Source organism: Nuphar pumila, chromosome 2 (assembly GCF_984573655.1).
Source record: "Nuphar pumila chromosome 2, dmNupPumi1.hap1.1, whole genome shotgun sequence".
Taxonomy (NCBI): domain Eukaryota; kingdom Viridiplantae; phylum Streptophyta; class Magnoliopsida; order Nymphaeales; family Nymphaeaceae; genus Nuphar; species Nuphar pumila.
Window position 1 is genome coordinate 81,171,070 of NC_143250.1, and position 72,089 is coordinate 81,243,158.

At 36.4% G+C, this 72,089-nt stretch overlaps 1 protein-coding gene and 2 non-coding genes across 3 annotated transcripts; all 3 read right to left on the minus strand.

Moving 5' to 3' along the window:
* Positions 1-24,548: 24,548 nt before the first annotated feature.
* TRNAE-CUC (transfer RNA glutamic acid (anticodon CUC)) lies at positions 24,549-24,621 on the minus strand. Its single transcript has one exon. It is a non-coding gene; the product is annotated as a tRNA-Glu (tRNA).
* Positions 24,622-24,687: 66 nt separating this feature from the next.
* TRNAE-CUC (transfer RNA glutamic acid (anticodon CUC)) lies at positions 24,688-24,760 on the minus strand. The gene has a single exon. It is a non-coding gene; the product is annotated as a tRNA-Glu (tRNA).
* Positions 24,761-32,109: 7,349 nt separating this feature from the next.
* On the minus strand, positions 32,110-38,840 carry LOC149845835 (large ribosomal subunit protein uL29). Its single transcript, XM_089996039.1, has 4 exons — positions 38,759-38,840; positions 38,474-38,609; positions 38,224-38,380; positions 32,110-32,314 (listed from the first exon to the last, which is right to left on the minus strand). Exons 1-4 carry the CDS (start codon positions 38,760-38,762, stop codon positions 32,240-32,242), a joined length of 372 nt encoding a protein of 123 aa, XP_089852165.1. The 5' UTR covers positions 38,763-38,840; the 3' UTR covers positions 32,110-32,239.
* Positions 38,841-72,089: the final 33,249 nt, after the last annotated feature.

Genomic DNA, 72,089 nt, shown 5'->3' on the forward strand with positions numbered 1-72,089 from the left:
AAAAAAAATATAATTAAAGACAAGAATCGATTCATGCATCGAAGAACTTTTATATTTGGTAAGTGCATGCATTTTATCTGATCATCATATTTGTTTCATTTAATGTTTGTAAACACCCCAAATTTTTCACCTTCGCTCACAAACCCTTTCCTCTTACCACTGACACCCGCTCTCTAAATCCTTCAATAAACTAGTTGGTCGACATTTGAGCCAAAGCTATTCAGAGACCGAATTTGCCCCAAATTCAAAATTCAATTTCCATTTCAGACTCAATTTCAATCATTAGCTTTTGCCTTCGAACAGAAATGTTCAATTTTTTGTCTCTGCCAGAGGTCTAGGACTTCAAATCCCTTATCTAGGGTTTGCATTTTGCATCTCATTTCATACATTTCATATCATATCATATCATTTTGTATCATTTCGTGTCATTTCATTGCATTTCATGTCATTGCATGTCATTCTCGAGTTCTAGCACTCTTGTTTTTCAAAATCTTTCAATCAAGATTCGAGTTTTAAAACTTTTTTTTCGAAATCAATTTAAAAAATATGGGTTTTAGATCGATATTTGCCATTTACCAACCCTCAGGATCTTATATTCATTTATTTCAAAATATTTTCTTTAGAAAGTGATATGGATTTGTTTTAAACTCAATTTTTAATTGATCTCAATTCTCAGATGGGACTCATCTAGGTGGTGTCGCTTCTGGATTCCTTCATTTCTCAAATTTTAGAGTTTTAGTTGATTTAGGACTCTGTCTTTTTATCTTTTTAAACCTTTTTCAAAATTTTATTTTTGTTTTAAGTCAGAGGTAGCCTTACCTCTCGTCAATTTCCTTCATTTTGGCCAAAATCTTAGAGTTTCAGTCGGTCTAGGACTCTATCACAGAGTTTTAGTCAGATTAGGACTCTATCTTTCACTTCTATTTTTACCTATTTTCAAGAAAATCTTTCAAAAGAAACCAAAATTTTAGAATTTTAGTCAGACTAGGACTCTATCACAGAGTTTTGGTCGGATCAGGACTCTACCTTTCACTTCTATTTTTACCAGTTTCCAAAAAAATCTTTCAGAAGTCAAAATTTTAGAGTTTTAGTCGAACTAAGACTCTATTCAAGAGTTTCAGTAGGATTAGGACTCTAACTCTAACTTCATTTTTTGAGAAAATCTTTCAAGAACTTCTTTATGTATCTTTCAAAAAATCAAATTTCAAAATTCCAGGACTTTATTATAGAGTTTCAAAATTTTAAGACTCTGCTTCAGAGTTTCAGTTGGGTCAGAATTCTACTCTCATTTCATTTATTTACTCTTATTTTACTTATTTTTCAAAAATAGATCCAATTCTAAGAGTTTCAAAATTTTGCGACTCTATTCTAGAGTCCTAGTTGATTAGGACTCTAACCCTGGTTTCGTATTTTTGTTCATTTTTACTAATCTCTGAAAAGATCTTTCAAAATCTCGTTGTTTGTCTTTCAAAAACCAAAATTTAAGAGTTTCAAAATTTTAGGACTCTAGTCAAGAGTTTCAATTGGTTTAGGACTCTAATTTTCTCGAATTTTATCCTTTGGTTTTATTCACATTTGTTTCAAAACTTTTTTTAACCTGTTCAAAAACTCATATGCGGGGCCCACATACCTGGCGCCACATTCGAGAGATTTTTAATTTATCTGGGACTCTAGAGGATTTAGAATTTTGATTTTTATCTTTTGTTTTAAACCCTTCTTGAAAATCTTGTTTTTAACCCCTTCATTTTTAGATTTTCAAAATCATTTTCTGAAAAACAAGTGGGGCCCACAGTAGGTTGTTCCACATTTAAAAAAGTTTTGATTAGTCTAGGGTTTAGTTAGTGTTCTAATTAGATTAGAAGTTTGAAAAAAGAAAAATTGATTTTAAAACTCTTTATTTTCACTTTAGTATTTAACTTAGGTTTTAAACCTTCTTTTTTAGGGTTTAAAAAACCAAATGTGGGCCACATTAGGTGGCGCCACATTTGAGATATTTTAGAGTCGAATTAAGAGTTAATAAGGCTTAGTAATTAGAGTCTAGCTAGGTTAGGACTCTCTTAGAAAATTGCTCCTCTCATTTTTGAATTAGCTTTGTTAATTAAGAGAGTTTTATACCAACCAAAACTCTTTCTAATTAATGCTTTGAAAAATTATAAATAGGAGACCTCTTGGTCGACCCCCACATGCTCTATCCTCCTCTCCCTCTCTCAAATTTGTGGCTCTCTCTCCTTCAAGCTCCAGTCTCCTCCATTGAAGCTCCAAGGTAAGGCCTAAAAGTGCTATAGGATCGAGGCAACGAGCACTAGAGGGGGGTGAATAGTGTTTTTAAATAGCGTCTTTGGAATTTTGACGGATTTTGAGATTCACAAAGCAATCACACAAAGAACACAAGAATTTATCCTGATTCGGTCTTTCCCGATCTACATCCAGTCCCCAAGCAAAACGAGTTTGAGATTTCCACTATCAACCATGTATAACTACAAGATCATACACCGACCAAATCCGGTCTCACTTTCAGTAACACACCTACTTAAAGCAAACAACTCCTTTAAACCAAGGAGTCCTTTCCTTTTACAAAAAAAATAAGTAACAACTTACAAACAACCTACGAGCCCTTCTTATAAATGCAAATGAGATGCAATTGGCTTTTTAGGTTGTTGAAATACTCAACTCACAAATTCACTGTCTCTCAAAGGAATTTGAGTGAAAAACTGAAGTGAAAAATATCAAGTGAGTGAGAAAATGAATATGAGTGAAAAGCAAAGAGTAATTCAATGTAATTCGATTGGATTGCATTGCTTTTGAGTGTGAAATGCACTCATATTTATAGTTGAAAGATTTTATATGTTGAGGGTATGAAAGGGTGTCAAAACAGTCCATTTTGAATGATCAAAACGTTTGAAAAATGAAAAGACATGCCTTTTAAAAGTTTCAGGAAAAACGGCAAAATTAGTCGACTGGAACAGTAGGTAGTCGACTAATAATTAACTATTAGTAGACTGACAGTTATCGTCGGTCGACTAATGTGTTTATCAAGCCGTTTGAAAATCTGAAGTTTTGAAACTTAGTCGATTAGAGAAAAAATTAGTCGACTGATAATATCATCAGTAGACTGAAAAATCTTTCAGTCGACTGCTGCTAAATTTTTCTAAAAATACATGTTATGTTTGGTCGACTAATAAAATCATTAGTCAACTGCTGCTAAATTTTCCAGAAAACAGACATTCTGTCTGGTCGACTGATAAAACCTTCGGTCGACTAATTTGACAAAAATGACATTTTGCTTAGAAAATTTGGCGCGAAAGGATTAGTCAGTTGGTGAGTCTATTGGTCGACTAATAAACATGAAAAATTAAATAAAAAGATTTCTAAAAAGATTTTCATGCAGGGTTTTTTAGAAAAGTTTTTCTAAAGACTTTTTAGATGAAATGCAACCGAAATATGTACTCTAAGTAAGGCTCTTACAAGAATCTAAGACTTTTAATGAATTTTACATTTGCACACTAGTCTTCAAAGTTTCTTTATCGAATTCTTCAATTCTTATCATCTTTCTTCATTGCCTTAGCTGAAATGCAGTTGATTCACTTGTTCATCATCAGAACCTTGTACTTGAAGTATCATGTACGACTTCATTGTCGTAACAATCTCCCTCTTTTTGATGATGACAAACTAGTCAAAGATGGAGCATTTAGATGCATAAATGGAGATTTTACTCTCCCTATCAATATGCTGCAAAATATAAGAAGTTAGTACAATCAAAGCACATATATTATATATTGATTGTTTTGCATTTTCATCATTACTTCATGTATTTCTAAAACTTTTTCATGAATGCAATTGCATTCACATGTTTGTCCTTTTCTCCAATTTCCATGCATGTGTCTTTGTCTCATGCAAGTTCTATCTTTTTCTCCCCCTTTTGTCATAAGCAAAAAGAGTAAGGGAAGACATAGCATAAGCAAAATGCAAATTCAAGTTCAAAATATTACAACCCATAAATACTGAGATGGACTAAAATCGAAGCTCAAACACTAGCTCAACTGATTGGCCTTAGCTTAATTTCAGGTGAAATGAGCTAAAATGGACTCCTAGACACTAAAAAATGAATTTGAACTGAAACTGGAGCACTTGAACTCTTGGTGAGTGAAAGCTAGACTCGAAGAAATAGGATCGACTAGGAATGACTAACTCAGAGACAATTGGCTTGGATTCGAGTTAGAAATGAGCTTATTTCTGAGGAAATGAACCCATTTTGGCATGAATGATCATAAATTAAAATGATCTGCTCATCGTGAGCTCCGGTGAGCTAGAAATGACTGATATTCTAACTGTTCTAAGCTTAAGAATGAGCTTGGTCGACTCTGACTGACAGGAATCTAGGATGACCTAGGGGTAAAATAGTAATTTTCTTGGTGAAAGGGTTAAAATGGCACCTGAACTAGAACAAACTTGGGGCTGGACTCCTACACTGATCTACCAGGGTTGGCATCTGCATTTGGGTGTGTCTGAGAATGGATGAGAAAAATTTGGGGTGTTTACAAGGATTCATACGAGCAGCAAATGGTACAACGATATGGTGATGACTCCACTCAGGATCCGCCTTTTGATCCTGCAGCATGGGTGACTGCTATCGGTGAACCCAAATAGGGTCATGTGTTCAGGTTTGGGAGTAACATAAATACCACAGCAGTTGTTGCCTTCTGCAGCCATGGCTCTCAGAGTTCTCCCGCCAGCATCAACTCCCAATGTCTGATTGACCCTGCTATGTCTTGGGATAGTGTCTTGAGGACAAAATCCAGTACTTTTTAAATGAAGTCATTCCCAACATTGTCCGTAATGAGTTGAGCAACTTTTTTCAGGACAGAGGAACTTCATCTGCATTCAACATGAGCTCCAGTGTGCGTCTGGTATAAATATTCATGTTATTTATTTCATGTCATTAGATTTCAAGCTAGTATATGCATGATTGAATACATATATGCATGATTGCTTCACTATACAAAATTTTAATGCCTTATAACACATATATGCATGATTGAATCACTATAAATTTTTTGTACTACCTTCGAGCATGATACGCATGAATGAATCACGTATAAAGTTTTTTGACTGCCTTAGAAAACATATGAGCATGATTGAATCACTATATAATTTTTTGACTGCTTTAGAACATGATACACATGATTGAATCACATATAAAGTTTTTTTACTGCCTTAGAACACATATGAGCATGATTGAATCACTATGGCAGTTTTTTGACTGCCTTATAACACATATGTGCATGATATTAGCATATATGAAAGTTGTTTGACTGCCTTATCACACATATATGCATGATTGAATCAATATGAAAGTTGTTTGACAACCTTAGAACATATATATGCATGATTGAATCAATATGCAAGTTTTTTGAATACCTTAGAACACATATATGCATGATTGAATCACTATGAAAGTTTTTTTACAACCTTACAATATATACAAGCATGCTTTCATCACTATAAAATTGTTTTACTGCCTTAGAACACACATATGCATGATTGAATTACTATAAATTTTCCCTTAGAACATATTTATCCATGATTGAATCAATATGCAAGTTTTTTGACTAATTTAGAACACATATGAGTATGATTGAATCACTATAAAAGTTTTTTGACAGCATTAGAACACAAATAAGCATGGTTTCATCACTATGGAAGTTTTTTTATTGTCTTGTAACACATATATGCATGATTGTAATACATAACACATTTGATTGACAACATTATAAACCATATATGCATGTGTGAATTACTGTGACATTCTTTGACAATCTTAAAACACATATCTGCATGATTAAATCACTATAGTTTTTTTTTACAGTCTTAGAAAACATATTTGAATTCTGTTAATGTCCTTCAGTTTATTGTTAGTTTATGTGTCATTCAGCCATTTACTTTGTTGCATTATATTAGGTGCATTGCATATAATTTATTTCATTATATTTTGTTTATAAATACTAACATTTTGGTTCTCTTTTTGTAGGATGCTAGAGATGATCAGCATAGAGGAGTTGATGGAGGCCTGGAAGGAGGGGCAGATCGAGAAAATGAAGAGGATGATGCCCAAAATCTTGGTGAGGATTAGATTTGTTGGTTTAATTTGTTTGACAAACTTGTAACTAATTATAACTTGGCAAGCACTGTATTTGGTTGTTAAAGATTGCTTGTGTTAAATTTGTTTCACCTGTATATGTATTTTTTATGTGTACTTTTTTTTATAAGCAGGTTATATGAATTGTATAACGAGAAATTTTTCTCGAGTTTCAAAATATTTCAAAAAAAAATAAATTTTTTTTTAAACATTAGCAATGGATAATATCCTTCGCTAATTTGTCACCATTTAAAAGCAGTCGTCGGTTTGTGATGGAATTCAAACTGTCGCAAATGGCCATCGTCAAATTGGAGATGGACATTAGCGACAAACATGTGTCCCTCGTTAAATAGTAGTGATGGATTAAATTCCATTCTATAACCAAATCAGTCTCTAATTAGCGATGGACATGATCCATCGCTAATTAGCGATGGATTGGTGACAAATAAATTCGGTTGTAGTTTAGCGACTAGGGTTATGCGACGGACGTTATCTGTCGCTAATCTATCGCAAAATCCATCGCTAACTTATTTAGCAACGGCTTAGCGATGGATAGCATCTGTTGCCAATACGGATTTTTCTTGTAGTAAAGAGTCACCAAATATGCAACTCCATGAGTGATGGTTCACTCTGACAAACTACGCAAATGACCATTGTTCTGTATTAATCTTCACTGGCGTATAAAAAACAAGCACATCATTGAAGCATTCATAATCTACTATTGACTTTGAATTTGTCCAAAACATATTCACAGCATACCCATTTTCATCCAGTTGCATTGCACTAAAGAAACCAGAGTCATTGCTTAAATGCTTTTGTAGGTAATCAACCAAAGAACATATTCCTCCATTCTTCATATTTTCTGACATCTTTCTTCTCAAGTGGTTTCTTAGATCCATAGGTATGAATGGTATATTCTCGCGACCACCACCATCTACGTGCGTGTACAAATTGTATGTCTTCCTTGGTGCAATGCTGGCGCTATCAGCTATTTCAGCAATTGCAGCATGTGCTTCAGTTACTTTACGATATAACCTTAACATAAGAGTCATAAATGAAGCGGCTAATTCATGGTTATGATCATTGATTAAAGTATGAACTACATATTTCCCATTCAAAAGTCTTCTTAACACCATTTCCGTTGGGCAGCCACATCTTGAATCTGGCTTGCTCCTTGTTGGATTTTCACTAGACTTTTTTCAACCTTGATTAGAACAAACATATGCCTTTCTCACCACGACACCCTGTGCATTTTTTGCCCAAGAATACCTTCTAACACTAAAGCTAAGTTTTAAGGCATAATCATTGTAAAATTTGTATGCAGCTTCCTCATTATTAAACTGCATTCTCTCTACGGGAACAGAGTCAAGTGTACTATCATGTAGACTTGAGGTGTATGCACCTTTGTCAAGTGCATTGTCATGATCGTCTACCTTATTATCGAATTGCATTTTGTCTGCTGGAATATTCAAGTCAATAGTGAATCCAATGCCTGCACCCTTCTTATCATGTGCATCATTAGTGCACATATTCAATTCTTTAGGTGCATCGATAGTATGGATGTTTGTTGCTCCATGACATCCTAATGATTGAGATACATCATCTTCACTGCAACTAGTTGATATGCTCAGCATTGGCATGAGCAAAATATCAATTTGTGTTAGCCAGCGCATACGTTTACTACAATTTATTCAAGATGCATATAACAATGACTATTGATTAGTTAAGCATGTCAAAGAAATGATTGAATGAATCACAGTATCAAAGATTCAACATAATAGCTTACAAATCGATATTAACAAACAAAACCATATCTTACAAATTGACACTAGAAAATACATAATATCTTACAAATCGATATACTACAATTCAGCATAATATATTACAAATCGGTATACATCAATTCAGCATAATATCTTACAAATCAATATACGGCAATTCAGCAAAATATATTACAAATTGATAGTAACAAACAAAATAATATCTCACAAATCGACACTAGAAAACACATAATATCTTACAAAGTGATGTACGGCAATTCAACATAATATATTACAAATCGATATTAACAAACAAAATAATATCTTACAAATCGATAATAGAAAATACATAATATCTTACAAATCGATATACGGCAATTCAGCATAATATATTACAAATCGATATTAACAAACAAAATAATATCTCACAAATCGACACTATAAAATATATAATATCTTACAAATTGCTATATGGCAATTTAGCATAATATATTACAAATCGATATTAATAAACAAAACAATATCTCACAAATCGATACTAGAAAACACATAATATCTTATAAATCGATATATGGAAATTCAGCATAATATATTACAAATCGATATATGGCAATTCAGCATAATATATTACAAATCGATATCAACAAACAAAACAATCTCACAAATCGATACTAGAAAATACATAATATCGTACAAATCGATATACGGCAATTCAGCATAATATATTACAAATCGATATACATGTTACTACAACCACGATTTGGTTACATTGCATATACTAAGGGAATGGACGATACCGGATGAAGTAGAAGCGCTTGCTCGCATCTGTAACCAAGCACTCTTGTCAAAAGATCCCACCGCCTTACTAATATCTTCAAGTTTTCAATTATCAAAATGATAAAATCTACCTCAATAACAAAATAATGCCTTAATGACACTCACGACGACATACGTTCTTCAACAATAGCATGATGACATGGAAAGGTACTCACCACGCTTTAATGGAACTTGTTGGAATGTTTGTGCGTCATTCCTTTTTTCTATACTGCCTAACAAAAATGAAGAAGAAGAGAAGATTGTAAAAAGCGATAGCCGACAAATCCCCCTTTGACGCCCACCAATGATCGAACCAGTCGTTTGATTTATAGTTATCTCCACAAGGTAGGAACAAACCCGGAAAAGTTCTCTATCTAATGCAAGGAAGGAACGAGAAGGCGGTCATGTGTTGTAGTACAAGCTAAAAACAAAGGCGAAACATGCAAATCTATATACGGGGAGCGGGAGGACATTTTCGTTCAACGCATATCTATTTTATGGGAGGACATTTCCGTCAAAAGCATATCTACCTTTTTATATGTTATTTTATTATAAAGTCATCGTGGGCAACATTGGCATATGAATTATCGTAGGTCCCAAGATATTCCTCCGTACACACTGGAACACATGAATTTGTGTTCCGGAGAGAACACACAACATCCTCCCCACAGGATGCGCTCACCTGCAAAAGAAAGTCTTGAATGCATGCACCGACACCTCTTAGAGGTGGCTAAGGCTTTATGCTTTCAATCTCATTTTCTCACATTTTTTTTGAAAGAACGCATTCTCACCTCCACTCACTTGATCAATCGACTTTCTTCTAAGATTTTGAATAATAAAACACCTTACAAATTACTTTTTGGAAGCAAATCTTCTTATGATCATTTACGGGTGTTTGGTTACCTATGCTTTGGTGGGAGCAGTTCATGTCAAGGATCTGGTAGAACTTCTCCTAGAGATGCTTCATGGCAGTCTGCATGAGGCTTTGTGCTCGGGCAAGGTCCGACAAGGATACATTTTGAAAACACTCATTTCTCATTTCAGAAATAGTTTCTTGCGAAACGTATTTCCCATGCTCCTATAGTGTTTTCAATAACCATGGTTTTACACTTGGACAGTGACCATAGGAGCCATTTCATTCACGGACATTGCTGGACAAGGACACCATGTTTTATCCAATTTTGTCTTGACCCTGTCGCATTGTGTCCTTGTCTAGCATTTGTGTTGGCCACGTTAGAACACTATTGTCCATGTGTATTGTGTTTGATTCATCATCACGGGCAACTTGGACAAAAATGTTTAAATTTTGTATATTTTGATAAAAAAATCATATTATAAGCATGAAAAGAATTCAGATTTAGCATCATTCATCAATAAATTGCAAAAATAGAGATTAAATACAAAACTCCTAAAATTTAAAGCATATTCTTAAAAAAATGGATTTAACACCATTCACTAAAAATTACAAAAATAGAGATTAAATACAAAACCCCTATAATCTAAAGCATATCCTTTACAAGATTTGGATTTAGCATCATTAACTCAATAAATTGCAAAAATAGAGATTAAATACAAAACCCTTAAATTCTAAAGCATATCCTAAAAAAATGAATTTAGCATAATTCACTCAATAAATTATAAAATAGGGATTAAAATATAAAACCCTTAAAATCTAAAGCATACCCAAAAAATTAGATTTATCATCATTTACTCAATAAATTATAAAAATAATGATTGAAATATAAAACCCCTAAAATCTAAAGTATATCAAAAAAAAATTCAGATTTAGCATCATTTACTCAATAAATTACAAAAATAGAGATCAAATACAAAAGGCTCAAAATGTAAAGCATATAAAAAAATTGAATCTAACATCATTCACTCAATAATTTGCAAAAATAAAGATTAAAATACAAAACTCCTAAAATCTAAAGCATATAAAAAAATCAGATTTAGCAAACCCTAACCCTAAACTCATATTAGAGTTCACTCAACAACAAAAAGAGAGAGCACCTTTGGAGAGGACGCCTCATGCCGAAGATGATGATGCCAAAAAGAGAATTTCAGTGGGGGAGAGGAGGTATCAAGGTCGGGAGGGTTCCCCCCTTCCTTTTATTTTTCTTTTTCTTTTTTGTTTTAAAGGGGTGTCCAACCACGTTCTAACACCTCTGCTCTTTGGGGGGAGGCGGAATGGTGATGGACATCGCCCAAGTGCCCACGATCCCACGCATTGAGCATTTGTGTGGGATCGTGGGCCTTAGTCTTTGCAGGAACCGCAGACAGTGCCATCCCTGCAATCAAACGGGCGCTTAAGTATGACAAACTAAGACTGACATATCCAGGTCTCCAATTCTGGGTGTGGTTTCTATAGGTAATAAATTTAAAAAACAAATGAAGGCTATAGAAGTCAAGAATTTTCCTATTTTTTCTAAGCTTCAGATTGAGCTAAAACTAATAAAAAATCTTGACCAAACTAAATTAAACTCAAGCATGGATGCGCTAACTAGAGACGAGCCTTATTTTTTAGGTGACTATCCAAAAAAAAGGGTTAAACAAGATAAAGCATTTCTCAGCATGCTTACACCACTAATTAAGCATTGACTTAACTACATTTGGAACGTAAAAATGATTTTTTTTATACAACTAAGTGTATAGGAGGTGATAAGCATCATATTTTTATTCATTTCATAGTTACATAACTAGGATGAGAATACGACATCACAACCATAATCACAAATAAGAAAACTTAATAAAAAATCTAGAATAGTGGCAAAGAAAAAAAGGGACATTTTTATTAGGTCCTTCATTGCATTATGGTCATTTTCTATGCATATATATACTCGAAGAAACCACTCCAAGCGCAGAGTCCAATTCGTACTGTCTTAGTCTACCATACTTACAGTCATTGTCTTGTCATCATAAAACTCTCAGGCCTTACCCCTCGACCCTAAGGAGTCGCTAAGCTTTGGCTTACGCAGAGGGTGATTGTAACACCCCAAATATTTAACTTGAAAATTTTGGAATAAATTTTTTTTTTCTAAACAACAGCTGAAAAACTTTATTAAATCCTTAGTCAAATTATTTGGGCGGGTTACAAGTAATAGCACAGACTCCAGGCATTAAGTAAAATAAACTCTTGCATTGATATACCACAAGTTTTAAATTACAACTTAATGAATTGTTGCAAGTCAGAATTCCTCAGGACATCCGAAGAAGATATGGTCGCATGGCACTGTCCGCAGCGATGACCGTAATTGCTCGCCATTCTGTTTCCAGAAAAAAATATTAATCCAGAAGGAGTCAGACTACCGCGTCTGAGTAAGAAGCATAACATCCATATGAATGTGCACAGTGTCATGTGTACAAGTATATGTGCAACATGTTTAGATAGAACTAATAACCATTTAACAATTGATAAATGTACAGGTCACTAAAGTCAAACATTTCATGATATATTTCATCAACATCAAAGCACGATCCATCATATGCATAAACCATATTCATATAAGTAATAACAACTTTGGAACTAATGTACATGTACACCTGACTTAACTAAAGCATTTCATGTAAGGTGTGCATAAAGCACAAACACCAAACACATCATTCATAAGTTATCACAATTTTCATGTAAAGGAAAACCGATTTGAATCATGCTCTACAGGAGTCACAGCTTACTCCAACAATTTCAACATCGAGCAGTATGCAACTACTTGAAGATCTTTCTTAATGCACTAACTTTATGTTTCATCTTGTTAATTACCCTGTGGGTACGCACATGCATTCGACATCATAGCGGACCGAGACCACACGGGGGTCAATTATTTTATAACCTGTGTGACTAACCGTACGGATATCCAAAGGGGATGGTTCACGACTGAGAGAGTACTCCCCAATGGCTAGAAGTAGAATTAGGATGCATCCTATACTTCTGCAAAAGGCTTGGATCTACCACCTAGGACGAATTGGACGTCCTGGCCCCTAACTTCGAGGACTGGGGACCGAGTGAGATGCCTTGCTCTCACAAAACAATAATGTCCCACGGAGGTCGTACCATCTACCCTCTCCGAGGTAGACCATGGGTTCAGTAACATACACTGTCTTCAGGTGTACCCAGAGCCCTGGGAAACCAGTAACATATATCGTTGTCAGGTATACCCAGTATCCCGAGAAACCAGTAACATATATCATTTCAGGTATACCCAGAATCCCCTATTTATTTTACATGTGCATATATTTTCATTCTTGTTTATTTGGATCCAGTAACATACACCGTCTTTCAGATGTACCCAGAGCCCCGAAAAATCCAGTAACATATACCATCTTTCAGGTATACCCAGAAATCTTGATTTTTCATATAAGTGTTCATGTATAAATTTAGTATTTGTCTTTGGTGCTAGGGTATACATATTGTACCCTACTAGTTATGCTGCAACATGGCATATCCCAACTTTAACCATTCGTAAGTACTCGTATGACACTATCAGCTTTCTGCGAAGCTGCAAGCTCGATTTTAAGCTTTCACATAATCATGGCATGAAGATGTTCCTTTAAAATTTTGTAAAACAAACATAGATCACCTCACACAAAACATGTCGTGACACTTACGTACAAAATCATAAATCAATTCATATGCAAATTGATTAGCATCATGAATGCCCATACGACACCACAAGAGTTGTGCGTGCTTTGTTTCAACCTTGGACCATCATGCCCCTATATATTTATTTTTATAACAAAATCACATATTTAACCATAGGTGAATCATGTATTTAACCGGGGTTCCAACATTCCTATGTCAACCACACCCCAAAACAATGTGCATCAAGCTTACGTCATTAACCTCCCATTCATTTGGCTCATTTACCAATACGTAACATTTTCTTCATAAACAGATAATAAAGTAATTCATCATACTATTTAATCATGAACACTACAATGACTTTGCCATGACTAATGTAGGTGGACCATGAAGGGTTTTCGACCAACCAGTGTTATGTATACTATAGTGAATTGTCAGTGCAATACATGTGTATGGACAAGGCGAATTTCCTTTTTTTTTTTACGTTCATTTATGAATCTCATGAATTACAAGGCATACACCAACACATTGTGGCGGTTTTAAGTGCTAAATTATAACCATTGCCATGAGTATTTTCTCATAGATGAGTCTTGATGTCGTGTAAATAAATATGGGGGAAAACCTAGAGTTGCCTAGCTTGATTTCTCTCCAGCATGCCGTATGAAATGTAGAAACAAGAAAATTAGAGAAATAAAACACTCTATTCCCAAAGGATAATAGGGTCCATGTAAAACGAACCAAAACCTATAAAAAAATAATGACATTTTTAATTATGTGATAGTTCACAAGATGGCCTCAGCTCAAAGATAAAGAAAGAGAACAAGAGCTCCCCAACCAATAAGTCCATCTACAAATCAATTAGTCATCTGGCAAAACAAGAATATATCAAATACAACCTGTTAGATTATAGTATCGTAGCATTATTAATCTGTTTTCTCATTTTGACAGCAAATTTTTGGTGAAACCTATTATCAACAATAAGCACAAGTAGAAGAATGCCTAGCATAAAATGTGAGCAAAATTAAGAAGATTTTCATTGATAATATTACCAAAACACTTAAAATTTCCACTTTGGCTGAGAATAAAAGAAGTCTTTAATTTGAGGCAAGACTAAATGCTCCATAATGGCTAGCAAAGAAAATAAAATTCGGACATAAAGAAGATAGTTGTCAATATGAACCACGGAACTTTACTGAACTCTAAATCCTTCCAGAAAATATGAGACCTAAGTGCATCCTTGAGCATTGCATATGCATGCAAAAGATGATATTGCAAAGTACAAACAGTAAAACATTTATGACAAGAGCAACATGAAGATCACATTCCAGAAGGCCCAAAGCAGAATGTTGATCTCAGATTGACAGCTCTGGTATTTCCACAGGATTAATTTCTCATTGTGAAAGAGAGGAAAAACTAAACCTGAACAATTTTGATATTAGCTAGCATCATGTTACACATGATTTCTTTCATAGATTTGTACAAGATGGGAACAGAATCTGTAAAATTTACCAGGAACGAAGATCTGAGCTGCCTCTTTCAGTGAGCCCAAACCTGCAATATCTTTAGCCCGTTGAAGTCGAGAAACATTATGTTAATTAGAGAGGAAGAGGATCATATATGTTTTAGTAACGCTCCTATTCATGGAATCATTCATTTAGCTTAAAAAGCTTATTTTCAAAACCCTGCTATATATGATACAATTCAGAATGAGTGGATAGCAATGAGGATGTCAATTGTTGGGGTTCGAGTTGGATATGACTGAATTTGAATCCATTTCTTCAGGGTTGGCAGAGCCAGAAGCATCTAAATCTGATTAAAAGGTGGACTCATACTCAGTATGGGGTTTTAAACTGAACATGTGCTCAGTCCAAACAAATCTGAATCTGATTATGTAAAAGTATATTCAGTTATCTGTTTTAAGCAAGTCCCGTCCAGATTTGATATGATACTTTTTCCATCTGAACCCAATCAGGTCAGATTCAGTAAAGCTGACATCTGAACCAAATACGGCCCATTTACACCCCTAGATGGAAATCATTTAGTGATCAGATATCACGCCCTATGTAACAGAAAAAACCATCTGATAGGTAAGCTGTAAGCAAAATATATATACTGTAAAGAGGTTATCTCTTTGACCTGCATATACATGCAGAAAAGCTAATAAGATCCACATGAAAATGCAAGTTTTATCAATACATTTTCAGAAGTATGCTAAATTAGTTTCTCATAGCTACTTACATATAAAATAATAATAATATAGGACTGATTTATTAGATATGCAATTTTGTTATATTGACTGTATGCAGATGTAACAAAATAATCCATTATATACTTTAGTTCAGCAAAATAATGAAAACACCATTATATGCAATGGAAATAGAAGCAAGAAGGGTTTCAGGTATTGATAGATATTTGAGTAATCGAACACCTATAGGTACTCCATGGCTTTGTGCACATCCGTAGAGAAAATATGCCCTTACCTCGTGAGAGCATGAACCCGACGGTAAGATCTTCTTCCTGGTGGACGTCCAATCCTTCCGCACTAATACCTCATCGGAAGCAATGGTGGAAAGCTCGACCCAAGTGGCTCATACGACTGGCTTGAGAGGGTAGGCAAGAGAGAGGAAAAATGGTGGAAGCAAATAGGCAGGTCTTATGGCTGGGCTGAGAGAGGGTGGGCGTGAGAGAGAGAAGGGGCGAATTCCAAGGGTTCCACTTTGTAAAAACCCCTCCCAAGACTTCCATTTTTTTTTTATTTGTTTTCATTAGAGTCTGCCCAAAACGGCAGGCCATCTTCCCTTCTTGATGCCGCCTCTTCACCTTCCTCATTAAGGGATTTTCCAAATGTTCCTTCCCTCTCCCAAGTTCAATATTGATTAAAAATTTTTTTATTATTATTATATTTGGTTGGGGCTTTTCCCTTTGAGAAAAACGCCCAATCCACTTCGTATGCCACCCCATTCCACATTTAAAACCGTCTTAAATGGGAATAGGTAACGTCCTCTCTAAATTCAAATTCTAAAAATATAAAAATATATTTTATTTTTATAAAAATAACCCTCTTTGTTGGTGCACAGGGGGGATCAAACTCAGGTCTCCACCATAAGGGGAAACGTTTCCCACCAGTGTGTCATGATGTGTTTCGTTGCAATACCTTGCAACATTAATGTATTTAATCTCGTTGTGGTTGAACGATATTACCAACCAAAAACGTTTTCTACATAAAAAGTATTATGTTACCTAGGGGATTTGAACCTGGGACCTCCACTCTGTAAGTCCATTGTCCTAACCAATGTGCCAACTACTCTTTAGTTGCCCTTTCTTGCAACTTAATTTCTCTTATCCACTTATGACGCTTCGTCTAAATCATAAACGTTTTTCTTAGGCTTTTACCGCGAACAGGGGTCTCGAACCTAAGACGTCCATTCATGTCTTTCCTCTTGACTCATTAACCTTTAAGTATGGTTGTTGTTTTTTTTTTTCATGGTCCTCTCGTTTGATTTCAACATCGTTCTCCTGGGAGTTCCAAATTCGTACTTACTGCATTTTTGGAACTGATTGCGATTTAACCATTTTTGGATCTTGATTGCAATTTTACCAAATTTGGATCCATTAAGATTCAATTGGATTCTAATTGGGTTTCGGATCCATCCAGGATTTGAATCCATATGTCGTATCCAAATCCAAATATTGGGTCCATTTGATCCAGTTTGGATTTCAAGATCCATTTGGATCGACTCTATATCATTTTATCGTATTTATTTCAAAGGATTTTATCCTTTACTTAGTTTGATAATTATCGAAATTTTGCGGGTTTTACATCCTTTCCCCCTAAAAAGAATTTCGTCTGCAAAATTCGTTACAAGGATTAAACAATTTGATTGGGATATCTTACTATGTGTGTTATACTTATTGAAAATTTTCAAAATCAATTGAAATTTAAACCTTGTGTCTTATTTAGAGTCTTATTCAGGGTATGCACAATCCCTACCTGGATCCCTATACCAGTGACTGTTACATATGTTATTCCAAATGAAAACTTCAAAACGAATTGAAAATTTAAACCTCGTGTCTTATTTAGAGTCTATAGAGTCCTATTTAGGATATATATATATATATATATATATATATATATATATATATATATATATATATATATATAATCACTTTTTGGATCTATAGTGTCAAAAAATCTATTTAGTAGGAAGTGATATATGACCTAAGATCCCAATTGACTCAGATAATTCAGTGGTTTAAAAAGGTCTTCATGCCTAGCTTCCCACGTCATCTACTCGAGCAACAAAATATATTGTGAGTTTCTCTATTTATTTGAACCAAAGTTGTAAGTCTGGTAGTGTCCATAGCAATATATTGAGGTTCTCGAGAAATTATGTGGTAATATTTTTTTTTCTACAACTAGAAAACAAACTAAATACTTGCAGAGTTTTTGCAAGGTCGTTGGAAGGGCCATGAACCATATATACTTGTCCTGCTCTGATACCATAATTGTAACGCCCCAAATATTTAACTTGAAAATTTTGGAATAATTTTTTTTTCAAAACAACAGCGGAAAAACTTTATTAAATCCTTAGTCAAATTATTTGGGCGGGTTACAAGTAATAGCACAGACTTCAGTCATTAAGTAAAATAAACTCTTGCATTGATATACCACAAGTTTTAAATTACAACTTAATGAATTATTGCAAGTCAGAATTCCTCAGGACATCCGAAGAAGATATGGTCGCATGGCACTGTCTGCAGCGATGACCGCAATTGCTCGTCATTCTGTTTCATGAAAAAAATATTAATCCAGAAGGAGTCAGACTACCATGTCTGAGTAAGAAGCATAATATCCATATGAATGTGCACAGTGTCATGTGTACAAGTATATGTGCAACATGTTTAGATAGAACTAATAACCATTTAACAATTGATAAATGTACAGGTCACTAAAGTCAAGCATTTCATGATATATTCCATCAACATCAAAGCACGATCCATCATATGCATAAACCATATTCATATAAGTAATAACAACTTTGGAACTAATGTACATGTACACCTGAATTAACTAAAGCATTTCATGTAAGGTGTGCATAAAGCACAAACACCAAACACATCGTTTATAAGTTATCACAATTTTCATGTAAAGGAAAACCAATTTGAATCATGTTGTACAGGAGTCACAGCTTACTCCAACAATTTAAACATCGAGCAGTATGCAACTACTTGAATATCTTTCTTAATGCACTAACTTTATGTTTCATCTTGTTAATTACCCTGTGGGTACGCACAGGCATTCGACATCGTAGCAGACCGAGACCACACGGGGGTCTACTATTTTATAACCCGTGTGACTAGCCGTACGGATATCCAAAGGGGATGGTTCACGACTGAGAGAGTACTCCCCAATGGCTAGAACTAGAATTAGGATGCACCCTGTACTTCTGCAGAAGACTTGGATCTACCACCTAGGACGAATTGGAAGTCCTGGCCCCCTAACTCTGAGGACTGGGGACCGGGTGAGATGCCTCGCTTTCACAAAACAATAATGTCCCACGAAGGTTGTACCATGTACCCTCTCCGAGGTAGACCATGGGTCTAGTAACATACACCGTCTTCAGGTGTACCCAGAGCCCTGGGAAACCAGTAACATATATCGTTGTCAGGTTTACCCAGTATCCCGGGAAACCAGTAACATATACCATTTCAGGTATACCCAGAATCTCCTATTTATTTTACATGTGCATATATTTTCATTCTTGTTTATTTGGATCCAGTAACATACACCGTCTTTCAGGTGTACCCAGAGTCCGGGAAAATCTAGTAACATATAACATCTTTCAGGTATACCCAGAAATCTTGAATTTTCATATAAGTGTTTATGTATAAATTTAGTATTTGTCTTTGGTTCTAGGGTATACATATCGTACCTCACTAGTTATGCTGCAACATGGCATATCCCAACTTTAACCATTCATAAGTACTCGTATGACACTATCAGCTTTCTGCAAAGCTGCAAGCTCGATTTTAAGCTTTCACATAATCATGGCATGAAGATGTCCCTTTAAAATTTTGTAAAACAAACATAGATCACCTCACACAAAACATGTCGTGACACTTACGTACAAAATCATAAATCAATTCATATGCAAATTGATTAGCATCATGAATGCCCATACGACACCACAAGAGTTGTGCGTGCTTAGTTTCAACCTTGGACCATCATGCCCCTATATATTTATTTTTATAACAAAATCACATATTTAACCGTAGGTGAATCCTGTATTTAACCTAGGTTCCAACATTCCTATGTCAACCACACCCTAAAACAATGTGCATCAAGCTTACGTCATTAACCTCCCATTCATTTGGCTCATTTACGTAACATTTTCTTCATAAACAAATAATAAAGCAATTCATCATACTATTTAATCATGAACACTACAGTGACTTTGCCATGACTAATGTAGGTGGACCATGAAGGGTTTTCGACCAACCAGTGTTATGTATACTATAGTGAATTGGCAGTGCAATACATGTGTATGGACAAGGCGAATTTCCTTTTTTTTTTCTTTGTTATCATTACAGCCTGCCCAAAACGGCAGGCCATCTTCCCTTCTTGATGCTGCCTCTTCACCTTCCTCATTAAGGGATTTTCCAAACGTTCCTTCCCTCTCCCAAGTTCAATATTGATTAAAAAAAAATTATTATTATTATATTTGGTTGGGGCTTTTCCCTTTAGGAAAAACACCCAGTCCACTTCGTGTGCCGCCCTAATTCACATTTAAAACCGTCTTAAATGGGAATGGGTAACGTCCTCTCTAAATTCAAATTTCAAAAATATAAAAATATATTTTATTTTTATAAAAATAACCCTCTTTGTTGGCGCAGAGGGGGAATCGAACTCAAGTCTCCACCATAAGGGGAAACGTTTCCCACCAGTGCGCCATGATGTGTTTCATTGTAATAACTTGCAAGAATAATGTATTTAATCTCATTGTGGCTGAACGATATTACCACCAAAAACATTTTCTACATAAAAAGCATTATGTTACCTGGGGGATTTGAACCTGTGACCTCCACTCTGTAAGTCCATTGTCCTAACCAATGCGCCAACTCCTCTTTAGTTGCCCTTTCTTGCAACTTAATTTTTCTTATCCACTTATGACGCTCCGTCTAAATCATAAACGTTTTTCTTAGGCTTTTACCGCGGACAGGGGTCTCAAACCTAAGACGTCCCTTCATGTCTTGCCTCTTGACTCATTAACCTTTAAGTATGGTTGTTGTTGTTTTTTTTCATGGTCCTCTCGTTCGATTACGACATCGTTCTCCTGGGAGTTCCAAATTCGTACTTACTGAATTTTTGGAACTGGTTGCGATTTAACCATTTTTGGATCTTGATTGCAATTTGACCAAATTTGGATCCATTAAGATTCAATTGGATTCTAATTGGGTTTCTGATCCATCCAGAATCTGAATCCATATGTCGTATCCAAATCCAAATACTGGGTCCATTTGATCCAGTTTGGATTTCAAGATCCATTTGGATCGACTCTATATCATTTTATCGTATTTATTTCAAAGGATTTTATCCTTTACTTAGTTTGATAATTATCGAAATTTTGCGGGTTTTACAGTGATGCTCATGGGATTTGAACCTAGACTACCAGTAGCCAAGAGAATTCCCATAGAGGCTAGACATTGAGTAAGAATTGCAATCTATGACTATATGCAATAATTAGAGTATATCACCTAGGATACATGAACAATTCTGACCTCCCTAACTTTAAGTGACTAGATACCAAAAAAAATGTCATTTCTCTCATAGACATTCAGTAAGACATATAGGTGAATATACATGTAATGGTGTCACTCGAGGTTGTACCATTTACCCTCTCCAAGGTATACCATCATTGTGAATGAATTACAAGGGTTTTTTTCTTAAGTAAATGATTTATCATTTTATATACCTCAATTCATGAGGCAAAATAGGGCTCAGTAGCCCAAGTACTCTCTTGGGATAACAATCATGTTATAATGTTGTTATAAGTACCCAAACTCATTCTATGTTATATTGGCACCTTTAGCCCATATGAGCACTCTGTCGATGAAGGTGAGCATAACAAGTCAAGATATGGATGTATACATGTATTATTAGAAATATGGTGTTTTTTTGCACAACCTATGAGTTCTTATCAAACTTGAGCTCATACATGAGATCTCAAGCAGTTTAGCATGACTCACATTCATTTCAATGTTAAATTGACGACAATATTATCCAAATGATTGAGCCCAACAACATTGTGAAGGTTCTTTGAACCGTACGCTCAATCACATGCAATAATAGTGCAAGCATGTATCTCATACATAGAATGTCATATATAGCATGCTTCGCAATTATGACACACATTAGCAATGTACATTGAATTCAAGCAATCATACACATGCTCTCATAAGCATGTTTCATATTACTAAAATATTCACAACATTAACTAGATTCAGACATTGGAACACTAACTCAAACCTAATACATGATTCAGTGGAGATTGGTCCATATACAAAAGCATAACACAAAAGTTTTCAAGTAGTAAGGAGAGTTGACCCTCTGATTCTAGGGTCAACCCAAGCGTAAACAACAATCATACAACTAAAAAGGGATCCTCTGGAAAGTGGTGTCAACCCTGGAAAAACAAGTGTTGAGTCTCCAAGGTCAACATGAAAAAAAAGATAGAATGTAGAGAGGTGTTTACTCAGGAAAAATAGTTGTCGACCCTATGGGTCGAATAGCTATGCAGAACCTGGAAGGGTCGACACTAGCAAACAAGGGTTGACCGAACCAAACCAAAGAAGGGTCAACATCTGTTCGGTAGAAGTTGACTCCCTGGTAACTCGACAGAAACAAAACCAAGGAAGGGTTGACACCTGTTATGCAGGAATCAACTCCCTCACAAACAGAACTTCACTCTGTATTTTTTTTTGAAGAATCATAGTATGATAAAACAACAATCACCGAACCAAGTTTTTGAATAGATTTTTCAAACATTTCAGACCTTTAGAAACCATTGCACTTGCATCGAACTGGTCCATGTTTTGAAATAACTAAATACAACCCAAATTTGAATAAAAAGAAAACCATATTGGACATAAGCTTGAAATAACTAAACACGACAACTAGCATGATTTATGGACCGCAAGTTGTATAAAAAAAATACTACACGCTATAAGATGACGATATAATGGTGGAGGGTTTAGAGGGGAGAGAGAAGGGAGGAGACACTTCACAAAAATTGTGAGTAGATTCTTCCCCTTCCTTTCTAAAAAACGTGTTTTATAAAAGGGAAGCTTGGGGGAGAAAGTAAAATAAGATGGAGGGTGAGAAGAGGCTAAAGGGAGATGGAAGGTTGGCATGAGTGAACAACAGCCCCTTTTTCCTCTTCCAAGTTACCTTTTTCCCTTTTTCACTAAAATGAAAAAAGAACCAAAAGATATTTTCAAAGATGGGATTTTGTTTTGGCTTACCTTGAGAACAAATTTTGACCCACAATAGAGCCCTTGGCTTAGGAAGGAGGAGATGGGTTGCCCCTGTCAAGTCGGCCCCACTCCTTTCCCTCCTGGATGGATCCAAACCAACTCAATGTGGATCCAAAACCCAAAAGAGTATAAAAAAAATCCTTTCTACATACATATATTTATTTTAAAATATGTACATCAATTTCATATTGGGTTAAATTCCAAAATTTACTTTTATAAATTAAATGTAATAATTTACTTAATACCTTAAGCATAATTTATATCAAATGCTTGCTAATTAGCAACTAATTACTAAGCAAAATAAATACCTAGTCACCAATATTGTTATTTAAACATCAATTTAATTCGCCACACAAAAATTTTATTTTTATTGATTAAAATTCTAAAAATTTTGTGAATCTTACATGCATGGTGTACTCACATTGGGTGCCGTAATAGGTATTAAAAAAACTCTGCTTACTCAGTACATGGACATATGAACCAATAATTGACACGTTAATTGTCCAAGATCAAAGTTTGCTTAGCCAATTATATTTTGAAGGTCACCAACAACTGTGGTTGTTAGCCATCGTCTCTACAAAGGGCTACCTGCCCTTCGCACTCAAAATATGTCTAACCAACATAGAGAGACAATGGCGATATTTTGCAAGCATATGTGTTGTATGCTCAATGGTTTTCTATCGGGTCCTTGAGTGACATCGCCATACTGACACCATAAGTCTATCTCCTAAAGGTTTTTTCTTCGTAAGACCCTAATGCAGAAAAACAAAACAAAAAAAGATAAAGAGCATCACCCCATCTCATTAAAGATTTACCCATAACTTGAAGCAACGCATCTAAAAGTCTTGACGCAAGGGTTTTCTGGTATCAAAATTACATAATTCATGTTTACCGCAATATAATATTGTACAAGCCACAATTGCATGCAATAATATGAAATTGTTGATGAACAAAACATAAATTTATTTATTCAAATATTCATGGATTTCATTAAAAAATTATTCCAGGCCTTACAGAAATTCAACAAAAAACTCGTGCATGTCATGGGTCCTCGTGTCCACGTCTTTGTGAGATAGACCTTAAGAGCATGATGAGGGCATGGAGCAAAACTTTTATGGCAGCGCAGTTGCTAGAGCAATATCCCTGTGCTTAAATCTCAGTTTTTTTTTTTTTACTTCATCATCACCTCAATTTTGCAGCTTGGATATTGGCAGTGGAAAATGGCACACAGCACGGGGCTTGAGCTGGCGACAAGCACATCTGCAACAAGCTTTCTGATTTCAATTTCACGGGTGAATTCTGCAAGTTCCAAGCAGATCAACCCCACGTAGATCAGCATCAGGACAAAATGGCGTGGTTGGGATCAGATACAGGCATAGCACCCTTCAACCCTGGAAGCACATGACAACATTGGTTGCAGTTGCACCCATGAGCAAAAGAAGGCTTTCAAACTTCAGATGGTCAGGTTGATGCCCTCACCCACGCCATACCTGACCATACAAAAACAGGGGAGGGCAGTGAGCTCTCTATAAAAAAACTCTCTTGGGGAACATATAAGCAGCATGTGAAGCTACAGAGAGTGAAGTCTGAAGAAACATGAGACCAAGGAGGAGAACAACTAAATCGTCGCTCACAAAACCAACAGAACGGAGCAAATCCAGAGAGAGAGAGAGAGAGAGAGATATGCATCGCGTGTGGAAAAATTACCAAAAAAGAAAATCATTTCCGTTGCCGAGATTCGAACCCGGGTCTCTCGGGTGAGAGCCGAGTATCCTAACCAACTAGACTACAACGGATGCTTATGAAATTGTCAGACATTACAAAATAATGTAAAAATAAAATAAGGCGCCTGTGCAAAAAATTTCCGTTGCCGGGATTTGAACCCGGGTCTCTCGGGTGAGAGCCGAGTATCCTAACCAACTAGACTACAACGGATTATGGCTCTCATCTTTATATAAAAATAAAATGTAATAAAAACACACACTGGCCTATACTTTACGAACAAACTATGCTGAAAATTCGTGAAACAACCAAAGCAAGACTTTAGCTATTGTGTATTTGATGATCCTTTGAACTCGACAATTAATTTCCGAATGCAATGGATTTTGTGATAGTGCACAGTCCCATTCATTATACCTTTTCAATTATTACTTCTCTTGTCATCGGGTTCCTTGAACCATGATCAGGCCCAAGACAGATGTCCCCTTGGATCATAGAAGGGTGAAAGCCAACTCTCAGGGCCTTAATTCTTACTCAGTCTCATATTTAGGCTGCCAATTTCCATTTGATGGTTGAATCCCCAGAAGTAGGGACGCAAATAGGTCAGATCCAGTATGGTCCTTTTATCATTTTTAGCTGCTCAGGATCCGACTCCTCATGTATTAAGTTGTTCTGGATCCGATCCATTTGCATCCCTATCCAGAACCATCACACCATGCTCACGTTGTAGTTACTATTCCCCGTCTCTCTTAAAAAAGGATACAGGTCTTCTAAGCACTGGCATAGGGTTCACCCTTAGCAGCTCTTAATGTGGGTTCTAGTTGTGGATAGTAGTTGCTCCAATCTAGTGGACCCTAATGCTGGGTCAGTGATAGGAAAGGGGAACCTAGGATTTTTGGGCCAATGTGTGTGCAAGTGAATGTGTGAGGTGGTTTTTAAAGATGATAAAAAAAAAAAAAAAAAGATGGCAAGAATTTGCTGAGATACACCATGAGACTGTAAAGGAAAGACACGACACAATAAGAAGAAAAACTGATTTTTCATTGTGCAGCCTATTAGAGGACCCTTAGCAAAGCTCACTATACCAAACCATATTAGTTTCCAAACATAGGAATAACAGCAATTAAGATTTGAATTGGATTGTTATGAAAACCATGAACCAAATAGGAAACAAACCACAAGATAAAGATGAGAAAGAAAACAAAAAAAGACACGAGATTTACGTGGTTCGACATGAAGGCCTACGTCCACGGTAAAGTTGGAACAACAAAATTCAACTAGCAATACAGAAGTGAGATACAGAACTCTCAAAATACTAATCCCCAATACACCTGAAACTCTCTTACCCCACACTCAAAAGAAGGTGGCTATAAAAAACAAAGGACATAAAACCCTAGCCTTTATTTTTAAGTGAATGAGTCAAACTTGAATCTTAACTTATGTTTGTTATTATTCATATCTCTCTCCTTAATCCTCTCTTGGCAACCAAACCCATTGAATGATCTTCACTTTCATTAATAGTCAACTCTTTATCATTTTGTTTTTTTTTCTCATAAGCTTGGTCTCAACCGCATTAATTATGAAGTATTCATTTTCATATTTCACGATTAATCATAAAAATAATTTATCATCATGTCTGCATCTCAAGCATAAATTATAAAGTTCAACAATTTATACTTAATCGTGTTATTTGCCTTAGAATGCTAGATGTTATCCAAATTATTGTGGTGAAGATCAATAGCACAAGTTTGTTGATGTAGTTTCACATTCTCTACAACATCAATTGTTCATTAAAGTTTTTTATTGCTTGCATGTCAAACATCTATATCTTTAATTGGTTCAGGCAATTGTATACCCTTCACATGCATATTAAGAACATGAATATCGTCCACTGTTTGAGACAGATGGATATTCGTCCAAGGACTGAGTTCAATAGATGGTGCCTGACATAGATGCATATTCTCCACAGGATTTTCAGCATTCTTATTATCAACTGTTTCTTGTACATCACTTTCAACTGCTTCTTGTTTAACTTCGAAAGCAACTATTTTTTTTTTAACTTTTTGAGCATTCAAGTAAACATCACCACTAAATAACATCAAGTCTACATCATTATTGTTCAAAACATCTATCCATATTTGTTGGCTATCTTCTTTTATAGAATAACTTTACTAAAGGCTCAATAACTCTTCTATATATGATTTTAAGAGATATTAAAGTCATAAATTCTTTAAAACTACTGTTTTTCTATGTCAATATAGTTCTTCAACTAGGGTAATCAGTGTTACTATACTTTAACTCTTTCAAAAGTTATCATTAACTACTTACATCAACAACATAATATATCATTCATCTAATAAAAATAACATGCAACAAAAAGGTCTTCTATATATCCTTCATATATTTAATTAATAAAACTACCTACAAAATCACTCTAAAAACCAATTACCTACAAAAACCTTAACCCCTATTGAATGATTGTGTGAAGTCAATTCCAACCCCATCACAATAATTGAATGTTTGTGCACACTCAACCATAACCCTATTACCCTAAGACAAAATCATTAAATATTAAATAAATAAATAAATAAACATAAATTATCTATAATACCAAAATATATATCTATGAAAAGAATCATAAACAAAAAATCTGGTGCCAAATACTAAATAAAACACATGCAAACATATATAAATCATCTACGGCAACAACCAAACATAAATACTATAAGGTCGTATTAAATTTATATATCGACCAAAAAAACTTAAGAATGCAAAAAACAATATATATATATATATATATATATATATATATATATATATATATATATATATATATATATATATATATATATATATAACTCACTTTTGGACCTAACTGGAAGACAAAAAAGTTGACAAAAAGGATGTTGTAAGATGATTTTACAAGAATCACCGCAAAGGAAAGAGGGAAAAGGATTAAGGTTATAGAGGGAAAAGGGTTAAAGTTCTAACGATAAATTAAAAAAAAAGGTTCACGATGACTTTATATATATGAATCAGGAAGCATGCAAAGGTATGAACATTCACAACAAGAATTTGTGAATGTCAACAGACATTTGCAGACAGACGTACATGTACATGAGAAGTATTTAGTTAATGGAGGTTCAAAGGTTTTATTTGCAAAGGTCATACTATATTTGTGAAAGTTGAATCAGAGTGCGCGAACGATGAAGAAATTCATAATAGGTGACAGTGAATGTCAAACACACATTTATGGAGCTCCTTGAGGAGTATTTACTTAAAGAAGGTTTGAAGGATATCTCCCTGAATGTCGTACTATATTTGTGAAGGTCGTGCTATATTTATGGAGGTTTGTTGATTTTTAATTAAAGGAGGTTCAAATAACATACGTGTGAATCTCAGGACTGTCGCAAATACATGGGGTGAACATGCCAACCTAGAACCTTTCAATTAAAGAAGGTTCACATAGGGGTTGTAAACCTCAAATATGTGAATCGCTTTGGTTGGGATGAAAGTTAGCCAAGTTCGCAAATTTGTTTATACAAAATTCATGTGGTTCGCAAAATGATCTTGCAAATCTTTTTTTTATTGAAAGGTTGTGAACTTCCTACAATGTACCTATATATCGCTTGAACCTCAACAGGTTCACTTATGTGAAGTAGCAAAAAAGTCTTAAAAAAACTGAAAATTAAAGATTTTGGATATGGAGGAGATTTTAGAAAATTGGTAGTCATTTTAGGAAGTGTGGCATTTTATAAATATAGTACAGTTATTTTTCGTTTCTAAAATTCTTATATAAGGCAAAGAACACAGTAAAAAGGGGTTTGATCACCATCATCAATCTTAACATCTATATTTTTTAACTTCACGATGATAGAACTAAATTCACTGAGCGTACCTTCAATCATGGGAAATGTATGTAATTTAATGCAACTTGGCTAACTTCTTCAAAGATCAACCATTATAAGAACCTCTTGGATAACATCATTCATCAAATAAAGCTGAATATTGTTAGAGTTTTGTCATCTTAGTCGTTTCACTTGTCCTCACTCATAGTGAGACTCTTTAGCACTCCCAACAACGCTTTCTTTACTCCAGTCTGAGTCAAGACAGCCTCACCTAAAGCTCATTACACCATGAAACTTTTCAACATCATATTTTATTATCGACACTAGCTATGGAATCCCCAATAGGTGAACAAGTTTGTTATAAAAACCACATACCAAATATGAAGCAAATCACAAGATAAAGAGAAGAAAGAAAACTGATAAGGCACAAGATTTACATGGTTCGGCACTAAGGCTTACGTCCACGAAGGAAGAGCAAAAATCTGCTAGCAAAATTACTGAGGCAGTAAAAAGTAAGGGCATAAAACCCTTGCATGTACAAACGAGAAAATTACAAAAATGTACAAGTCCATACCATGGGGGCTCCGCCCCCTGCAGAGGGGTTTGTGGTGGGCTTGTGTCTCACCAAAATATTTTTGAATCGGGTCATGAATCGGAATGGGTCCAAAATTAAAGACATCTGCAATATCGATATTCAATGAAAAATTGCCAGTTTAGTTAGATTTGAGAGGGGAGATGGAATAATCAGTAATTTGTTTGATTCAATTCAGAGTTGTACATACTAATCTGATCAAAATTTTCAATCCGATCGTATCTTATTAGCTATTTAAGCTAACTAGGCCCAGATTAATTGGATATTAGCTTTTTCTATCTGAATCAAAACCTAACTCTAAACGTGATTAGGCAATGTCCGATTAGGTTGGATTCAGTAACCTACATCCAGCCCAAATCTGACCCATTTGGATCCCTATACGGACCTATACCATTCACATGCCAAGTAACCATAATCAAACTTCAATAGCTCACGCAAACTAAAGCCACAAGCTGAACAGTTTTCCATTTTCAGTTAAAGAACTATGTCGCAAATATCAGCAATATTCGGGCACCGAAGTACTTCCAAATATTGCCTGTTTTTAAAATCTGGGATATTTTCACAATAACAAAACTTTTTTAGATTTTTATTATATTCCTATACTTTTTCCTTTATATTTTCATATGTAACTTTAACGTTTTATGTTTACTAATAATTTCTCCATGGTTTTCATTAAAAATAAAAATAAAATTTTATTGTTGGATTCTTCGTTGAAAATTTCTAACACTAACATACTAACATTTGTGACATGGTTAGTGTAACCCCACAACTAGGTGGGTTTGGTCCGGGTGCACCCAGGGTCCAGCAGAAGGGGTGCACCCGGATCGACCAGACACGCATCAGGAGAGACTGTGGTTAGGATCCAAGGATATGGACATGGATCATGGAGCAGAGCTAGCTCGAGCTCGTCTTGGGCTCGAGTCGATTAAGCTCAGCTCAGACTCGTCTGGTAAGTAAACGAGCCGAGGTTGAACAAAAGCTCAAGCTCGTTAAACATAAACGAGTTGAGCTTGATCAAGCTTTAAAACTTGATTAAGATCGTTAAGCTCGGCTAATGCAACTGTCATGAAAAGTTTTACTATATTTATAATTTTTATTACATCACAAAGTTGGCTTCACTCTAGTGGTTAGGGTGTTAAATATGTTATTCTATGAGGGGTAGAGTTCAATTTTTGCCGTTTACACGCTTATTTCAATTTTCTTACAACAAATCAACTTGGCTCGAGCCTAGACAAGTCATACTCGAACTTGAGCTGAGCCGAGTTCGTAACCAAGGTGTTCAAGCTTGGCTTGAGCTCGAGTTGAGCTTGAACATACCTTTTTTTAAATAAGTCAAGCTTTTTGAGCCTAAGCTCTGCTTGAGACCGGCTCGTGTGCACCCCTAGAGGTTCTTTGGAGGAACAAGGTGGTTCCAGGAAAAGAACCTTGACGCAACAGAGAGCAGAGGCATGACCTGAGGCCGATCGTGGGACTCCATGCATTTGTTCAGGTCTTCAAAAGCCATAAAAGGCATGTAAGGCTCTGGAACCTAGGTCTTGTAATCTTGAGGTGAGAAAATAATACAGAGGGAAAAGGGCTTGACCCTAGAAATGTAGTGTGTGTGTTGTGAGCTGATGTCATACCAAAAACATGGGCCGATTTCAATTCTCCTATTTTAAAATCTCATTTCTTATCCTGACTTTTTGAAAAGCTTTTATATTCTTCATATTTTTATTCACAAAAATATTAAATAAAAATTATATCTTTATATACCAATATATTTCACTAAAACTACACTTTTAAAAAATATCATGTGATTTTTCCTCTGTAAATATTTTTGAGATTTGCAAAAATGATTTAAACCAAGGACCTCTTTGCAAACTCGTCGTTGGTGGTTAGGCAAGCACACTAGTCGAGTTCCAGCCAAGCCTGGGCTGTTCAAACTCTGCTCGTTTCAAAATGCATGTGTTCAAGCTTGACTCGAGCTCGGAGCTGAGGTTGAACAGCATTGTTCAAGCTTGGCTTGGTTCCGAGCCGAGTTTAAAAAAAATGTATCTTTCACTTTTGAAGAGATGGGATTCAAACTCCAACCTCTTCAAAATGTGTTCAAATGCCTCACCATTAGACCAAGCTGGTCATTTTTTACTATTATGATGAAAAAATAATACATATTGTAAAAAACACGGGCTAGGTTATTGTAAAAAGTAAAAAGTTATACTGGCAGCAGACTCCATACCGTGACCTAATGAAAAGTCCAAAGCCTGCCCATTAGAGAAACACTAACTATTGTTTATGCAAACATATTTTATATATACTATGTTTATGAGCTTAAACGAGTTTTTCAAGCTTTATCAAGTTTGGTGACTTGATCAAGCTCAGCTTGTTTATCTAGATCAAGGTTGTGTACAAGTTTGACTCGTTTACTTTCACGATCAAGCTCAAGCCTAGCTTAAATGGGTCAAGCCCGAGCTAGCTCGGGCTCATTGTGCATCCCAATTGGTGGTAGCTAAAGATGCAAACATGGAGTCCATAGTTCTCATGGTTTTGACAAATCCACGTGGATGTTTGAATTGGGGCCATAGGTATAACTCTCATGCGAGTGCAAAGTAAAGGCAGAGCCAGCACAAGTAGGTCTATGATCCTAGAATGGTTTCACCGAGCAAAAATAAAAATGGTAAGCTGTTTGGAATGTCATTTTGATGATGCATTTACAACGCTGAAAGGGTATCGAAAGAGGAACTGAAGCAGCCGCTCCGTTAGTGTGTGAACCGGAACCGGCAAATGCCACCACAAGTCCCTCTTTTCCCTTTTTCTCATCCTCCCCCAAAAAGTCGGTGGTGCTGAGTATTCCTCAGATCCACTCCAGCGCCCTCCAACACCGAGTTTCCTAACAGGGCCTAAACTATGATAAGTCAGCTCGTATGATTGCATTAATTTTTTCATAATGCATAAATAATGAGATATGATTAGTGTATCACCCATCGGTAACGCATTTGTGGTGCAGACACCCGCACCAATCACAAACGTAAAACAATCGAAATCAAGTAGGAAACAGAAAAGTATTATGGTACCATTTAAACTAGTTCAAACCCCTCATTCATCAATCATAAAACAGAACAAAAGGATAAATTTTCTTAAAATTCTTAGTCTAGAAGAGGCAAAAAATTATAAGAGTAATCAAGCAGTGAACAAAATCAATTTCCCACAAAATTGAGACATTTTTAGATTCTCCATCCAAAAGCAAATGATGGCCCTTAAATTCCATCTTCACTAATCCTACACCTTGATCGCATATTTCCTCAATGGAAAGTACTTCTCCCTTTTCTTCTCACGCTCCGTCTTCAAAGATGCCTGCAAACATAAGCACAAAGGCATGAGTTCAAACGAGAGAGAGATTAACATCTCTGGATAAAAGGTTTAGTCAAGATCGTGTACATAAATATCAGATTCACAAATTTAATTATATATTATTATGGAAAAAAATAATTATATGAGGATGAGCACAAACTATTAAGCGTGGATTAAATATGTTATCTTAAAGTTTACACTTCAAGCCTGTAAAGCTTGAGCAAGATTACTTGTGAGTCTGACAAATTTCACGCCCTACTGGTAAAATTAAGTGACTAATGGCCACACAATTAGCGGAAGATTACTAGAGTGGGGTTGTACAGAGGGTGCAAAGACCATCCCCCAGATGGCAGCCTCTAATGGAGGTTTGATTTTGGTTTTTTTTTATTCAAACTTTTTATCATTTTCAGCATCATAATAAACCGGTGGTCAGCCAAACCCCAGCTTGCCTAACCAAAGAAAAAAAGAAATGACTAAACTAACTTGAACCAACTTTCCTGAAAGGCAATCTTTCCCAGCATTGCCCTGAGACAGGAAACCGGGTCATGCATCATGGCTTGTGATCCAACGTAGGAAATCCTATAAGAACATTAAGGGACCAACTATAAACAAAACGATTTCAAAATGGACAGTATTCTGGGTAAAATTTAATCCTTTCTGATACACCTAAAGTGACTATGATAACATCCATGAGGTTTGAGGCATTGGTCAAGCTGCAAGTCCTACATTCCAAAAAATCAAAACCCTAATCTGGTTTAGAAGCTAATAATGGAGAACAAGACATTTATAATAATGCAACATTGCTATATTCATTTTGTGCATTATTTTATTATATAAAACAAAATGACCAAGGTTCAATCCAAGGCCTGCTAAAACTCTGCGCTCAGGATTAGATCAAAGAAAAATAGGAAGCACCTAGATGACAGTTAATTACATCTCTGACGGCACAAATCATAAGTAAATGTAAAATGTTCCTGGATGAGAAATCTGAACGGAAGACTTGATACAAAAACTCTCACTTGAGTCAATATCCTAATAAAAAGCCATTAACTAAAGGAATCATATGATTGTACTAAATTGTGACTAAGAAATGAACCTTCCAAGAATGAAAATTAAGAAACAGCATAGTGGAAAAAGAAAAAACATGTTACTTATGCTGAGCTGAGAAACATTCATAACCAATAACCCAAGAAAGTTGAAAATTGTTATTTAAGGAAATCTTTTGAAAAACAGCAAAGTTTTCCTTGATAAGGTGAGAATATCCCAATTGCTGAACTAAGCAACATTTTGCCGCAAGGAAATAGTGTTAAAAAAACATTGGAAACAACTGATGAGGTTACCCAATCAATTTGTTTCCGAGTCAACATTTTGCAGAAGATGATCTGCAGAAAACATATTAGAACCCCCAAAAAAAGGAAAAAATGGTAACCAAACTATACCAGGAAAATTTGCATACTTGTTGAATTCAAAACTTTCAACAGATTTTAAGCTCCTCTAAAAAAACAGATTTTAAGCTCCCCAATTGAAAGAAATTGGGGTTCCAAAAATCCCTTCAATATATATATATATATATATATATATATATATATATGTGTGTGTGTGTGTGTGTGTGTGTGTGTGAAGAGATATCATGCAGCTCCAGGAAAATGACCAAAATTGAGACTTCGTGGAAACTACCACTAAAGAAAACAATTTAGTAAATAGAGGGAAAAAATACCAGTTTATTGTTTCTCTACATCACTGACAGATTCAAAGTTGCAGGTTTTGCAGGAGGAAATAATCAAATAATATAAAAGGTTCCCTTAGAAATAAATATCTTTGTTTGTTAAGAAAAAACTGATGCTGCAACTAATCAAAGGAAAAAAGAAAAGGTATTTCTGGATGGAAAAATTTGTTTAGACTTGAGACATTGGGGGCTCATGTAGGATTCTGTCAGCAAAACAGGATCAGCACCTAGATGATGAGCTTCTAGAACTCAAGCTACGAAGAAATTTCAATCCCTGTAAGCCAGCATAACTTAAGTAGGCCTTCATGCCTGCAAAAGGCTGCAGTCTGCTATAACTTCCTAATTATGGAGAAGTTGAATTGATGAACTTTATAACAATGCACAAGAAGTCCATTGCAAACTTATTCAATACATCTGAAATGCATGAATGTATGCAAGCAACAAACAAGCACGCATGGATATGACAGTTGTCATGCACATCAATGAAGAAATGCCTAAGAAGACAAATAATCTATGTTATGTTTGGCAATTCTATTGTTATAAATTTTGTGGAGGGCTAGTGCAGAGAGATATGAGTCAATATTGTTGGAATGTAAGCAGTGAAAGACTCAACCAAGCAAGCTTGAGATCAATGAGCAAAACTGTTGTTAGGCTGAGAATCGATAAGGGATCATTACTCACAAGGAGTTTTTTCTCATTTCTATTCCTCTGTAAATGTTTAGTTATTGAAAATTGTGTGGTAAATGTTTAGTGAAAAACTGCACAGCAAATATTTAGTTATCGAAAACTACCATAATCAAAAGTTATCTCACCATATGGTTAATAGAAGTAGCTAACCTCCACTTTCCATGTGGTTAAAGGTGAGGCCAAAATAGCCACATGCCTTATTTCTATGGCCAACATCTCACACTTGGTCATGTGGGACAAAATGATGTAGACTTCCTCCCACAATACTATGTTTTCCATTTACGTCTATTGATCACCAGTAATCAGTTCATTACTGAACTACTTATATTGATCATCAGCAGTCGATTCTTTGTCAAACTGCTCATCTATATCCAGCAGTTGGTTCGTCATCTGTCAAATATAGTACACTACGAGCTTAACTCACATCAATGTCATTTTAATTTTGAAACCTTGATGTTTAGTCCAATTTGGACTTATAGTTATTTTTTTTATATATATCATGTTTCAGTAAAAGGAAACATGATTCTATGAAGGCATGTTATGATATTTTCTGTTTTTATGTCATGTTGATTAATTTTATACTGCATGCATGTTTGTTATAATTTTAGCAGTTTGTTTGCATCACTGTCACTGATATTGGCAATATTTTGAAAATATCGCTAGAAATACTGATATTTTAAGGTAGCTGATATTAAAGGTAATATTTCACAATGTTTTCAAAATATCACCAGGAGACAAAATATCGCCATATTTTTTAGAAAAACTCTTTTTTATTTATTTTAAGTTTGCATTTCCTAAATTTTTGTTTCTTTTATATTTTAAAACGTGTTTCTTTATATTTTTGGAAGAAAAAATGCAAAACTTATTTTTTTCTTAGCTTTTTTGTTGTTATTTATATTTTTAAAATTTTTAAACTCTCTAGATATTCCCAAGATTTATCAACTTTTGAAAATCTCTGAGAAATACCCTTGCCGAGAAATTACCTTTAACAGTACAGGTGACTATGGTTTGCATATTTTGTGTAAATCCATTTATTTTTTTAGTTGAGGTATTGACTAATCCGCCTAAGTCCCTGACGAGTCTTTTTAGGGGCTCACCGCCTAAGCGCTACATATTGCTTTTAATTACATATTGGTTTTCCTTGAATCCATCCATTAGTCCAAATAAAGTCCAACTTCATGGTCATGACAATGAAGCCGATGTTTTATATATGCAACGAAGGGTTAACTAGCCCTCCCAAAACTTAGTTGTCAAAAGCGGCGCCTTGGCGCTGCCTAGGCAGGCTAGGTGCAGGCCCACCGCCTAGGCTTATGGATCTAGGCAATAGGACCCTTCTTCCCGCGAGAACATGGTTGTCATTTTTTTTTGCCTCCTTCATTTCTTTATTTTTTTCTTTTTATTCTTCCTCCTACTCCAACAGCTTTCTTTTTTGTTCTCTCATTTTCTTTTTTTTTCCTTTTTTACATTCTTTTTTTCTTCTTTTTCTTCCTCCTTTCACCCCTCCACCATATCTTTTTCTCTCTTCCTCTTGTTCTTCTTCTTCCTTTTTCTCTTTCCTTTTTTTTTACTTTCTTTTTTCCTTCTTACTTTTTTCTTCCTCCTATCGCCCCTCCACTCTCTTCTTTTCTTTTCTTTTTTTCTTCATTTTTATACTTTATTCTTCTTTTTTTGTTTTTTCACATGTATGCATGTGTTTTTTGACACAGACATATAAAATCTGTTTTTACAGTTATATATACATATGGTTCATCCTGTCACCTTTTACTTTATGTCGCTGTTGAGACCCTCCAAATATCGAAGTTTTGGGTGTTTTATACTCAATTTGAACCATCAGATGTGTTTATCAATACTTATTTATTAAGAAACAAGCTTTGTTTCAAATTGATTTGATGTAAAAATGCGAACATTTTATCATGAACCTTTAGTACGATATTAACCAATGATTTTGTTAGCTCTTTAAAATACACATCAAAGATGCTTAATCAATTACATGTTCTCTATTCAGCAACAATCATAAACACACCAACGGAGGCTCTGGTTGTCTGGCAGGAGCAGTTAGTGCATGTCACCTTGTGTTGGGACATTGCAAGTTCCAACCCCAAATGGTATGGTTGTATAACTGGTAGGAGTCTGCCTAACCCCAACTTTCTCTGTCAAAAAAAAATCATAAACACATCTAATGGTTCAGATCAAGCTAAAAAACTATGATTTTTGTAGGGTCCTAACAGTGACCTAACGAAACAGGGGTAGGATAATTCCCCATTATCTCCATCTCTCTCTATATATATACATATATAGAGAGAGAGAGAGAGAATAATCAGATGGTGTGCTCCAAATTTTGGTGTATGTTCAATATTATGTAATTTCATGAATTTTGTGACATGTTACATTGAATTACACACTACATCCATAGTTATAATCATACGTTTGTTACTAAATTTAGCTATTTATTGTAATATTTTTGTTTTTCTTAATATTTTATTTTTTTGGTCCCGCCTAGACCCGACTATCCTTTTAGGGGTCTTCCGCCTAGGCCCCAACTAAAGCTTTCACCAACTAAGCTTCCAAATAGAAATTATTTACTCGGCATGAACCAGTGCAGCCATGCCCTTATATGCCTCGATAAATGTTGCACAGAGACGTTCAGACAGCACAAACAAGCCCCATTCAAATGATTAAGCACAGAACAAGCATTTAGTTGTATATACAAATGTACCAACCCCCAGACCAATGTTGTCAAAAAACATATTGTACAAGAAAAAAAATACATCTTAGCAAGAACTATGAATAAAGATGATTTATGCTTAATTTCTTACTTTGACTTTACCAAGAAATTGACAGCCCCAAAATTAGAGAAATTAAAAGTCTGATATTCTCACAACCTCACCATCTCATGGCTGCCAAAGAATGAAATAAGGCACATGAAAAAGCAGTGTGCAAAATCAGGTGGTCCACATCCTAGAGGAAGAAAATGAGGAAAGTGTACAAATGAATATTTTAAACTGAAGAAAAGATGGTCAACTTTTCATATGAAATGCAAAATAAATTTCATATTTGCAAGGATTGAAGCATTGTTCCGATGGTTTCCGAAACACAACGAAATAGATCATGGAAGTACACTTCACACATCAGAAAAACAAAAAGAAAAAACTTGTTTTATTTTGAAAAGTAGACGCGGATCTATGAACGACATTTACACAAAATCATCTATGGGCAACTGAAAAAACCTTCCTGAATCCGCACCAAAAATACTACCCATCACGATAAATCTTCTAACCAGAGAATAAATTTCGCTCATTGTGAAAAGGCAACGACCGTTCAGTTCACCACAAAATATCATAGCACAATTGATACAGGATCGCAAAAAAAAAACTGCGGATAAAGTGCATGGGGAGTTATACAATGAGGAACCTCTTAATTGCATATAGAGAACAAGATGAGAGAAAAAAACCATCACAGGGAAAACGGAAACTAAGAAGGAAAGAAAGGAGATTCACACCTGATGCTTGGTAAGACGGCGCCTAATGGCTCGGGTCTTCTTGGGCCTCAGATCGAGCGGAATGTACTTCTTCTTCTTGTAGGCCTCCCTGAGCGCAGCCTTCTGCTTCTGCGAGACGACCGTCAACACCTGTGCGATCGACAACCTCACGACCTTTCTGCATTCGAAGAACAGCAACAATAAGAACAATAACGAAACACCAGAAACCAACCGAAGCAAAGAAAAAAACAAGAGAGAGAGAGACGAGTACATCTTGGAAAGCTTGTTGGGGGCACCGCCGGTGACCTTGGCGACGCGGAGGAGCGCAAGCTCGGCCTTCAGATCCTTCAGCTGGTTCAGAAGCTCCGTCTTCGTCTTCGTCCTGAGCTCGTGAACCTTGATCCTCGCTATCAACAGCAAAGGGGAAAGAAACCAGAAAAATTGGATCAAGAAATCGCAAGACAAACGGAGAACAACACGAATCGACGAAAACGAAACCTCCATTTTAGGAAGAAAACAGATATTTCCGATATCTGGGAAGAGAGAGAGAGCTCACCCATGGTGACGCGACGACGGAGGATTTAGTGGGGAAGGGAACGGAAGGGTTTTTGGGGACGACGATGGCGCAGAGAAACCCTAGAGCGTTCACGCTACTAGGGTATTTATAGCGGGTGGAATTTGACATTATTTTGCCCCTGGCTTTTTTTTAAGACGAAAATGCCGTTATCCATTTTGGGGCGCAGAATGGGTCAGATACGGGAGTTCGGGTACCCAAACCCGCCCAGGGTGAATTCAATGGACCTAACCCGGCCAGGCCCGATTCTATCCGGGCTCGGCCCAGGCCCAACAAGAACCTAGGCTAGGTTTTCAGCAGGCTCGGGTCTAGGTCGGGCCTGTCGAGCCTTTATAGGATCTAGGTTGGGCTGGGGTCAGTCTGGTTTAATGTCCACCATTAGTTTAAAAAACCTTGTCTCGAGAGAGGGGTGCAGTGGATAAGGTTTGCTGACAACATTAATTTGGATCTGGCACTTATTTCGGATATAGATCCTTAAGATTGAATAAGTATTGGGATTGGATTTGGATCTCATCAATTGGATTGATCTCATGTTTGGATTTAGATCGATACTTTGTGTTGGATCTACGTTTGATTTCAGATCCAATCTTATCTATTTGTACGTTTTGTATGTAAAAAAAGCTTGTTTCCAATCTTCTTTTATAGACTTGGCATATACATTTAGATACAACTTCAATTTCATCTAGTTCATGCTTGAATTCAGATCTATTGTGTATAAATCAAATTTAAATTAATACACATCAAGCATGATCCAGCCAGTAGTAACTAATCCAATTGGTCTTGGATCAAACATTGCCACAAAAAATATGGATTCAATCCAGATTTAGATCTGGATATGAATTTTGATGTATTGCATAAAGTTTCACATTGGGTCTGACCACGATCCAGGCCGTATCATATCCATTTGCCCTATGGCTGATCGTGGGTAAAACTGTAATCGTATTAAAAGGGGACTTGCAGTTTGTGTTGCATCATACAAAAGCGGGCTGTCTGTAAACCATATGTGCTGGATCCGGATCCAGTTATCATCAAACATAGCTTATGCATGTTAAGATCCATTACTAGGTCCATTAAGGTTAACACCTGGAATAATTAGGTAAAACGTGATCTTGCTTGTGGACTGGATTCCAGAGACAGGTTTGGATTGGGTTTAGTCTACTTGGTTTTTAATCATTTTTTTTTTTAAAGGTAAGATGGGGTTAGCTAGACCCCTACCAGTTATACAACTATAGTATTGGGTTTTGAACCTCCAACGTCTCAACACAAGGTGACTGACGTGCACTATCTGCTCCTACCAGACAAGCGGAGCCCCCTTACGGTGGTTTTTAATCAATTCTTACTGAAACCAAAGCCACTAAAATTGTGTTGGGATCCATACATTTATATTGAAATTTGAATTATATAACTTGAACTTTAAAGGTGGAACTAGATCGGATATACCTGATCTAAATTCATTTGTTAAACTGATTTGACCTGCAATTATGATAAGTACAAGAATAGACTTGTTTTAGAAATAAGTAAGATCTTGGGTAACCAAACTATAAATTTGAACATGTTAGTACCTATAGACACTCCAATTTTAACAAATCTTAAATCTAGGAATTGAAGTGTGAATCTTTAAGGTAGATCTCAAAATATGTTACTTCATCACTAAGGGTTGAACACAATCTTGTTGATATTAGCATATCTTTAAAACAAAACTGGAGCGTGAAAATGATACATACCTATAGATACCATAGACGAAGTGAAATGCGAGTGCTCGGCGTTCTCCTCAGCCTATCGATGCCCACGATGAGCTCAGGCCTTCAAGTCGATAGTGAGCAAAACCCTGAACTCAATAAGAAAAACGAGAACACCTTGACTACACTCATCAAGCAGCCATGCCTTAATTTAGAGTAGGAGAAAAGTGGGGGTTACATACATGACATTAATTTATATGAACCCTTCACATGCCATATTGAATGTGAACTATTTCACATTCACGTAACTCCTTTCCTACTAATTCCCACTAATGGTCGACTAGTCCCTTCATTAGTGTCAAACCGAGTCATGCATAGGGTTAGACCCAAATTGAAATGTCCAACATTCTCTCACTTGATCCATTGACATGGAAAGACACAAAATCGAGGTTCATATCATTATCTCGACTTAGTATTTCATGTGGGTTCACATGCTATCCAATATCACAAAAATGAATCACATGAGTCATGAAGATGAGCATCTCTATATAAAATGTCATATTGTCATGTACTACAACATAATTCATTTTCAGTGCTTTAGCATGTTAAGATTACCTTTATAAACAGGTTGGTCTCTAACTCATTCTATTGGTCTTTTAATATTGTTATTATGATATTCTCTTTAAGCAAATAAGAGATCATTTATTCAAAATCAATAGTACACAAAGCCATAGAGAATTAATTTAGTTTCACATATGTGATAACATATAACCATAATGTATTATCATATATCAGAAGGAATCAAACAGACACATCCCCTTTACATGTTGGAAATATAATCTCGGGGCAAACCCCCTTTAGTAAGGGGATCCGCAGTCATTTTTTCATACCAATTATATCAATGCATACTAGATCATTTTCAGTCATTTTCTTAACAACAAAGTACTTTAACTCCATGTGTCGACACAAGCTTGAGCTCTTGTTGTTATTTGAGAAGGACATGACTGCTTTATTATCATAAAAGATCTTTAGTGGTATCTCAATAGAGTCAACAATCTCAAGACTCATAATGAAGTTTTTTATCCAAATGGTCTAAGATAAAGTCTTGTATAGAGCAATGAATTCTGCCTCCATGGCATAGCAGCAGTTGTAGACTACTTTTCACTTCTTCATAAGACGACATCACCTGCCAGTAGAAAGATGTATCAAGTAGTGGACTTTCTACTGTCGAGACATCCTCCCAAGTTCGTATTAAAATATCTAATGACCTCTAGGTGGTTAATTTTTCTATAGGTTAACATATAGTTATTTGTTCCTTGCAAATAGTGCATGACCTTTGTTGTCTTCTAGTGTGCAATGCTTGGTATCTTCTAAATATTTCTACAGCAAATGTGATATCAGGTTTTGTGCAGGTTTGCACATACTGTAAACTCTCAACCACTGAAGCATATGAGATAGTTGTCATCTGAGTCTTTTCATTATCATTCTGAAGACAATCCTTTAGGCTCAATTTATCCCTTTTTATTTTAGGTGTCAAACCAGGAGAACCATTCTTCATCCCATATCTTTTAAGAACCTTGAAGATATAGGATTTCTAAGAGATGCCAAGGACACCCTTAGTTCTATTACGACGGATCTCAATTCCAAGAACATGTGTGACCTCACCTATGTCTTTCATATCAAAATGAGAAGAAAGAAAATCTTTTGTCTCATGTAATATGCTCAAATCATTAGTTGCAAGAAGAATATCATCAACATATAAAACCAAAATTATAAACTTACTCCCACTAACTTTAAGGTATATGCTTTGATCAACAATATTTTCAGTGAATCCAAAGTTCATAATTATCTGATTGAACTTTTTATACCATTGGCAGAGGGGTTGTTTAAGTTCATAAATTGAAGGATCCAAGAATTATTTCTTTCGTAAGTCTTTGAACTCTCTCTTTCAATATGTCTCCTAACCTTCAATGCCAAAGCGAATAAGATCGATCCTCCTTTAGGCCACGATTATTATCAATCATTGTGTTTTCAATTGAGTGAGATTCTCGAATTTGGAATTCGGTTTTAGACCACCTTTAGGCCATCACACATATATGCTGAATCTATATGATTTTTTTTTAATAATAATAAGCTTAGAGTTTTCAAATTTAAAAACAAAACCAAAATTATCAAGTTTTGAAATTGAAATAAGGTTCTAACTATAGAATGAAAGATAAAATGTATCAACCAAATCCAAAATAAATCCTAATTCCAACACAACTCTGCATGTCTCAATGTTTTTTACATGCAAACACATTTTATTTTCTAAGAAGATGCTTCTTCACTATTGGTTCTCTTTTATTTAGAAATGCCTGCAAAGAGTTGGCAATGTACACCGTGACACTAGAATCAATCCACCAACTATGCAATAGAATATAGATGAAATTGCAGTTACAAAAAATGAATGACTTATTACATTTATTCTTGAGTCATTTCTTATGCTCTAGGTCATACACCTTCTTATGTCCCTTCTTGCAGAACAAACACTTTATAGAAGAATCTTCTGCATGAAATTTGGCTTTTGTCTGAGAGTTTAAACTCTCTCTAAAGGTTTTCTTCTTGAAGATTTTTTTTTTGCCCTCGATTTATGTTTTTCCTTGTGAGAGGCCATATGTACACTCGACACCCTCTCACCCTTTAATCTTTTTGTCCACTTCAACACACTTGGTCAAAAGGTTATTAAAAGATTACTCATCATTATGCGTGTTATAGGAGATTTTGAAGGGTCTATATTCAGTAAGCAATGAGGTCAAAATCAGATGGACCAGGAAAGAGTCAGAAATGTCAAACTTCATGTCACTAAGCTAAGATACAATGTTTCTAATCTCCAAGATATATTGTCGGATGCGACTCTCAGCCGAATATTTCATAAACACAATTTAGACATTAGTATACTAGCCCTTGCTTTATTAGAATCGATGAATTGAGCCTCAATTGCCCTAAAAAATTTCTTCACTGTTCTGCAGTGAGGGATGACGTCTCGAATGTTCTTAGCCACTCGAGATTGCAAAAATAATAGGCTAAGTCTGTTCGAGCGCTCCCACTTCTCAGAGATAGCCTTTTGTTTGACTATACTCTGCTTTGTAAGAGTGGAAGGTTCATCGATCCTAAAGGTCAAATATAGGTCCATGTAACCGAGAGTAAATAACACTATTTCTTTCCAATCCAAGAAATTTGATTTGTCTAAAAAGGGGATGTTACTAGAACCGTTAATTATAAAAGAACCTGATACAACAAGAAACGAAAAAAATGCCTTATTATTGCTCAAACGAGACTCATGTTGAAAAGGTAAAAACAGAGGCTCTTTATTATTTACCTTTTCTAATGCAAGCATAATTGAGCTATTATCATTTCAGTTTGGTAAAAACAATAATACTCATAGTTGATTCATCTTCTCAATTCACAAGGAATTGACTTTAATTGGTGAAACTAGTAGATCATGTAACCAGAGACAATTCAACACTTTACTTTTGGGTACAAACATCCTTTACGGGATGATATACGTATATGCTATTACACCCTTGTGAATTTATAACACAATGAACAACTTTTGGGTAGAATCGTTGTTTTATAAAGTCACACACAATCGTAATATCAAATCTTAATATAGTCTAAAGGATCCTCAATCAATACAATTCAGATCACTTTGGTGATAACATGAGTTAGTTAATCAAGATCTTTTACTTCAAACATATTCTTATTATGAAACATGCCTATGCACACACAATAATGCATGTATATTCATGACAAAACATGTATTATATCATTAAAAATACAAATTCATATTTCAACTTATATGTACAAATAAATTTTAATGAAAATACATAAAAAAATATCATGAATTTTGTAAATCCCGGAAAAAAAAATCGTGTCCGACTCGTGTCAGACATGTGCCCCGCACGTGTCGGACACGAGTCAGGGTCTGCCCCCTGTGTCGGACCCGAATCCGGGCTGGATCCGAGCTCGAGCCGACCCGCGCCCCGGCTTCTCGATTTCTCGAGAAGCCGGTGTCCTTAAAAGGACACAGTGTCTCGGGCGAGGGGCAAAACCCTCGCCCCTTCTCTCTTATCGGCTCCGCCCCTCCTCACGCCGCTGCCGCCGGCGATCGGAGATGCCGACGAGCGATTCCGTCCGGCCGGCCTCCCTGACGACCGGCGATTCTCCCCCTTTGAGCTCCGGTGAGTCCCCGATCGCTGCCCCTTCTCTCTCCTCTGCTCCGATCTCTCTCCCCTCACGTTGCCGCCGGCGATCAGAGACGCCGGCGAGCGTTTTCGTCCGGCAGCCTCCCCGACGACTGACGATCTTCGCTGCCGACCCTCCACCCTCGCTGCTGCTGGAGATCGAAGTCCTCGACCACCTTTCGGCCTTTGTCAGTCTTCGGTTGCCGGCGATCGACGCAGGCGTCCACCTTTCCTCGGTTCGGCAGGTTTCCCGACGGCGCTGGCACCTCCGTCCCTCCCCTCAGTCGCCGGCAGCTTGCTGCCAGCTTCCTCAACCACCAGCGACCACGTTCTTCCCCCTCTTTGGGCTGTGAGGGCGGTGATCTCCGACGACCTGCCGATCAGCGCCAGCGACCTCGAGCAACCGGTGACAGCGTTCCAGCTTCGGCAGCACCACCACCCTCCGTCCGGTAGCCCTCGATCTTCCGGCCTGGCGACTCCCCTGATCTTGGAGGTATAACCCTCCTCTCTCTCTCTTCTGTGTGCAGGATGGATCGACAGGGGAGATGAGCCCCCTGTCATCATCGTCGGTTGGCAGGGGGCTAAAACCCTCTGCCTCCCTTTATTCTTGGTCGACAGGGGGCTGGGCCCCCTGTCGTTGGCTCTTCTTGACAGGGGGTTTCGCCCCCTGTCACTCTTTTTGCTGTTGGACGACAGAGGGGGGGGGCTGAGCCCCCTGTCGCCTCTTGTTTTGGCAGGGGGTTACCCCCCTGCCTTTTTGCTCTTGGTCGACAGGGGGAGGGGGGCTGAGCCCCCTGTCACTCTCCCTGTTTGCTGTGGGTCGACAGGGGGGCTGAGCCCCCTGTCGCCTTTTGTTTTGGCAGGGGGGTTACCTCCCCTGCCTCTTTGCTGTTGGTCGACAGGGGGGTTGAGCCCCCTGTTGCTTCTTGCTGGCAGAGGGTTACCCCCCCCCCCTTTTCCTTTTTGCTGTGGGTCGGTAGGGGGACTGAGCCCTCTGCCTTCCTTTTTGAGGATTTGTCGATAGGGGGCTCTGTCCCCCTGTCTTTGCTTTTGTTTTTCGGCAGGGGGCTTCGCCCCCTGCTTGCCTGTTGCTCCTCGGCAGGGGGCGGAGCCCCCCTGCTCTTCTGTTGCTCCTCGGCAGGGGGTTCTGTCCCCCTGCCTCTTGCATTGGGCCGGCAGGGGGCGGCTCCCCTGCCTCCTGCGTTGTGCCAGCGGGGGGCGAAGCCCCCCCTGATTTCTTGTTTTCGAGCAGGGGCTTGCCCCCTGCATCTTTGCTGTTCTTCGGAAAGGGGCTTTGCCCCCCTTGCCTTGTTCTTGCTGCCGGCAGGGGGCTGCGCCCCTGTCTCTTGTTCTGACAGGGGGTGTTACCCCCCTGCCTTGTTGTGGCAGGTGTGGCAGGGAGCCCCTGCTCCCTCCCCTGCCTTTCCTTGTGCTAGCGGACAGAGAGCTCCTGCCTCTGCTACCGTTGCCAAGCAGAGCTGAGGCCCCTGCCTCTGGCACCCTTGTCTGCAGGATGCAGAGCTCCTGCCTCTGCCTTCTGCAGGCAGGAGACCTTGCTATGTTTGCTTTTCTTTTCTTATGTGGCATATACTAACGTTCTAAGATCTCCAGGTTGAACGGTGGATCCTGCTCGCCCTCTGTGGCTTGAGCTCTTACTTGCCTACGCTACATGCGTACGAGGACCCGCAACCCCTTAAGGTAGGGGATTCTTGCGTGAAAGGACAATGAGCTGATAAATGTTAAAATAAGAAAGATAATTAAAAGAGGACGATATATGTATATGTATAATATATATACGTATGTCTTTACCTTCAAGGACGCGGTTTCGCGATCCTTGTCCTCTTTACTTTCCTGCACTTTCCTTTCTGTCGCCGCCGCGCTATATGTGCCTAGGCTTTCCGTTCCTGTCTGTACATTCCATGTCTTTTAACTCAAGGACGCAGTTTCGCGATCCTTGTCCTCTTTACTTTCCTGCTGCCCCGCGCTTTGCGCCTTGGCATTTACTTGCTTGTGGTTGCCTTTGTTTTCCAGGATGCCTGGTCCTTCTTTACGTTCTTGCACTTTACTTCTTGCATTTACTTGTTGCCCCGCGCTTTATGCGCCATGGCCTTGCTTCTGCTTTACTTCTCGCGCTTTACCTTCCTGTGCTGTCGTGCTTGCTCTTGCCCTTATCTTTTGTATGCGTTTGTCTTTACCTTGTTGCCGTACTTCGTGCATATGCCTTGCTCATTATGTATTCCATTGTTGTCGTATGCTTCTTTACTTGTTTACGCTTAGCGATCTATCGAGGTGTAACCCCATGCCTCGTGAGTCATCCTTTACACTTGCGTAGTCAGTATAGGATCTCTTACCTCACGCGTTGCTTGCATAGTTGCCTGCTTGTGCGTTACGATGATCGAGGTATAATCTCATACCTTGTGTGGAGCTTTAGCGTTCTACCCTCGCAGTGCGGCTTCGCCCCCGAGGCTTGTCCCTCGTCGTACCTTTGTATTAGTATGTGCATGAGTTTGCCTCTTATCAGCTTGCACTCTCTGAGTGCAACTTCGAGTGCGTAGCGTATATCGTCTCACTTGGCTTACAAGCCACGACACACACTTATGCACTTCAGTTCTCAAAAGACATCGTCTTAGGTGCAAACCTATTTTCAAGATGTATAGCTTGTAAAACAGAGGTAGTGGTCGGACCTCCCAAATTGATCTATTTGGGATAGATGTGTTACAACCTTAGTTTGCCTATTCGATACGACTTAGATAACCTTATTTAGGATCCTGTGCACGATTAGGGGTGGGGATCCTAGCAAGGTACTTGCGTCATCACTAGACCGGCGTTACCTCACCTCTGATGCGAGACTTAGTTTTAGGCTTTCTGGTTCAACCATGATTGTAGCGCCTTCCTTCATGAAGGTATTGCTGGATCTCTTATAAGAGATTCATGTTCTTCCTCTTGTAGTTATACCTTTAGTTACGTACGATATGTTTGGACTACGAAGGGAAGGACGAGAGGTTTATAGTAACCTCTAAGCGTGTATTGACACATTAAGCTAATCCTGTTATGTTGCTTTCGCCTAATAGGCAGATTGCTTACGATTGTCTAAAGGACCCGAGCACGATCAGTTGGAACTGGAATGAGTTCACTGCGGGTTTCTATAAAGTAGAAGCTTTGGGATTTCCTGCGAGAGATCCATACCCCTCTTATCGTGGTTGTACTTTTGAACAGGTACGTTGCGTACTACGATGAGTAGGATGAGAGGCCTATGTCTGCCTCGAACATGCAATGGCATGTGTTTGAGATCACAAGAGTGATGTTTCTACCCTCACTGAGGATTGACCCCCTTTTTATCGTGATTGTATATGTGAATAGTTACGATGCGTACTGCTGTGAGTAAGATGTGAATTGTGTGCTTGCCTTGAACGCGCAATGGCGCGTATAACTCACCTAAATAATAATCATGCGCCTTCACAGGCAAGATGCTCGTTTGGGTTGAAAGACCAGAGCATGAGAATGGGACGGCGGTTAAGAAACCCTCCGTCATGCTCATTCGGGACGGTTCATCAAGAGAGAGGATGGATGGTACAAAACTCCGATGGACAGTCATATATGGCAATCTCGGGCAAAGATCCGACCTTCCCCAGTCATCGGAGGTTAGGGGAAATCCTTCGGGCCACTTCTGCAGAAGTACGGATGCGCATCCATTGGGCCTTTGTTTGCCTTTGGGGATTTACTCTCTTGGTCACAGACCGTCCCCTTAGGAAGCAGACTCAGTCAGTCATTCGGGGTAGAATAAAATACATAGCATAATGGACCCCCGAATCGATCTCGGCTGTTTCTACGTTTTGCCTTGTGCGTACCCACAATGGCCTGCTCAGTAATGAGACAAGATATAACTTATGCACATGATCTTGAGATATGCATATTGTGACATGCATTGCTTGCTTGCTTGCTTGCCTGTTAGCTCGGTAGTTAGGTACGCTACTCGTTGAGCTAGGTACGCCTGTCGAGGCGTTACCCTTGTTGGTTAAACTGCTTACGCAGTTCTGTGCTTGGTGATAACTAGCTTCTCATACTAGTTGATTGCTTATCCTGTATAGCTTACAAATTGCTTGTGATGCAATAGCTTGTGCCTCACGATTAATGTAGCTGCTGACCGATAGGCTGAACCATATAATGGTACTTGTATTTATTTCGAATGTTGTTATGAATACCTGTCTTTTGCAATTGCTTTTGCTTGGCTGGTGGATAGAGTTAGTTACTCTTCACCCATTATATTTGTGAGATTTCTATAGTGGTCTGTTCAAGCACTCTGATCCTTCCTGCTCTTTTATATAGCTATCTGCTTTACTAGAGCTTTGCTTACTCCACAGCACATTTGGTTAGATCTGCTAGTCTTGCTTGTTTCTGTTTGAGCTAGCGTTTATCTTACTTATTGCTATCCGAATCAGGACCAACTTGTTAGGGCCATATCTCCCTAACCAGAGATCGTATTTCAAATCCGTAAAAAGTGGTGTCTTCGTTATGAAGTCTAGTTTATTCTTGTAAATTTTCAGCGATTTTTATGATCATTTGATACCCCATTTGGATCTAAAACCAGACCCCTATCAGTCTGCCTTATTTGAATGACATAGGTTTTTATTTCATTTTGTAAGAGTCATATCTTCTCAACGGAAGATCATTTTCCAAATCTGTAAAAAGGGTTTTCTTCTTCTATGTGTCTAGTTTATATCTGGAAAGTTTTATATCTTTTTATGCTTATTTGATATTTCAAACCTATTAAAACCGAGACATGTTATTATTCCCTTTTAACTGAGTGGATGAAAGTTAATTATAACTTGTTGAAGACATGTCTTGGTTTTTAATAAGTTTGAAATATCAAATGAGCATAGAAAGTTATAAAACTTTCCAGATATAAACTAGACACATAGAGAAAGAGAACCTTTTTTACGGATTTGGAAAATGATCTTTCGTTGGGGAGATATGACTCTTACAAAATGAAATAAAAACCTATGTCACTCAAATAAGGCAGACTGATAGGGGTCTGGTTTTAGATCCAAATGGGGTATCAAATAACCATAGAAATCTCTGAAAATTTACAGTAATAAACTAGACTTCATAACGAAGACACCATTTTTTACGGATTTGAAATCCGATCTCTAGTTAGGGAGATATGGCCCTGACAAGTTGGTCCTGATTCAGATAGCGATTTGTATCACAAATCGCTGTAGTGTTTAGCGAGAAACACTACAAATCGCTATAATGAGGTCCATCAACACTATAAATCGCTGTGGGTCTCATTAGAGACCCGAAAACACTATAAATCATAGTTAAAAGACCGAAAAACACTATAAATTGTTGTGGGGCTCGTTGGAGACCCCAAAGCACTATAAATCATAGTTAAAAGACCAGACAACACTATAAATCATTGTGAGGCTCGTTGGAGACCCAAAAATACTACAAATCATAGTAGGGACTCATTAGAGACCCCATAAAATCATAACAATGACTTGCTGAAGAATATTGCCAATCAAATAGCGATTTGTTGAAGAAGTGCTACAACAGTCATGATATGGGGGTCAAAATCAAAACATTTATAAAATCTGGATACAAGGTTCTGGTATTTAATCAAAATAAAATAGTAATTGACATTGAAAAATTCTGAAAATTTACAAGGATAAACTAGACACATAAACGAAGAAAACCCATTTTACAGAATTGAAAAATGATCTCCCATTAGGGAAATAAAATTCAAACAAAATGGATCAAAATCTGAGCCGTTAAAATGACACAGGGTGACCGACGACTGCTTCAAATTGGCAACGAAGTAGCAACAGATAATATCCGTCGCTAATTTTTTTTTTTAAATAAATTTTTTTTGAAATGTTCTGAAACTCGAGAAAAATTTCTCGTTATATAATTCATATAACCTGCTTATAAAAAACATCATACACATAAAAAATACATATACATGTGGAACAAATTTAACACAAGTTCTAAGTTAAGCAAATTTTAACAACCAAATACAGTCCTTGCCAAGTTATAATTAGTTACAAGTACGTCAAACAAATTAAACAAATGAATCTAATCCTCGCCAAGATTTTAGGCATCATCCTCTTCATTTTGTCGATCTGCCCCTCCCTCCATGCCTCCATCAGCTCCTCTACGTTGATCATCTTTAGCATCCTACAAGAGAAAAAAATGTTAGTATTTATAAACAAAATATAATAAAATAAATTATATGCAATGCACCTAATCTAATGCAACAAAGTAAATGGTTGAATGACACAAAGAATAACAATAAACTAAAGGACATTAACAGAATTTAAATATGTGCTCTAAGTTTGTCAAAGAATTTCACAGTGATTCACGCATGCATATATAGTTTATAAGGCTGCCAAATAAATGTGTTATATATCACAATCATGTATATATGTGTTACAAGACAGTAAAAAAACTTTCATAGTGACAAAATCATGCTTATATGTGTTCTAATGTTGTCCCAGATGTTGACTTCCTATCTTCAACAGATCCTGCATAATCCGCGTCAGTGTAAGCAACACCGTCCATAGATGGATTTCGTTTAAACAACAGACCTTTACCAGGAGATGCCTTTAAGTACCGAATAACCATCATAGTTGCATCCCAGTGAACTTTTGTAGGTTTGTCCATGAACTGACTGATTTTACTCACAGCTAATGAAATGTCAGGTCTAGTAACCGTCACATATAGTAACTTACCCACCAAGGATCTAAAGCTGGCATTGTCTACATACTCAGACTTCTCATCGAACATGTGAGTTTTGGGATCCATTGGAATATTAGTTGGCTTGGCTCCTAGCATTCCAGTCTCTTTTAATAAGTCCAACACATACTTTCTTTGAGACAACACTAAGCCCTCTTTGTTTCTTGCAACTTCGATACCCAGAAAATATCGAAGGTGACCAAGATCTTTAGTAACAAAGTGTTTCTGAAGATGATCTTTTGTGGCAGAAATATCTTGGGCACTGCTCCATGTTAATATGATGTCATCGACATATACCACCATAACAACAATTCCAGCACTGGTTTTCTTGATGAACAAGGAGTGATCTGAAGCTGACCTGACAAAGCCAAAACTAGACATTACCTTAAATAATTTGTGAAACCATGCCCTTGGACTCTGCTTTAGGCCATAAATATCCTTCTTCAACTTGCACACCTTCTTACACTCCCCCTGAACCTCGAAGCCTGGGGGTTGTTGCATGTAGACAGTTTCATGCAAATCCCCATACAAGAAGGCATTCTTGACATCCAACTGAAACAAGGGCCATTCATGGTGCACAGCAACAGAAAGAACAAGACGAATTGTGCCAAGTCGAGCAACTGGGGAGAAAGTTTCAAAAAAGTCAACACCATAAGTCTGAGTATACCCTTTTGCAACCAACCGTGCTTTGTACCGTTCAATTGACCCATCCGAGTTATATTTAATGGTATATACCCATTTGCAGCCGACAATATCTGCATCAGTTGGAGGATCCACCAAATCCCAAGTGTCCCTGGAACATAGGGCATCCATCTCATCCTTCATAGCCTGCATCCATTTGGGGTCGAATAGAGCCTGACTGTGATGAAGCGGAACAGAGGAGGCAGACAAAGCCGAGATAAACTTCTTCATAGAAGCCCTAAGATTTACTTCAGAAACAAACTGAGAAATGGGATGAAGGGTGCACTATCTATTAAAGATTAGTTTCAATTTCACCTTATCCCAAACCCCATAAAGCTAGTTGGTTGCATACATGACAAATTTTCAGATCCAAGGATCATGAAATCTAAAGTAGGGATGGAAGGATTTCAAAAATCTCCAATTTACCCTATCATAAGTCTTTATAAAATTAATCTTAAATAAGAAGCAAGGTTTTTTGTTTAAAGCATTTTACTAACACATAGATGATCAATAGACTCGCTTGAATAGATTGGTGCTTGAAAAATGTTTATTGATTGTCAGAAATCATATGTTTATTATATTACGCAGATGGTTCACCATGATCTAGATATAATCTTGTATAGTCTGATTGAGTGAAAGTTGGATACTCCTACTTTGAAACCTCTCGACTTAAGAATCATCACCATATTGGCTGAATTGGTTCATTTGAGGATTTTATTACTCTAGAAAAATTACATTGTATTACTTATCTGAGTGTCAACTAGAAAAATTACATTGTATTGCTTATCAGAGTGTCAACTATCTCCTAATGTGTATAAGAAGGATATTAAGACCATAAAGCTCAAGTGCAATGTTGTTCTTCATCTAATATGTTATCTTCTTCCCTTTATAAAAGGTCATTTTCTTTAGTCACGGTAGGATCAGCCCTACCCTCTAGAATATCCTACTATGCCTCTATGGAAAAAGGTGAAAAAAAAATTGGTGGCTTTTTGGGCTACATTTTTATGCATCTATCTTGATACATTACCTTGAGTGATACATTTGATGGTGTTTTGGTTAACATTGTTTCTAACTTTTGTGTGATAACAAGTGGCTTTTTAATCACCATCTTCAATTCTTTTGCTTTGAGGCGCTTTTGTGAAAAAGTCTCTTTAATTAGAAGCATGTCTCATGTTATCCTTGAGCATGGACTTTTTTTTGGGAGAGAAATATTTTTTGGGTTTTCCTGAAATATTACATTATTGATGTTCATTCATTCATATATTACATGGCAATGAGTCGAAGATGTCTCCAATATGGAGTTTATCCTTCTGCTACATGTAATCCCTAACAATATATCACATAATGTTGGGTAAGACTACAAGAAGAGAATTTGTTATTCAACTACATATGCCTTCTCTATATCTCGTAAGGTAGCAACATATCTCGTTGTTGTATAGCCACTTTAGCCAGCTAAACAAAAGAGTCGTTTACCTCCAATATAAAAGTTAATACCTTGATTCTCTATTAAAAGAATCTTGTTGTATCGCTTACTCATTAATGAAATTCCTCTCTAGAATTATGAACTGAAAATGCTATCTTAGCTTTCTCCTTCATCTCCTATGTAGCAAATTAAATATGTAGAGAAATGTTTAATGAGGAACTCCATCTATCACAAGTGGGTTCTTCTCTTAACTATAATGTAATGTACTTTTTCAATGAATCATTTAATTTACTTTTTCATTGGCAAGCATATTTTGCAATGGCTTTGTTGCATGTTGTCCACACTTGTCTTCTTACACTAGCAATAGAATAAGCTTCTCTCTTAGTGCACAATAATTCTTGATAAACCATATCTTCCATATAGTGACATGCAATATAAATCTCACTACTTCTTACTTCAAGTCAATTTATGTTCGCTTAAGAAACACCAAAATACTTATAAAATTTTTAGGGCTTTTCTCGTATTGAATCAAGAGAACAATATCATGCCATGCATTTTTTGTAAAGTTGCAGTGTGTAAAAATGTAGTCTTAGGTTTCATCGGCACTTTTGCAAAGATGATATGTATTAGGGAGATCTATACCTTGATGTTGAATCCAATTTTGTGTGGGTAATTTACTAGTTGTAACAATGCACATAGATCATGGATCTCTAGCCATATGTGGCTTCCTCATTTCTATTCTTGATTATTGTTCTTGACTTCATGCCAAACCCTTTTCCTTGAGATGTTCCCAATATGAGCACGGACAACTTATCAACTAAAACATATCTATTGGCATTTATGTCCTTTGAGTCATTGCAATTAAACTTTTACAATCTACTACTTTTACAATATCAACCAAAATTTGATTTTATTTCACCTATCGAGGTTAGATTTTGCTTTACAATAATAAAGAACCTGCATAGAAATGGGGGTTACTTAAAAGATCCCCTTAGATAGTAAACCTCAGGTGAGTGCCCTAGAACACAAAGGAAAGCCACAGGTATGATCATAGGAGAAGTGATCTTGAGTAGGATAGGGTTTTACCATCTTTTCAAGAACTGACCTAACCACTTGGGAAACTCGGAGCAGGCTGATTTGATTATGTCTAGTTTAGATATCAAAGAAACATAGGGAATCCAATAGCTTTGCTTTGCCATGTTATAATGAATATTCTTCACTCCTCTTTGCATGTCCACATATTAAAATATCAAAGTTGTAAAACGGTGTCTTGCATTGAATAGATGAAGTTGAATGACATCTAAAATTAACTTCAACAAGGTTTTGGTCTAGTCATAAGAAAATGTCATTATCCACAAAGATATGACAAAATATGTATCTAGTTTGCTAGCTCGAAAGCCAGCCTTTTGTTGGTTTCTATGTCATGTAGACCTCACCTTTGGGGTGGGTATCTCCACAATTCTATAATACTTATTGAGATAATGCTTGCTACCACCATGGGTAGGGAATCCTTTGATGAAAAATTCTAATTTCTTTCATTATTATTTTTTTTCACATATGACCATCTAGATGTGATCTACATGTTTGGATTAGTAGAAATGGGCTCTTAGACCATGTTGTTTTGACGTGTATGTTGATTTTTTGGGGGTTAAAAAATTGACTGCTTATAATGTATCAAGTTTTCAACCCTAAAAAAAATCATATTTATACTTTGAAAAAATACAAATCAAGGGTCGATATATTTCTACTATTTTCAGCATGCTGAACACATCCATGAGTTGATAAACATTAATTTCTTTATGACTTCCAAATAGGAGATTCCTTACGAAGAACATATTTTCTGCTACTTAATCACATCATTAAGCTCCAAAGTGGACAATATTTTCACATTCTTTTCTTAATGCTTCTCAAATGCCTAACCATGGCATATAAAATTGGTGACCATGGAGAGTACTCCATAATTCTATATGACTAACAAAATATTCATGTTCATAGACTTCTATAACAATGAATGAACATGGTTTGATGGTGATAGTTTGATCCTTCATCAATAGACTCTCAACATGGGCATTATTTTGTTTCAACATAATGTTATATTACTTTTTTTTATGTATGTGACTATTTATTTTAAATAAGAAGTATATTTTTATATGTAATTGATAAATATGGTAGTATTTGAAGGTAAGATCGTGGCTGTTTTTATACATTATAATCTTCGTTTAGTGTAATTGTGTTATAGTACATGCTTTTTGTTAGTGATTACATGTAACAATAGAACTAGTTTAAGTCATGCACTGGTGCTTTAGCATTACTAAATTCTACTATGTTACAAAGTGCATTCATTGCATTTAAATGTGTTTTAAATTTCATTATATATAGGAATTAGGAAGCTCGATTTTTTTGTTCACTTTTGGGTTTGTTAGTGATAAAACTCAAATGAGATTTCTTGAATTTCAAAGAAAGGATAACTAAAAGTTGAGTAGTATATATATATATATATATATATATAGGAAAATGAAAACCTACAAAATAGGCATGGCGATAAATGAAACATGTTATTGGATTTTCAGTGTTTTTTTCAAAATTTTGACCCCATAGATGTATTCATCATGATTGATTTACTAAAAATTGAATAAGCTTATCATCTTTGTGTACTTGTCAGGTGTGAATATGCTCGAGGAGTACTTGACACGTCTTCTCTAAAATATCTAGCATCCAGAATGAAGAAAAATGTTAAAAAGATTTCTCAAAGAAAGAGGAGAAGAAAGGAAGAATGAAAAGAGTGAAAGGTTAAGAAGGTATACCTCTCCCATCAATGCCAACCTAGAGATGTGGAAACTCTAGTTATCCAAGAAATCTCAGATTGCCTGAGGAAGGAACCCAATAGAAGAAGTAAACCTCTACCGATGTCATCGTCACCTCAACAACCGGTGTCATCGCTTACTAGGCTACTGTTATAGCCTCCTGAATATAGCGCTCGCCCCCAACTCTTGTCACCAGCCATCGAGGGAGTACCTTTGGTGTATCAGACTTCCCACTCTTCTCACGAGTCTCCCTCTCAGCTGACACAAGTTCATTCTCAATCAGACAAGCTAACATCAGGGCCTGGAGATCAATAGCAGCCCCCCTGTGGTCTAAAAAGGTAAGTTAGGTAAGCATTCTTCATCATTTTCTAATGACAAACAAGGATCTCTTAAAGACAATAGGGAGTGTCATTAGGGAATTGCTAATGACAATCTGATTGTCGTCCATAAATTGCTAATGACATATTAAAGTGTTGTTAGTAAAAAGGCAAAATTTTCTTCAAAGTATTAATGATAATCTCGAGCCCTTGAATTGTTGTTAGCAATCTTTGAAGTGTCATTAGGAAACTTGATTCTGGCAACCTTTTTTGTGCCCTTTTCTGCTAGATTTTGGATGATTTTGCCAATATTTTTCAAGGAAAATGATTCTAATCTATTACTAAACCTATTTCCGACGGTTTTAAACCCCAAAACCTGATTTTTCAACCGATTTTGGCCAAAACCTATTTTTTATTATTTTTCAACAAATCAAAGGGTCACCCTTTGATTTCCCATGATTTTGATGACTTGAAGCGGGAAAAAGAATCCCTTCCTCATTGTTTTTTATCCAAAAACAAAAAAAGATACCCTATCGGATCAATCAATTTCAGGATAAAATGCAAAGAATCAAAGGTGTTCAAAAGGGTAGGGGTGGTTTTTCAAAAACCTACCTCATTTTTTATGGATCCTCAATCGAGAAGGCAGTTCTCGCAGTCAAATCTAATGCTCGACCACTTGTCAATGCCATCTTCAAGTGCAGATGTCAACAAACCTCAAAGAATCTATTTTTTTTTTTTGAAAAATGGCAAAATAGGAGCCCTAGGAGGGTTTATCCTTCTTTTAGCACTAATGATAATTCAAGGATCCCAAAATGTTGTTAGCAATCTTGACTGTATCATCATTACCTTTAGAATGGTCATTGGTAAGGTTCATTGTGGTGTCATTGGTGCTTTTGGGTGTTGTTAGGGGTTCGTGTCATAAGGACATGTTTTCTTTGTATAATCATTAAAGATAATGGGATTATCGTTAGCAGTTCATGGATTATCGTTAGCACTTCTCCTCCCGAGAAAACTTGATTTCTCTAGAAGGATCTATTTAGTTATCATCTTTATGCATTTTCTGCATTTGCATATATTCTTTTGCATTTCTCTAACATGTTTTCTTGCATGAATCCAATTAACCCTTTGTGAAACCTACCCAGTCATATCTTAAAATTATCCTATAGATAGATGAACATTAGGTCCTATGGATGTTTTATAGATTGATCGAGTAATCTTAAACCCATTTTATGAGCACACCAGCCATCCCTATGTCTCTCAAATATGCACTAGATCAAATATATCATTGTCACAAATGTCTTTGCCATATTTTGATGCTTTACCCTAAATCTTGTCTCTATCTATGTCCCTTTGAGGAAGTCTTGTCTTTTGAAAAACTTTTCAACCATCTTCTGTGCAATCTTATGCAACAAGACATTTGTTTCGTCTTTCATCTAACCTCACTTATCAATGATTTTCTGCTCATCATACTAAATTCAAGGAAAAACCCTCGTGTAGAACAAAGTATTGGCTTAGTCTTTGTCCTGACCTCTCTCAAAGGGACCTCTTTGCATATAAAGAGACCCTTATGTTAAGCTACGTACATGCCTTAATGCATAATAACCATCAATGTCTTCGGCTTTTACAAGACTTTTTTGAAGAGCCAGGTGTCAAAGCCAATCTTTGGTCTTTTCAAAATCAGTGCATCTATTTTCTTTGTTAATCAATCAAGTTTCACATGCTCAACAATAAAGAGGAGAAATGTAGACACCCTAATTTTGAGTCATTTTACGGTAGTAGTCATATGTCAAAATCAAATGATTTTGACCTATTTTAGGTTTGTTCTAAATTCAACACCATTTCGACCATTGAAATGACATTCTCAAGGTTTTTGCTCAATAGATAAAATAAACTAGAGGACTTCAACTTAAAAAAAAAAAGCCAAAGTTTAGGTTAATCTAATATTCCAATCAAAAGTTATGACTAAAACAAGGTGATTGGTTAAGTAAAAACCTTGTTTTTCAGGTAGAACCTACATTTAGTGAGATTTTGACCACCAAAATGATCGAATGTGGTTTTAAATTTAAAAAGTTGAGAAAGTTATTTGTTCAATACATCAAACCGCGTCTCGATCTGACATCTAGATAGCAAGTTATATCCAAAATAAGTCATCATATCGTACTTGTTTTAGCTCAGTTGCTAATGACACATTAAGAACATTGTTAGGAGCTCTTGATTATCATTACTAGGGCATGGAATGTCATTCAAACTTGTTGATTATCATTATTGTCTACATTGACCTAGTGTTGTTAGCAGAATTATCATTAATACTTAGTGTCGTTAGCATAGCATTTGGTCCAGATTCACCCGTAGAGAAGAGATAAACCTCCAAAAAATTTTCTTTCTTGTCCTTAGAATTCAAAAAACTTGAGCAACGAACCTGGACCTCATTTTGGAACTCCCAAGAACCTATCTCTCTATTTTGTCATCCTGATTTCTTAGCTCTTAAGCTGAAAAACCTCTAGCCAATCAGAAAGAATCCTATAAATATTCAACTAATCAGATATTGTCACATCATTTGTGGGCAGATTTGGATTTTTGGATCCGGGACATGGAGGATTAAAGTACATATCCATCATAAAATCTATAAATAGGGCACTGATCATCTTTCTAATATTTGACACTTGAGATCTAGGAGTACTAGTAGGCGATCACACTCACCACTCACCCTAGCTTCTTAGAACTTAGTACCCTAGCTTAGGTAGGTCAAGTCTAGTTGAACCCACTTAACCCACTTTAGGTTTTAGATTCCTTTTATCACTTAGCATCTCAGAGCTTGCGCCTATTTGGAGTGCAGTCGAAGTCTCCCTGCATGTGTCTATGTCATAGGAAAGGGCTACCAAGCTCAAGGTAAAATTTATTTTTTTTTGTGCTTTTATTTTTTCAAATTCTATCATTATAAGTAGGGGTGGGCAATAAATTGGCCTGACCCAAGCCACTAATGGACAAGGCCGACCCATTTTTGGCCTATGGCCTGCTGTTAGGCTTGTGGGCCTAATTGGGTCAGGTCAAGCCGAGTCTCTCTCTCTCTCTCTCTCTCTCTCTATATATATATATATATATATATATATATAGGTTTATTAGGGCCGCTAGCAGGCGTATGTTGGCTTGCAGCCCGACCCGTGGTGGGTTGGGCTGGGTTGGCTTGCAGGCCACCCATCCCGTTGCCCAGCTTTTATAAAATTCAAGATTTTTTTGTGATTATTAAATAAATAAAAGTAGAATTTTTGCCCAAATATGGGTTGTAATTTTGAATTAGATTTAGATTGCATTTAAATTGGTAAATTACAATTAATTAGGCATTTAATTACTAAATTTTAATTAGACTAACATTTAATTTACTAATATTAATTTAGTAAATATTTAGTTGAGTTTATATTTAAGATGTCCATCAATTGGGAATTTAGAAGGCAATTAAATAATGTCTTAAAAATTAAAACTATTTTAAAATCAATTAGGGTTTTTGAAGAATTATCAAAAATAGCATTGGATTAATCAAATTCATATTGGATCAACCTAATTCATATGAAAAATGGTTGGATTAACCCATATGGGTTGGATCCACTTGGATCCATCTAGAAGAGATTAGTAGGTGATGCATTTTCCAAGGGAGGGACATGCATCAAGCTATTTTCCAAGGGAGGGACATGCATCAAGCCATGTGGCAAAGTAGCCAAGCAAGTGGGAAAAGCCATGTGAGACATATGGCATGCTTAGAATTAAGAAAGTTAGAAGTAGGAGTCATGTGAGACATGCGGCAAGCTAAGAATTTGTTATCATTGCAAAATTTTACTTTTGCAAATCAAACTGACCTTCCAAAAAGTTTTGAAAAATAACTCGCCTTCATTTTGAAAAATTTGCAGGAAAGAGACTCGCCTGTTGGTACGAGGTTCAACCGTTCCTGGCATCATAACCAAGGATAATCGAATCAATGATCAATCATGTGCTTTGCTTTACTCAACTGTCTAAATCAATGTTCTATTTCCTAAATGCACAAAGAATCAGACATATGTTATGAATTTTAAAAAAATACAGATTGAAAACATGATATATGCTTAGAAGATTTGAAAATAAAAAGAACTGATTGAAAAATCGTGAATCAGGATTTAGAAAATACTTTTGCAAAAAAGGGAAATCAATTTTTGAAGAAAGAAATCTTAGTGTTTTTGAGAAAATTGATTTTGCAAAAGTGGATTTGTGAGATAACTCGACAGGGATGAGCATGTAACCCTGTGAAAAGCTATTCATGATGCACTCTAACCTAGATGATGTATGAATGCAATTTGAGAAAATATTTTTTTAAATAATTTATGAAAAATCTTTGATAAAAAGAAATTTTGTGCCTTATAGAATTTAGATGAAAATAAATTCAGCACATATTCCTGATTATGACCACGAATATGTATTGAATATAGTTCATTTGATTCTAAAAAGTTAAAATACTTAGAAAAGTTTTGAAAATATGTCATAATTTCTGAAAATGCCTAAGAGTGTAGGTCATTTGTGGCTTAAAAAAATGATAAATCTGGATATTGTTTGTATTCTGATTATGACCATAAATACAAACTCAATCGAGTTTATTAACTCCTTAGAAGTGAGTGCAAATGTCATTCGTGTAGACCATGGTAGATTTGAATATGCATGAATCATCATTCATCACATATTAACATTATTAAAAAATAAAATTATATGCAATGCAATCCTAATCTAAGCAGAAAATTAAATTCTTATTTTAAAATTTTATAATTTACATCAATACTAAATTGAATTAAATAAAAGAAAAATAAAGCAAAATACAGTCTTTAGTGTCTCTGCAAAATTAGCAAACGTGTTAGTGGACAAATGTTGGCTTTTTGGGATTTATCTAGCAATATCTGGAAATTGCTGGATTTATTTGGATATAAGCCTTTTTTCATGTTTTTCTTAGATAAACATAATAAAAGATGATGTAAAATTGAATAAATAATAAAAGAAAACAACTTTGAAATTCAAAATTTTGGGAAAAATGACCAAAATGCCTCTGAAAACAAGACTATGGCCTTGAAATCAGTTTTTTTAGAAAATATTTTTGTAAAACTTGTAATTAAGAGATTAAACAGATTCAAATCAACACCAAATCGGGTGTGGAGCACCCTAGCATGATTATTAACATGATCAAACCCTAAAAATATAAAACTTTTCATAAAAAAACATGAAATATCATAAAAACATCAAATTTTGCTCGTGTTTTAGTTGAATCGAGACTCTGCGGACATCCTATTTTTATGATTTAACTAAATAATGCATCAAATGAATTATAAAATTCACAAAAATCGACATGGATACTTCTAATAACCCTAAAATTAAAGTGAATTCAAAAAAATATATCTTTGGTATTTTTTTGATATGAAAAGTAAATAAAAAACCTAAAAATATGTGATTTTGCCAGCGGGCGCATATCTATCACATTGTCAGACCCGAATCAGGTATCAAACTACCATAGAAATTTATAAAAATTTACAGAGAGATACTAGACAAATTATTTTTTTTTCTTTTTACATATCAGAAAAATCATCTCTGGTTAAGAAGACATTGTTCTAGAAATATACGCTTGATTCCGGCGAATACGTAATGGCTCCAGAAAAGACAGTTCTGATTTTGGCTCAATTAAAAATAGCAGAAAGTGTTCAAAAATTACAAAAATCACACTTATAAAACTAGACATGTTGCTGAGTCCGTGATTTTTTACGGATCATCGATCAAATCTCCGTTTAGGGAGATACAGTCTAGGTAAGTTAAACTAGGGTTTAAACGACACATAACGGTTGCTGTTAAACTGGTTCTTATTTTTGACAAAAGAAAAATAAAAAAAAAAACCATAGAAAAATCTAAAAATTTCATAGGATATACTAGACATCATAACAAACATACTTCAACTTACAAATCGTCGATTGAATCTTTGATGAGGGAGATATTGCTTTGACAAACTATACCTGATTCTGTACGATGTTCTCATGGTACCAGAATTAGAGTTTGGTTTTTGATTTTTTTAGCAGGGTTACAAAACTTGAAATAATCCAATTTTTTTTATGAAAAATTACTGACACATGCATAGTTTAACCCTAAAAAAAATAGAATTTAATAACAAAAAAATGTACATGAAATAATGCAATTTCTGCATGCCCGAAATCAAGAACACATATTATCAATAAAGCACATGAATAAACTTAGTTTAAGCATATAAAAATCATTAAAAAATGCAAATAATGTAATGAATCATGTTTTGATACTTTAACACTGGTAAAATAAATAAAAAAATTTAAAGAAAACAAGATTGAAATTCGATTTAACCATTAAAAGAGGGATTCAACCATTGAACAGTCGAATCTCAATCTTTTTCAGGCGTTTAGCATAATACACTATTCTCCAACGAATTTAACAGTTCAAAAACTTGTAAAACTCCATGGATGCTTTGTAGATCATCTTCTTGGGTGTGGAGCATGCATTTTGAACAAAAAAAATGAAAAGGACTCATGCATAAGGGCGACAATGGCAAAGATTCATAAAAAAATAAAAAAAAAGGAGAAAAGGAAGAAGAAGGAAGGCTTACCTTGGCTGCACCAATGGAGGAAGGAGGAAGTCTTGAGGGAGAGAGAGCCATAAATTTTGGGGGGGAGAGAGGGTGAGAACAACATGGGTCGACCCCCCCCTAAAGTCTCCTTTTTATAGTTTTTCAAAACATTAATTAGAAAGAGTTTTGGTTGGTTTAAAACTTTCTTAATTGAATTAATTAGGGGGGGGGGGGTGGTCCTTGGGAATCCTATCCTAATCCAGCACTAATTAGCTAATCGAGTCCTAGTTAGACCTAAGAACATCCTCAAATGTGGCGCCACCTATGGGGCCCACATTTGGGTTTTAAAACTTTTTAATTAGAAGTTAAAATAAGGTTTAAAATGCTAAGGTGAAAATGGACTTTTAAAAAAAATCTATTTTAACTTTTCCAAAGTTTTAACTTGAGTAAAACACTGATTAAACCTAAACTAACTAAAATACTTCTAAATCTGGCACCACTTGGTGTGGGCCCCACTTGTTTTTCAAAAACGATTTTGAAAGTTTGAAAATAAAGGGCTTAAAAACAAGATTTTCATAAAGAGGTTAAAATGAGAGATGATTTTGAACTTGAAGGTTTTGAATTAACCAAAGTTCTGAATGAGTTGAAACTCTTTTAGATATGGTGCCAATTATGTGGGCCCCACCTTAGGGTTTTGAAAAAGTTAAAATAAAGACTAAAAAGGGTTTAAAACAGAGTAAAATCACCAGATAACAATCAGAAGTTTTTAAAAACAAAGTCCTAAACTAACTAAAATTTTGACTAGAGTCCTAAAATTTTAAAACCCTTAAATTTTGGTTTTTGAAATACAAACGAGGAGGTTTTGAAACATCTTTTCAAGAATTAGTGAAAATAAGGAAAAAGATAAAATCGGGGTTAGAGTCCTAATCAACTGAGACTCTAGAATAGTCTTAAAATTTTGAAACTCTGAGAATGAGTTTGTTTTCACAAAATAAGTAAATAGGAGTAAACAATGAAATCAGAGTAGGGTTCTGAACCAGTTGGAATTCTGGGGCAGAGTCCTAAAATTTTGAAACTCTTGAAATTTGGGTCTATTTAAAAAAACCAGTAAAATAAAAGTAAAAAATGAAATCAGAGTAGAGTTCTGAACCGACTGAAACTCTGGGACAAAGTCCTAAAATTTTGAAAATCTACAACGAAGTCCTAAAATTTTGAAATTCGATTGTTTGAAAGATAAATAAAAAAGTTCTTGAAAGATTTTCTAAAAAAATGAAGTCAGGGTTAGAGTCCTGATCTGACCGAAACTCTTGAAAAGAGTTCTGATTCGACTAAAACTCTAGCATTTTGACTTCTTTCGGAAGATTTTGAAAGATTTTCTTGAAAACATGTAAAAACAGAAGTGAAAAGTAGAGTCCTAATCCGATTGAAACTCTGTGATAGAGTCCTAGTCTGATTGAATCTCTAAAATTTTATTTTTTTTTGAAAGATTTTAAAGGATCTTATTAAAAACATGTGAAAATAGAAATGAAAGATAGAGTCCTAATTCGACTGAAACTCTGTGATAGAGTTCTAGTTCGACTGAAACTCTCAGATTTTGGCCAAAATGAAGGGAATAGACAAGGGACAAGGCTACTTCTGGTTTAAAATCAAAATAAAATTTTGAAAAGGGTTTAAAAGGTCAAAATACAGAGTCCTGATTCAACTAAAACTCTGAAATTTGAGAATTTTGAATGAAGGAAGTGATCCAAAAGCAACACCATCTAGATGAGTCTCATCTGAGAGTTGAAATTAGTTAAAAATTGAGTTTAAAATTAATCCAGATCATTTTTCTAAGGAAAATAGTTTGAAATAAATAAAATATAAGATCCTGGGAGTTGACAAATGATAAAGATCGATCTAAAACCTAGGTTTTTGAAATTGATTTCGAAAGAGGGTTTTAAGACTTGAATCTAGATTGAAGATTTTTTTTTTAAAATAAATAAAAGTGTTGGATCTCGAAAATGACATGCAATGCAATAAAATGATATGAAATGCTGTGAAATGATATAAAATGAGATGTAAAAGGCAAAACCCTGGATGAGGTATTTGAAGTCCCGAACCCCTGACAGAGATGAGGAATTGAAAATTCTTGTCTGAGGATGAGAATTGATAACTGAAATGTGGCCAAAATAGAGATTGAAATGTTTGAATTTGGGGCAAAATTTGGGCTCTGAATAGCCCTGACTCAGATGTCGACCAACTGGTTCCCTAAAGGATTTAGAGAGCAGGCCCCAGTGGCATGAGGAAAGGGTCTGTGAGTGAAGGTGGAAAATTTGAGGTATTTACAGATGCCCCTCTTTCCTACTAAGTCGGTTGAAAGCTGAACTTAGTGGCAAAGAAAAACACACACCAAATTTGGACTATAAAAATGCCACAGTAAGAAGAATCTGACTGGGTCTGAAAGGATTTGCTTTGGTGATGATGGTAGATATGACATGGAGAATGGAGAAGAAAATTCACCTCATCGAAATGAGGTTCAGGCTTGACCCTTAATCTGGATGAGACGAAAGATACCCCATAGAGAAGGCTGAGGTGTAACCCTTAACCTAAATGAGTATGAATAAAATACCTCATGAAGTGAGGGTCAGGTGTAACTCTTAACCTGAACGGTCATGAATAAAATACCTCACGAAGTGAGGCTCAGGTGTAACCCTTAACCTGAACGGGCATGGATAAAATAGCTCACGAAATGAGGCTCAGGTGTAACCCTTAATCTGAATGGGACTTGATAAAATACCTCACGAAGTGAGGCTCATGTGTAACCCTTAACCTGAACGGGCATGGATAAAATACCTCACGAAATGAGGCTCAGGTGTAACCTTTAACCTGAACGGGTATGGATAGAAATACCTCATGAAATGATGCTCAGGTGTAGCCCTTAACCTGAACGGGTATGGATAGAAATACCTCACGAGGTAAGGCTTAAGTGTAACCCTTAACCTGAACGGGTATGGATAGAAATACCTCATGAGGTGAGGCTTAGGTGTAACCCTTAACCTGAATAGGTATGAATAACAAAATCCTTGAATGAAGAAACCATGATGAAACCTTCAAATTTTGCATAATAAATCTGAGAGGGGTTTGCAAAAATAAGAAAATGGGGTTTCCTAAAGCTTGAAAAGGGGTTGATTTTGGGTGTCTCATTGCTGAGACTGAGTGACTTTTAAAACAATAATCTTTCGCAAAAACAATTCAGGTTTAACCCTTACCCTGAACGAGAATGGATAAAATACCTCACGAAGTGAGGCTCAGGTATAACCCTTAACTTGAACGGGTATGGATGGTAGAATCCTCGAATGAAGAAACCATGATGGAACCTTCGAATTTTACATAATAAATCCGAGAGGGGTTTGCAAAAGGATGAAAATGAGATTCCCTAAAGCTTGAAAAAGGGTTGATCTTGGGCGTCTCATTGCTGAGACTGAATGACTTTTAAAATAATAACCTTTCACAAAAATAATTCAGATTTAACCCTTACCCTGAACGGGAATTGTCTATGGTGGAATAGTGGAGAACATAGGGAAGTGTGCGAATCTGAGAGCCCAGACGCTCAGATCAAAATAAGAAGGGAAGGATCTTGAAAACTCGTGTTGTCAAGTCCTAAAGAGGGATAACAACAACGCCTGGATATATCAAAATGGACATCAGGTTCTCACTTCATGTCGGGATAACTTAAAAATATTATCAATAAGATAAAAATTGTAGTTGTTTCAAGATAATTGAAATGTAAGCACATTTGTTTGAAAGATATTCCCTCTTCTACCTAGAGTATTACCTCAAACTGGGCTAACTCCGTAGAATCTAGAATCAAAATCAAATTTATTGTTGTTGAGTTTTTTCAAGGAAGCTATCAATTTCTTTGATATGAAAAAAAGGAAATATGCTCTCAGTATTCTAAAAACGATTAATGAAAGGATGTTGATAAAAGAATTTCACATGAATAAAGAGGATTTACTCTTTTGAGACATAGAGGTTGAACTTTCTTGGGGTTTGGCGAGAATTTCATCACATCAGTCTTCAACTCGACGATGTTCTGATTTTCCCTGGAAGGACATGTCACATACTTTTTCAACTCGGAGATGATCTCAGTCTTCTTTGTTCTCAGAAATTGTATTGATAATATTGTCTTTTTAATTGAAATATCTTGATAATCTTTTACACTATTTTGAGACATGAAAAGTGAGCTCTCTTGGGATTTGACGAGAATTTCATCACATCAGCCTTCAATTTGGTGATGTTCTGATTTTCTCTAGAAGGACGCGTCACATACTCTTTTAGCTTGAAGATGTTTTGAGTCTTCTTTAGTCCCAAGAATTATATTGATAGAATTGTCTCATTGGATTAAAAATCTCTATATGATAACAGTGATCAAATATCTTTTAGGGATTGGTGGGAGGTTCATCGCATCAGCCTTCAACTTGACGATGATTTAAACTTTCCCTGGAAGGACACGTCATATACTCCTTCAACTTGAAGATGATTCGAGTCTCCTTTGACCCCAGAGGTCTAACTCATCCATCAGTCTTCATCTTGATGATGATTGAGAGATCCCTTTTGCAGATAGTTGATTATAGCTTGATTGATTAGAGAGATATTGAAATTGAGTGAATTCTTTTTCGTTTAGGATATTTCCACTGCCTTATTACCAGAATAATAGTCTTGATCAATATCAGTTCACTTATGACTTTTCAACATCATTGAATTTTTCTTTATTGGTAATATCAAGGATTTTTTTCTTCATCCTTTTGGTTGACCAACAAAAAAGAGCTTGAATTTTCTTCTTTCTTTGCAAGAACTTTAACCTTTTAGAAGGAATACTGAAGGTAATATGAGGTAATTTTTTCTGCAATAAAAGTTTGAGATCAACAACTATTTTTTTTTAATATATTAAATATTATTTTAATAAAAAACATTTTTAAAAAATGGTTTTTTAGTGCTTAAAGTTAAAAAAATATGTCTTATTTCCTAAGAAAAAAATTGAATTTGCAAGTGGAACTGCATCACATACCTTTTTATCCTCGTATATTTGTGACATAGCTTAAGAGGAGAAACTTTCTCGTCTGTACACAGGCTTGTCAATGGGTTGGGTTAGGGGTGGCAAAATCTGACACGACCCGCCAACCCGCTTCTTAGCCGGGTTCGAGTTTGGCTTATACGGTTTCATGTCGTAAACGGGTCGACCCGCCGGCCTGACCCATTTAATAAACGGGTCGGGTTCATGTTAGGGGTATGCCAACCCGGCTGACCCATTTAATAAACGGGTTAGGCGGGCAGATCAACCCGTTTAACCGAACCCGACCCACCAACTCGTCTATCCGAACCCGCCCGCCAACCCGTTTACCGGAACCCGACCCGCCAACCCACCTGCTAACCCGCCAACCCGTTTACCGGAACCCAACCCGCCAACCCACCTGCTAACCCGCCAACCCGTTTACCCAACCTGACCCATTTATTAAACAGGTTAACCGTGTCGTGTCGGTTTACCCGTTTAATAAATGGGTCGGGTTCGTGTTTGCCACAGCCGACCCATTTAATAAACGGATCGGGTTTGTGTTGAGGTATGCAGACCCGTCGACCCGACCCGATTGACACCCCTCGGTTGGGTACCCGACCCATCATGTTATACCCGAACCCACTCAAAGAAAAAAATGTCATGTTGGGGTATTGCTAGGCCACAAAAATAAAATCCCAAACCCCCATCCGTATAATTTTAGAAAGTCTACTAATTTTGCTAAAAATGTATATAAAATAGTAGGGTAGTTCGGTTACCTCACAAAAGTCATAACCCTTGCTCGGGTTGGGCTTCGAGTTAACCCGAATATTTTGTGGGTCAGCACTTTTTATGCCCATACATAGAAATTTGGGTTGGGTCAAATTAAGTACCCAATACAAGCTAAACCCATTGATAGCCTTACGTATACGACACATGAAAATATGAAAAAAACTTTTATGGGATAACATGAGAAGATTTTTTTCTCGCATAGGATGTGGCAGCGTCGGGCATGTGGGGGCATTGCGCCGTGCCACGTGCATTGCAGCGTGTCAAGGCGTAGTGCGCATGCACGTGCGGTGCTGCGGCAAGCAGCACAGGGCGCACCTGCAGGACCGTGTGCGCGTGTTAACATGTGCATCGACCTTAGAGGCATGATTTGAGCATTCACTTGGAGTTGTTAGGGGTCAATATCAAAATTTCACCCTCGTAATGAACCATTGGGAATACAACTGTAAAGCCAGTTTCGACAAATGAAAAACTTAAAAAATTTATGGTTCTTTAAGGGTTTTTGGGGTTCCTCTTGCTAACTGAGGGTCAGCTCCCAAAATACTCACATAGGAGACCCTCATGCTTAGTCGGTGTGTCTGACTTGGTACCGGTTGGGCATAGGCACCTCCTATATCGTACGAGCAACACTTAGAGGATGTGTGTGTGCCAAATCCTTCATGAGACACGAGCATCGGCTTTAGTTATGCGGTTAAGCACTCATGGTTCGGTGGTGCTATCCCGATTATGCGAGAGCATATACAATGCCTACAAATGAGTCTCGAAGGTGCACTTCACTAATGCATGAATTATCAACTGATCTTTGGACTCGGGGCTGAAAGGTCTTTCCCTTAGTGATCGGAGGTTTCAATGGGGATTGCCCACCAAGTCGTTGTATGCCTGGTGTTCCATGAAGCTTGTGAAAAGGAAACCTCAAGGTGATAATGAAAAATGTTATTGTTATTACTATGAAAGGCTATATATTACATCCATTCGAGTATCCCATGATTTGAGAGATTCAAAAGAATTCAAAAATACAAAATGTTACAGGTCGTTACACGAGGCTAGTCAATCTGATTTTACCAGATCATATCTCCACGAATTTAGGAAACTTGATGATATCCTCATTTTACACGATATCCTCTTTCACCTTCAAATCTTACCATTTCAGTTATAATTTCAAAATTATGCCAGCTTAGCAAATTGCCATCTCAATGATAAAGATGAAAGAACATGTTTATCGCTAATATTCTCCCTCAAGTTGGAGCAAGTGGATCCAACATGCCCAACTTGCTAACTAATGTATTGAACTGATCCTTATCAATGGCTTTGGTAAGAATATCTGCTCTTTGAAGCTTGTTTGGAACAAACTGAGTACACATGCTGCCATTTTAAATTTTCTCTAGAAAGAAATTGCATTCAAGCACAATATGCTTAGTGCGCTCATGAAAAATAGGATTAGTTACGATATATAGAGCAGACTGATTGTCACAATATAAGTATGCTTGTTGTGGATAAAGAATTTCAAGATCTATAAGAAGATATCTCAGTCATGTGAGCTCACTTGTTCCAACCACCATTGATCGGTATTATGCTTTTGCGAAAGAACGAGATATGGTGGATTCCTTCTTGGTCTTCTACGAAATAGGACTGTCCCCCAAAAAAGTACAAAATCCCATAGTCGACCTTTTGGCAAATGGGCAGCTAGCCCAATCAAAAACTGAGTAGCATGAGAGTTGAAGCAGACTGCTTGACCTAAGCAAGATACTCTTTCCTGGAGTACTTTTAAGATATCCAAGGTGTCATGTGGCTGCATCCCAATGAGGTTGATAGACTGGCTCAAGATATTTACTAAATAGGTAATATCAGACCAAATAATGGTGAGATAAATAAAATGACACACTAACCTTTGATATTAGGTTGGATCCTTGAGATTGACCCCTTTGTGATCCAATTTTAGTTTCTAGTCCATAGGAATATCACTTGGACCTGATCCAAGGTAGCCAATATCTTTTAAGATATCTAAAACATATTTCCTTTGATTTAGAAAAATGTCTTCTTGTAATCTAGCCACTTCAATGCCAAGGACAAGTTTTAATTTTCCAAGATCCTTGATGCAAAAATGTTAAAGAAATCTCTTGAGGTTTTCGACTGTCTCATTATCATTTCAACTAACAAGGACGTTATCAATATATACGAGTACATGTATGTGCTTGTCACCATTTTTCAAAGAGAATAGTGAGTAGTCTGACAAAGATTGAGTAAAACTCATATGTCGAAGAGCGTGAGAGAACTTTGCAAACCATTGTCTAGATGCTTGCTTAAGCTCGTAAAGGGACTTATTGAGTCAACATACCAATTGTGTCTCCTTAGTGGAATATCTGAGAGGGACTTTCATATAAATTTTCTCATCTAAATCCCTATGTAAGAAAGCATTATTCACATCAAGTTGATGCACATGCCAATAAAGTATTAAAGCAAGAGCGAGCATACAACACATTGTAACTAGCTTTGAAATCAGAGCAAAAGTATCATGGCAATCCAAACCTTCCTATTGGATGTACCCCTTGACAACTAATCGGGTTTTATATAATTCAATAGATCCATCAGACTGATATTTGATCTTATAGACCCATTTTGAACCAATTGGTTTCTTTCCTTTAGGTAGTTTGGTAAGTCCATGCGTTGTTCTCTTCCAAAGCTTTGATTTCAGCTGCCATGGTTTTTCTCCATTGATCATCGTTCATGGCCGTTTGAAAATTTTTTGGTTCATCATGTGATGAAATAAAAACAAGAAAGACAAGATGTTCTTTTGAAAAACATGAAAAGGAGAGATAGTGACTTAACAGATGACTAGTTCCTTGTCTCTTAGATGGCGTTGTGTGAGCTTAAAGTGCAGCATATGAGCATTGATAATCCTTAAGGTAGGCTGGTTTGGCCAGGGTTTGAGTTGAATGTCTAAGTTGTCATGAATATGGAGAATATTGGCTAGATTTTGTTTAGGATTTGGGTGGTCGGTGGACTCAGTTTGGATTGATTCAAAGTCTCTGGTTTGCTCAGTGGAGATT

Bases quoted from the DNA above. Each gene is read 5' to 3' on its own strand.
- LOC149845835 (XM_089996039.1), bottom strand. The intron at 38,381-38,473 runs GTACTCGTCTCT...CTTCGAATGCAG, and splicing joins CCCAACAAGCTTTCCAAGAT to AAAGGTCGTGAGGTTGTCGA. The intron at 32,315-38,223 runs GTGTGAATCTCC...TTATGTTTGCAG, and splicing joins GCCGTCTTACCAAGCATCAG to GCATCTTTGAAGACGGAGCG.